This window comes from Canis lupus, chromosome 22, assembly GCF_003254725.2.
Source record: "Canis lupus dingo isolate Sandy chromosome 22, ASM325472v2, whole genome shotgun sequence".
NCBI lineage: Eukaryota > Metazoa > Chordata > Mammalia > Carnivora > Canidae > Canis > Canis lupus.
Window position 1 is genome coordinate 45,638,963 of NC_064264.1, and position 72,089 is coordinate 45,711,051.

The window sequence follows — 72,089 nt, forward strand, 5'->3', positions numbered from 1 at the left end:
CCATGGGCTTCAGGAAGTGACTTAGGCCCTGAGAAGAACAGGCCACAGTATTCCATCAAATATAGCAAAAACAAAGTATTGCAGACTCAGGACTCCAGAGACCACTTTCTAAAAGTGTGAAGTGCTCACAAGAGAAGGAAATTCCTTTTTCTGAGGATGGGAGACAGCAGGTGCCCAGGGAGTGGGAAGTGGCTTCCCAGACTGTTTACGCTCACTGCTCACCTCATGAGGGGATCGCAGTTGGAAATACCAAGTTGGTAGCTCCTGGGCTCACCCTACCTATTCCTGAAAGCAACTATGAAGTGGACTTTCCTTGGCTTTGTTTTGGGTTTGAATGAAGAGAGGGTGGCTTTTGGGTCTGTTCAGAGTCCCTGGGAAGCATTTAGGAGCAAGTTAGCCAAAGTCACACCTGCAGGCTTGGTTTGCAAACCTGGTGGCGAGTTCTCATAGGACAGGAGTGGTTTGCAGAAGATTCTGAAAGTCCACTCATATTTCACCTTCTAGTATTTAAGAATAGACCTACTAGGTTTCTTTATCTCCTTGTGTCCCAGGAGGCATCACTCTTAAATCCAAGACAGAGGAGCCAGCTTGCGCTCTTGCCTTTCTGGTCTCTAATTATAAGCAGGTCTGTGCCATGTGGGTGGAGAAAAGGCAGGATGTTATAGCAGTTAAGATCACAGACTCTGAAGCCTGACTGCTGGGGTTCAAAGCTTGCCTCTATACCTATGGCTGTGTTACCTTGGTCTAGAGACTTAACGTTCTGTGCCTCAGTTTCCCCATCTATAAAACAGGGATTCCTTCACCCATTCACTTTTATAAACATTTATTGAATCCTCCAGTGCAGAGATGAATATCTGCTTTCGGGGAATGTCCATTAGAGTAGGAGGAAAGGCAATAAACAAACAAAATAGGATGTAGCAGGTACTAATAAGTGCAATGAAGAGAATTAAAATGGTTTGTAGGAAAAAAAAAAAAATGGTTTGTAGGGCAACCTACAAACCTACAAACCCCTGTCTCAGCGGTTTACTGCTGCCTTCAGCCCAGGGCATGGTCCTGGAGACCCAAGATAGAGTCCCGTATCGGGGTCCCTGCATGGAACCTGCTTCTCCCTCTGCCTGTGTCTCTGCCTCTCTCTGTCTCTGTGTGTGTATCTCTCATGAATAAATAAATAAATAAAATCTTTTGAAAAAATGGTTTGTAAAAAAAATATTTTGATAAAATAGCTTTATATGGTAGTCATGAGATGGCTCATTATCACAGTGACTGGAATGACAGGGAGTCACCCACAAGGAGGTCATGGGGAAGAGCTTTCCAGGCAGACAGAACAGCAGGCACCAACCCTAAGGCAGAATGGGCACAGTGAGTTCAAGTCAAAGAAAGGCCAGTGTGGCTGCAGCATTGCAGATAATCGGGAGATGGGATGAAATCAGGCCAGGGTATTGTATTCTATATATAAGGAAGCCACCAGCATGCTTTAGGCAGGGGACGACAGGCTCTGACTTGGGCTGGCAGTGTTGTGGGCAGTGTGGATTGTAGCAAGGCAAGAATGGAATCAGTGCAGACTAGTTCGAAGGCTGCAACTGTGAGCCAGGTAAGAGGAGAGTGGTGCCGAGATACTGGCTAGAGGCTGGATGTGTTGGGTAAGAAGAGGCAACAGAAGCTCTTAGTGCATTTCAATCTAGGGATTAAAAGGAAGGACAGGATGACTTGGATTTGGGCTGGAACTACTGGCACTGTAGGTGGTAGTATCATTTATGGCAGGGGGAAGGACTGCAGGTCAAAATGGGGGAGGAGGGGCACCTGGGTGGCTCAGTGGTTGAGTGTCTGCCTTTGGCTCAGGTCATGATCCTGGGGTCTTGGGATCAAGTCCCACATCAGGTTCCCCGCAGGGAGCCTCCTTCTCCCTCTACCTGTGTCTCTGCCTCTTTCTCTGTGTCTCTTATGAATAAGTAAATAAAATCTTAAAAAAAAAAAAAGTTGGGGAGGACCGAAGGTTCTGTTTTGGATGTGATGTTTAAGATGCACATTAGATGTGCAAGTAAAGAGAAAGGTCAGGCAAAGCATTGGATAAGCAAGTCTGAGTTCTGGGGGAAGCATCAGGGCTGGTGATTGAGGACTGCAGCATGTATGTGGCATTTAAAGCCATAGCCCGGGGTGAGATCAGCTGGATGGAGGTGGGGGGGTGGGGAGGGTGTTGCAGAGAGGGAGGAGGAAAACCAGAAGGTGGTGGTGTCTTGACAGCCAAGGAAGGAGTTTCAAGGAGGGCGCAATCAATGGTGTAAGATGCCGCAAAGGCTTGGGTCATACAATTTTGAAGGCTATCCAGGGGTTAGGTTTGCCAAGGTGAAGTTGTGGTAATCCCTAGAGTAGCCTGTGGTAGGCTGTGGACTAAGCTTGTTTGGGATAGGCTCATGCAGGGGCAGACCAAGCTTGATGATACCCAGCTCTGTGCCTGGTGTGTGGAGAAAGGCAGAGCATTGGGCATCTGGGTGGCTCAGTGGTTGAGCATCTGCCTTTGGCTCAGGGCATGATCCTGGGGTCCTGGGGTCCTGAGCATCAGGCTCCCCAAAGGGAGCCTGCTTCTCCCTCTTTCTATGTCTGTGCCTTTCTCTCTGTCTCTCTTGAGTAAATAAATAAAATCTTGAAGAAAGAAAGAAAGAAAGAAAAGAAAGAAAGAAAGAAAGAAAGAGAAAGAAAGAAAGGCAAAGCGTTGTGATGGTTAAGATGGCCACCTCTGAAGGCTAACTGTTGGACCCGAGGTCTCTACAACTTGGGGCTTCTTTCAAAGAAAAATAATACAGAATTAATATGAACTAAATTAGTTGTAAATGTAAAAATCTATTTGGAATGAGAAATTATAAAATAAATTATATATTTTAAAAGTCTGACAAGGGGACCTGGCTGCCTCAGTTGGTAAAGCCTGTGACTCTTGATTTCAGGGTCATGAGCTTGAGCCCCACATTGGGTATAGACATTGCTTAAAAACATAAATAAATAAATGAATAATAAATAAATAAATATCTGACAAATCCCATACAGAAAAATAACAATATTTTTCTTAATTTACTGCCCCATGTACCTCTATAATATCTTCCCCTTTTTGTCTAGATATGTTTTCTTTATGTGACAATGATTTTTCAGAAATTACTATATGTACATGCACACATGTGTACATGTAGTATGTGTGTGTATTACATATGTCTATATTTAAGCACCATCTCTCTGCTTACCTTGTAATAATCCTATATTTTCTATATATGGCTGGAGTTCATTGCAGTCACAGGTGGGATTTTGAGCATTACCTGTTAATAGGAATATAGAAACCTGAATTATTCTCCACTATCACCTGGGGGCTCAACTAGAGAGGTTGAACCAAATAGTTTCAGCCAAAGCCTGTGAAATATGCTGAAGACCAAGGATAGGAAAAGTCCTTTCTGGTATCCTCTTACGCCAGCGTTTTTCAATTTTATCCTGTTGACATTTGGGACCAGATAGTTCTTTGCTGTTGGAAGCTGTCTTGTGCACTGAAGATCTTTAGCTGCGTCCCTGATCTCTACCCACTAGATGCCAGTAGACAACCAAAAATGTCTCTAGACATTGCCAAATGCTCCCTTGGGGGCACAGTTGTCCCACTGAAAACCTCTCTGTCACATTAAGTGTGTGTGGTCCTTGGTTGATCTGTTTCCACTGTGAATTTGTGGTTCTGGATTACTTGTATGTATCCCAGAGTTCTTTACTAGTCTTGCTCTTTGATAGAGGCTTGACTTTGATCTCTACAAGAAGTGATGGGGGTATGAAATGTCCCGGCACCCCTTTGCCCTCCTTGCATCTCAGTTCAGACCCAGAACCCATCCCTGTCGCCAGAGCTGGCACCAGAGCATGCTGAAAAAAATGCAGAACTCTCAGGACAGCCACAGAAGCTTGAAGATTGAGGAGAGGTATGAAAGCCCTCAACTAATGGATGATTAGGAATAAGGCATAACGTGTGCGAATTGAACTAATCTTTTTTTTTTTTAAGTGACAAGAGCAAGCATTATGTTAGGCAGAGAGCGCATGAAACAAGCTTGTCACTCTAAGAAGTGATGCAAATCGAAAATATAAATTAATTTTAATAATTGTTTAACAAATATATGACTAAGATTAAGACAATGAAGATTAAGACAATGAGGATGCTGATGAATATTTGGAGGGAGCATCCTTAAACTTCCTGACATACGAGAGACAAGCAAATCAGATGCCACAGTGAGATACCACTTCATGCTCCCTAGAACAGCTGGAATCAAAGAAAAGTAAAAATAACAAGTGTTGGTGAGGAAGTGGGGAGATTGGAGCTTCATACATTGCTGGTGAGAATGTGAAATGGTGCAGCTACTGTTTGGCTATTCCCCAAAAGGTTAGACATAGAGTTACCCTATCACTCATCAGGTCCATTCCTAGGTGTACACCCAAGATCGTTGAAAACATATTCCACACAAACTTGTACACACGTGTTTGTAGAAGCTTTATTCACAATAGCCAAAAAGGTGGAAACAAACCAAATGTTCATCAACAGATGAATAGATAAACAAAATATGTTATATCCAGCTCCACACAACGGAATACTGTTTAGTCATAAAAAGGAATATGTGCCCGACAAGGACAAAGCTTGAAATCATTATGCTAAGTGAAATAAGCCAGACACAAAAGGCCACATACTGGATGTTCGCATTAGAATAAGCAAATCCCTGGAAACAGAAAGGAGATTACTGGTTGCCAGGGGATGGAAGGAGGAGTAAATTAAGGCTGACTACTCAAAGGTGCTGGGTTTCTCTTTGAGGTGATGGAAATGTTCTGGAAATAGGTAGTGGTGATGGTTGCACGGCTCCATGAATACATCAAATACCACTGAATTGTACACTTTAAGTGGTGAATTTTATGTTACGTGAATTATATCTCAATTTTTATAAAGAAAAAAGAGGCACCAGCTAAAACCCAGAATTGGAAGGATGCCTGGGCAATATATGGCACAAACATCAAGTTTTCTAGTTGGGAAACCTTAAGGAAACTGTCTGCGCAATTATCTTTAAAAACTAATTTGAGGGCTGGGTGGCTCAGTCGGTTAAGTGTCTGCCTTCAGCTCAGGTCACGATTCCCGGGTCCTGCGAGATCGAGTCCCTCATGAGGCTCCCTGCTCAGCAGGGAAATCTGCTTTGCCCTGTCTCCATCTGACCTTCCCATCCTGCTCATGCTCTCTCTCTCAAATAAGTAAAATCTTTTTTTTAAGTGATTTTTTTTAAGATTGTATTTATTTATTCATGAGAGACAGAGAGGGGGAGGGGCAGAGACACAGGCAGAGGGAGAAGCAGGCTCCATGCAGGGAGCCCGATGTGGACTAGATCCTGGGACTCCAGGATCTCGCCCTGGGCCGAAGGCAGGCGCTCAACTGCTGGGCCACCCAGGCGTCCCTAAAATAAGTAAAATCTTTAAAAAATAAAAAAATGTGTTCGAAGTGGATTTCTGCTTTACTTAGAACCATGGAGATGGGAGAAGGAGAGCTGGCATTCAAAGCAGTATGAGCCCCACCAAGAACGATGCAGACCACCTCTGCGGAGTCATCATTTAAACAGATGTGTCTTTAGGGAGGGCCCACTGTGTGCCTGGCACTAAGCCCCCCAAAAGTCCTGCCTCCGTGCAACGTGGGAACTCAGAGCGGTCCTTCTCTACTAGCCAGCGCAGTTCAGAAGCTGTGTTGTCAAACTAGTGCCCACTTAGCAATCAAAACCAGCTTCATAAGGAATGGTCGAATGAACTGAGCGTTTTTCACCTTTAGAAAGAGAAGATTGAGGGAGAACATGATAACTGCCTGCACAGCTGCTGGGAAGGGAGAGGCGTTTCATTCTCTGTTGCTCTCCGGAGCCGCGCTCCCATGAAAGGGGAAGCATCGGGAGAGGTGGATTTGGGCTCTTATAAAGGAAGGGAGGCCGCTCATATTATTGCCTACCTACTCAGTAGCCGGTGCTCCGCTGGGCATTTTCACCTGCGTTATCTCATTAATCCTCACAATATCCCCACGAGGTGCAGCGACTGGCCCTATTTTTAAAGAAGAGGAAAGGGAGGCTTAGCAAGATTATGCAACCACTCCAGGGTTACCCAGCCGGTCAGCAGCGAGATGACAGTCAGACCTTTCCCTGGCTGACTCCACACTCTGGCCACTGTGCCATGCTATCTTCCCACCAGTTAAATATGCTTTCAAAAATGTGCACATTTGTGGAGGGGAATACTGCATGGGATGTAGGTGGACCGGATGACCCAAAGCTCCTTTCTAGAGATGCTGTGACACCTGACAATGTACTGTCATGCTGCAATGTCTCATCTGGCTCAACCTGTGAAGAGGGTTAAAGCGGTAAAATGAAATTAATAATTCGCAGGTTGTCAGGGGTCAGAGGAGATCACGTGTGTGCAGAATCTAGTGCAGTGACATCAACATTATTCAGCAAATTTTTTTGAAAGATTTTTATTTATTTATTCATGAGAGACACATAGAGGCAGAGACATAGGCAGAGGGAGAAGCAGTCTCCCTGCAAGAAGCCTGATGTGGGACTCGATCCCAGACCCCAAGGATCATGCCCCGAGCCAAAGGCAGACGCTCAACCACTGAGCCACCCAGGTGTCCCTATTCAGCAAATATTTATCAAGAATCTGCTGTGGGCCAGGTCTTCTGATGTGACACCAGCCTGGTCTTCATGGAGCTTACAGTTTTGTCTGACACACACAGGGCACTCCATAAGATGGAAGGCCAACTCCTTCCCCTAGTCCCAAGCCCACATTTCTTCCTTGCAGGGCAGGCTACTTGCACACTCCTGTATTTGGTCATCCAACAAACATTTCCTGGGTGCCTTCTGTGTGGCAGGCACTGTTCGAGGCTCTGGAGATGAAGCAGTGAACAGGATAGATAAAAATCTCTACTTTGGGGGGCTTGCTTTGATGCTTATGATAAACAAATACGGATAAAATATTTATTACATTCCAGAGGGGAAAGTGCCGTGGAGAACACTAAAGCCTATAAAGGGACTGAGGGAGTCTTGGGGAATGTGAAGGTTGCAGTTTTAAATAGGTAATCAGGACAGGCCTCCCTAAGAAGGTGGAATCCTGACTTTAGACTTGGCGGAGAGGAGTGGGGAGAGAGTATGGGGCCAAGGAAAAGTAAGGGCAAATGTCTAGAAGAGGGAACATGTTTGATGTGTGAGTGACCACAAAAGAGCTGAAGTCAGAAAGAAGAAACAGGGATCCCAACTGTGTAGGGGACACGGGGTATTGTCTTCACAATGGATTTGCTCTGAGTGGGATGGGAAGTTACCGCAGTTCTGTCTACTTTGTTGAGCAGAGGCTGTAGGGGAACAAGTATGTGAGCGGAGAGACCAGTTTAGGAGGCTGGGGCAAGTGCAATGATCCCTCCAACCTCTTCACGCCCTAATCCCTGGAATGTGTTACATTACATGGCCCAAGGAGCTTTGCAGGTGCAATTCAGGTTATGGATTAAAATAGATTATTCTGGAATATCCAACGGGCCCAATCTAAACACAAGAGCCTTTAAAAGCAGAGAGTTTTCTTCAGCTAGAGGAAGAGGAACATAGCAGAAAGAGAAAACAGGAAGAGGCCACGTATGGCAGAGATTTGATATCTTGTTGTTAAAGGGAAACCATGAGAAGCACCTGAGTCCTGACAACAATCTTAAGGATGCCAGAAGAGGACTTTCTCCACAGAGCCTCCAGATCAGAGCCCAGGCCAGTTAACACCTTGATTTCAGTCTTGTGAGACGCTGAGCTGAGAATCTGGCCAAAGCCCTTGGACCTCTGATCCACACAATTGTGAGATAAGAAGTGAGTGTTGTTTTAAGTTGTTAAATTTGTGATTTGTTCTGGCAGCAGTAGAAAAGTAAAACAGGGGATCCCTGGGTGGCGCAGCGGTTTGGCACCTGCCTTTGGCCCAGGGCGTGATCCTGGAGACCCAGGATAGAATCCCATGTCGGGCTCCCGGTGCATGGGGCCTGCTTCTCCCTCTGCCTGTGTCTCTGCCTCTCTCTCTCTCTGTGACTATCATAAATAAATAAAAAAATTAAAAAAAAAAAAAAAGTAAAACAGGGGTGGTTGCAATAATTCATGTGAGAGATGATGATGGTGTGGACTTTTGAAGCTAAATTCCAGAGGACTTCCTGAATGGAGTGTAGAAAAAGGGAGGAATCAGGAATGATTCAAGGATTTTTGCCTGAGGGACAGTAAGGGTGGCTTTGCCATTCCCTGAGGTCGAAAGATTATGGGAGGAGCAGGTCTGGGCAGGAAGATGGAGAGTTTGGTTGCATCTATGTTTGAAGTTTGAGACACCTGGAAAACATCCAAGTGGAAATGTCTAGAAAGGTAGATAGATAAGTCTAGGTTTGGGCACAAGTCTACACCAGAGAAATAAATTTGAGAATCATGAGTGTGTAGCCATGAGACAAAGTCTGATTATTGAGGTAAGCAACATTCTGAGGTTGATAGATGTTATACCCAACATGATATAGCCCTTTCAGAATCTCCTCCCAATTGTGGGTGGAACCTGTGAACATGAGATTTCTCTCCTATAATTATGTCACAGTATATGGCAAAGGGGATTTTGCTGATACTACTAAAGTTACTGTCTTGGTCTGCTTGGGGTGCCATAACAAATTACCACAGACTGGGAGAATAGAAGTCTGAGGTCAGGGTGCCAGCATGGTCAGTTTCCAGAGAGAAGTATCTTCCTGGTTTATAGATGGCCACCGTCTGGCTGTGTCCCTGCATGGTAGTGAGATAGAAAGAAAGTAGTGGGGGAGGGGGTTAGGGGGAGAATGAAGAGGAAGCTCTCTGGCACCTCTTGTTACAAGGGCACTAACCCACCCTGAAGGCCCCACACTCATGACTTCTTCTAAGCTTTATTTCCTCCCAAAGGCTCCATCTCCAATTACCATCACATTGGGGGTTAGGATTCAACTTTTGAATCAGGGTGGGGGGCAGATTCAATCCATAACAATTACTAATCAGCTGGTTTTGAGTTAAATCAAGGGAGATATTCAGATGGGCCTTATCTAATTCCATGAGTCCTTTGAATTTGGCCTTAGGGGGCAGAGACAGGAGAGGAGAGCAATTTTAAGCAAGAGGGATTACATGCATAAGAAATTCTCCATCTCTAGCTTTGAAGGTGGAGGATGACAGCCCCATGGCAAAAGATGTAGGCAGCCTCTAGGAGCTGAGGGCAGCTCCCTGCCAAAAGCCAGCAGGAGAATGAGGATCTCAGTTCTATAATCTCGTGGAACTGAACTCTACCAACAATCTAACTGAGCTTGGAAGCAGAGTCTTCTCCAGGGCCTGCAGATGAGAACTCAGCCCAGCTGACCCACTGGCTTCTGCTTCTGAGACCCTGAACAGAGGACTCAGCCACTCCACACCTGGACTTCTGACCTCCAGAACCGTGAGCTGACAACAGATGTTGCCATAAGCCACTTGGTTTGTGGTAATGTTTTGCGCTGTAATAGAAAAGTAACACAACTGCCAAGGAAATGAGCATAGAAAGAGATGAGACAAGGCCCAAAGGCTGAGCCCCAAGGCATCCTAATGTTTAAAGTTAGTGGAAAGAAGAGAAACCAGAAAAAGGAGATAGGAAGGAGCAGATAGGAGGAAAGCCAAGAAAGGGTCCTAAAGGCTGACTGAAGGAAGTGTTTCAAGGAGGAGAGTCACATTCAATAGTATGGTTCAAAAGCTCACATTGACTCTGATGCTCTGCTAGGGTTGAGAAATACTCTCTGAGAACATTTCTTGTAGCTGGAGTTCTAGGAGAGAAGAGCCACACCTGATGGTAGAGGCTCCCTACCTATCTCTTGATCTTCTTTTTTTGGAGAGTGAGTAAATTCTGGGATTTATAGAAAAAACAGAGGAGTAGAAATTAATTGTAACAAGGAAACTCCCCCAACCCCCCTCTATGTGGATTTCTATTTCCCTGTTCAGGAAGTATGGGCACTGTGTCTCTATATCCCACAGTGAGAAAATGACTTCTTAGGCCCTTTGAAAGAAACAGGCTAGATGTTCACCAATCCTCTTTTCTTTGTCTTGGTCCACTAGTAAAATGTATTTCCCAGCATTCCTTGTAACCAGGTTGATATGTTAGCCAGAGAAATATAGGCTAAGTGAGGCCTCTAGTTTCTAGGCATGGCCATAAGACCCCTCCCTGCAAGAGCATGGACTGTCTGTGCTTGTCAATCAGCTGAATGCAGAGAATCCAGAAGGCCCTGGGCAATGGCCTCATTCCAAAATGGAAGAAGTTTGGGTCCCTAGTCACTAGTTAGAGAAGAGCCACATGTCCTGCTTTGGACTGTGCTATGCATGAAAAATTGTGTTGAGCCACTGAGATTTGGAGGGGTTTTTTTGTTATAGCAATGCACATTAATAACCCCAACGAATACAGGTTCTTCTCATGTTATGTGTTCAATGGTCTCCTACCTTCAGCCCCTTGTATGCCCCACAAGATATAGACAAGAAAGACAGGGTATGAGCCCAGAAGATTTATGACTTAATCTCATATTTAAATGCTAAGATTTAGGCTTCTTTGAAGTAAATCTGGCATTTAGATTTGAACTAATAGAGGAGCTCATGGTAAGACTACACATAGTGAGATCAGAAGAGAAGAGAAAGCTATGTGATTAAAGCTAGAAGTGTTTCTAATTGTGGAGAAGTCCAGAAGGGTAGAAGATATTCCAACACAGAGAGGACATTATTACAAATATTTGCTGAGGACCAGAGTCTGAGCTAGGCACTGGGGAAAGGAGAAGTGGCCCTACTGAAATACAAAGCTAAGTGAGACATCTTTGCTTTCCACACAATTGTGTTGATACAGACACATACAGAGAATTACTAAATTCAACTCAGCCAGTAAGTGCCTCATAGAGGAATAAAAAAAAAAAAAAAAAAAAGCAACAAGAAAAATACAATGAAAAACAGAAGGGAAAAAAAAAGCCAAATGGCATCAAAAGTTGGCAGAGTAGGAGATCTCAAAAAAGATGAGATCTGAGTAGATCTTTGAATGATGTGTTGGACTTTGGAGCGGGGCCAAATGGAGGAGAATCATGACACCAGTTCCTGAAAGAGAGTCATACGATGGGGAGCGTGTATCAGGATGAATGTCTGTGTGTGTATATGGAGAGGGTAGAAATAAATTTGGTAAGATGGAAGGAAAAGTGAAAGCAGTGGTTTGACTTTTTTAGGAGTAGAGGGCACAAATGCAGGAAATAAGAAATTCGTTAAAGCCCTGCAGAAGTACAGTTTCAAATCCTGCAGTGGGGTTATGGACCTTCCAGAAATCCTCAGCAGCAACAGACCGCCTGGCAAGCTGTGAATTCAGAGAGGAGATGGACATTTTTTATCAAAGCCGGAGATGAAAGGCAGAGCTGCAAGCATCACAAGGCTTCCCCAAATTTGGCTGCACCTGCAAAGCAATGGGAAGTCTTTTCAATTATGGGAGGTAAAAAGACCACTGGTTAAGTCAGGGGTGGTTTAGCCACATTTTCTTCCAGATAACATTGTCTCCATACAAAGGAGCCCAGTTGGTAATGTTTTCTTTTAAGATTGAGGATGTTTAACATAAAGCCCATTGAGCGGTCCATAGTGCTGTTCATCAAATATTTCTGGCTCTCCACCTTCTGGGGACATGGTAGGGATTGTACTTCTGGGCCCCTTTGGAGGTTGGTGTGGCCGTGAGGTTTACTTTGGCCAAATTAATGTCAGAAGTGATGTGCATAATTTTTAGTGAGAAACTTCAAGAGCCAGTGTATGGTTGTTATGCTGCATGGCCCCTGCCTAGGCAGTCAGGGAAACAGGTCCTTCTGGAATCTCTATCAGTCTGCATGAGCACCATCCCCCTACTAACCCATGTGGGGTGAAAATAAACTTCTGTCATGTTAAACTACTGAGATTAAGGGTCTATAGGTTACTTTAGCTGACTCGCTGATACTGATAAACCTGTATTGCCAGGTACAAAGATCTGTAATTGACATTATTATAGTGGTTTTCTTACTGAAACGGTTAAAATAATATCCCAAGACAATTGCAGTTCCTTTGAAGATTAGAGAATGTCTTAGCCCATCCCAGCTGCTAAAAACAGAATACCATAGACTGGGTGGCTTATAAACAACAGAAATTTATTCCTCAGAGTTCTAGAGGCAAAGAAGTCTAAGATTAAGGCACCAGCAGATTCAGTGTTGGGGGGTGGGGTGCTGCTTCCTGGTTCACAGACAGCTTTCTTCTGGCTGTGTCCTCAAATGGCAGAAGAGGTAAGGGAGCTCTCTGGAGATTCTTGGCTCTAATCCCATTCATGAAGGTTCCACCCTCATGACCTAATCACTTCCCAAAATCCCCACCTCCAAATGCCATCACACTGGTATCAGAATTGAACATGATTGTGGCACGGAAGGACACAGACATTCACCTATAGCAGAGAATAGTGAATGAATACTGATCTTCCCTGATAAAACTTGACAAGAGGTTAGAGAGAAGTGAAACCAAGAAGGGAGACTAGCCAAGAGGGTCCTATGAGGTAGTAGAAAACGCAGGTAAGTGTGGTACCTTAGCAACCAAATAGCTTCCAGGAGGAGTGACCAACTCTTGTCACATGCTATAGATAAGAACTGACCATTTGATTTATGAAGTCACTGGTGACCTGGGTCAGAGCAGGTTTTGGTGGAGTGGTGTGGGGGGGATGGAATCTGACTGGAGGGAGTTTAAGGAAAAGAGGAAGCAGGGAATTAGAGATAAGCAATATAGACATTATAGACATCTTTTGCTTCTTTAACAAATTCACTGTAAAGGGGAGCAGAGAAGTGGAATGGTAGCTGGAGGGGGAAATGGAGTCATAAGAGTTTTGTTTTGTTTTGTTTAAGAGAGAACAGCATTAATTTTTTGCTGGCAAGAATGATTCAGTAGGGAGGGAAAACCTTGCTATTGGAGTAGAAAGGAGAGAGATTTTCTGGAGCTACATGATATATTAGTTATCTCTTCCTGCATAGCAAATTATGCTAAACTTAATGGCTTCAAGCAACGAACATTGATTGTTTCATGATTTCTGTGGGTTAGAGATCCAGGGGTACCTTTTTGATAGCTTCTGGCTTGGGGTCTTTCCCAAGGTTACAATCAGGAGTCGGCCCCGGGTGCCCTCATTTCAAGGCTCCACTGAGCCAGGATCCATTTCACTCCCTCCATGGGTGGCAGGTTTCAGGTCATTGCTGGGCCTCTCTATCAAACATCTCACAAAATGGCAGATGACTTCCCTCAGAGCAAGAGCTGAGAGAGAAAGAGAGAATGGGAAAGTCATCGTTTTTTGTAATTGAATCAGGAAGTGCCCTCCCATTACTTTTTGTTGGAAGCAAATCACTAGGTACAGCCCACACTCAAAGGGAGAGGCTTACACAAAGGCATGAATTCCAGGAAGTGGGGGATCATTGGGGGCACCTAAGAGATCACCTATTGGAAAGGAGATGGGGTCTAATGACCAAATAGAGAGGCTGGCCCTCACTGCAAACCGTCCATCTCTAGTCACAGGAAAGAAGGCACAGCTTTCTTGTGGGTGCACAGCTGGTAGGGAGGTAGTTGTGGGGGTGGAGTGAAGGTATCTGCTCATTAGTACTGAGCACCTGGGAGAACGGGCAGGAGATAACATGAAGAACCAGGCTCCTTTTCCTTTCTGTAGCCTCAGCATAGCTGGGATTCTAAATCTAGCACAACACAGCTCTACCCTCTCCAATTCTTTTTTTCTTTTCTTTTCTTTTCCTTTTTTTTTAGATTTTATTTATTTATTTGAGAGAAAGAGACAGAGCTAGCGAGAGAGAGCATGAGCAGGGAGGAGAGGGAGAATGGCTTCCCACCGAGCAGGGAGCCCTATGCTGAGCTCCATCCCTGGACCCTGAGATCATGACCTGAGCCAAAAGGCAGAGGCTTAACTGACTGAGCCACCCAGGCACCCCTCTACCCCCTCCAATTCTTAACAATGATGCGTTTAAAGCACCCTATCAGGGTTTACTAACAGTTTTACTTTACTCTGATTCATAAAAATGTCAGAAGGGAAGGAGAGCTGTGGCACCCTCTGAGGAATTCACTTGCCAGCTGGGTTTTCATGCATGGGTTTCTCTCACTTTTCAAAAGCCATATTAAGCCAGAAGCCTTTGCCTTTGCACATTTGTAGTTCAAGGGAAAAGGCTTCTTGGTGGCTTGCTTTGTTGAAGCAGAAAAATGAGACAATTTTTTTCTTTCTTTAAAATTGAAGAATAATTGATATACGATATTGATTTAGGTGTACAACACAGTGATTTAATATTTATATATATTACAAAATGATCATCACAGTAAGTGTAGTTACCATTTCACCATAAAAAGTTGTGGCAATATTATTGACTATATTCCCTGTGCTGTACATTGTATCCCAGTGTCTTATTTATTTTATAAGTGGAAGTTTGTACCTGTTATCTCCTATTTTGCCCATCCCACCCCCCACCCGCCACCCCCCCACCCTCCCGCCTCTGGCAACCACCAGTTTGTTTTCTGTACCTGTGAGTCTGTTTCTATTTTGTTTTATTGGCTTGCTTTATTTTTTAGATTCCGCATGTAAATGAATCGTACAGTATTTTTCCTTTTTGGTCTGACTTATCTCACCTAGCATAACACCCTCAAGGGCCATTCGTGTTGTTGCAAATGGCAAGACTTCATTCTTGTTTATGGCTGAGTAATAGTCCATGGTACATATAAATACACGTACCATATCTTCTTTATCCATTCATCTATTCACAGGTATTTAGGTTGCTTCCTGATCTTAGCTATTGTAAATAACTCTGCGATGAATAGGAGACACTTTTATATCTTGACCAGCAGCATCCCCAGCCCAATCTGCCCACAGTCAGGAGAAAGTGAATTTCAACTTGGAAAGCAGAGAACATCAGAAAGAGCATTTTATCAAGGGGTTTCTGTTTTGATTTTTAAGGATGTCAGAGGGGAAATCTTATTGTTGCTTACGGGGTGGCACTCACACAGAATATAATGTGAATGATGCTTCCTTGGTCTTGGGTATCTGATGGGGCTCACCTGGCACAAATTAGGAGCTTGGGAATAGCCGTTGCTAGTAGTGGCTTGTCGGCATCTCTAGATGACTTAGGGTTCTTCACCTTGCTATTATATGGATGAAATTTATCCCAGACATCCTGCTTTGCCTCCCATAGTTTAGTCCAGAACCCCAAGTGCCTTCTCCTCTCCCACTCCTGATCCTCTTGTGAGGGCATTCCCCTAGCCAGGAGCTCTCCTTAGCCAACGGAACCACTCTGAATTCTCCAAACCTTCCCCAAGGCTTGCCCTATGCTTCTAGAAGTACCAGCCCCAGTTTTTCCTGCAGGAAGAAGAGCTTTCAGGGGCGTGCTAGAGCATCCTTTACATCCACTTCCCTGGTGAAGGTAATCTAGCTAGGGGCGATCCCCCACGCCCAACGCTTTTGCCCACAAGTCATCATTTTCAGGGAACACTTTTTGAGAAAGCCTCCAGCCGTCCCATCTGGGTAGAGACGTGGTCTCGACCTGGTCCCCTAAAGCTTTAAAACCCTGCTCTTTATCTCAAGGACCGCATTCTCTTGACCTGCGACAGGCGCTAGCCCGGTGGGGTTAGGAACTCTTCCCACTCGCGGAAGCCAGCGGCCCGGTGGTGCGAAGCGCCTCCCGCCCCCCAGGGCTTCTCTGCGCGGGGAAGGGTCACTGTCCCGGGCGCTCGGCGTGGGGGGGGGGGGCGCGTGGTGCAGAATCCGACTCTCCTCTTACACCCCAGGTGAGGGCCAGAGTGGCAGCCTTGGGTGCGAAGTGGGGGCTGGCAGCAACGCAGCTGCGGGAGGGAGCCTGAGGCTTGGAGCAGGCCTCGAGGTCCGAGGAGGCTTGGGTCTCGGCTGCTCCCCGCGGGCCTGGCCCAGGGGCAAGCCAGGCCTCGCCGCCGCCCGCTCCTGAGCCCCGGGGCTGCGCTGCGGGCCGCGGGCACCCGATGCCGCCCGGCGCAGGCCGGTCACCCCGCGCGTGCCCGAGAGGAGACAGAGGCCGGGGGCCGGGGCGGCTGCGGGTGGCGAAGCTGCCCAGGCCTGCGTGTACAGCCAGCTTGGTTATTTCACACGGCTTCCAAAGGCGAAGACGCCCCGGCTCCGGGGAGACAAAGAGGCCCAAGGGCGACTTTTCCCAGCGGGAGGTGGCGGGGCTTGGGAAGTGTAGTGGGTGGGCAGTTGTTCCCGGCGGCCGCCCCTCCGCCCGCAGACATCTGAGAACAAACGCCTTCTGCGAGGGCAGGCCCCTCACGACCTCCGTCCACTACGCCCGGGGACAAGTTCAGGGTTCTCGAGTTTTGCGCAGAGACTCGTGTGGAGCAATGCTTACCCCAAATCTGGAGAGGGAGAAGAGCACTCTTCCCCCCACGCCCCTACCCCACCCCCAGGTTCGCAAGATCTGCACCTCAGTGACACAAGTCAAGGCAGCTTTCTAGAAGGAAAACGGTGTCCAAAGCCCCCGAGGAGTGGGTGTGCGCGGATCTGCGCCACCTGCCTTGCGCTCGGGCAGCCAGGTGGGGGGGGGGGGTGCGGGAGGTAGGACGGGGAGGGTCCCTGGGGGTGGGGGTGGGGATAGGGTGGGGGAGCTCGGAGAGGCTCAGCGCTTCTCCAGCAGACCCACGTCCCCGCGGTATCAGGAATGCGAGACTCACCCGTTCCGGCTCCCCGCGCCCCAGAGAGGTGAAAGGGAGCGGGTGGGCGCTGCCACCGCGGGCTCATGTTTATTCGCGCTGCCTTAAACAGCCCGTTCGAATACATATTCATCAACCGCTGCTCTCACTACTTACTCAAGTCTGGGTTTGCAGGAGAAAACCGAGTCCCCGAAAAAGGCGGAACAGCGACTTGGGCTTGCACTCTAGAAGCGCAAAGAAACCTTGGGTCTGGAGCTAGGCAGACGGAGCCTTTGTCCCGCAGCCCCGTCCTCGAGAGGCCCGAAGTGGGGCGCTGGCTGAGAAGCGGGACTGGGGCGATTAGCTAAGGACCTTACTAATGCCCGCAGCTCTCGCCGGGGAGCTGGAAAGAGCGCCCGAGCTGTCCTTAAGGTCCATCAGGGCAGATTTCCCAGGAAGAAACGACAGCTTTAGCTCCACAGTCCCACGCTTGCTACCGACCCCTCTTCTAAAGTTCTATCATAATTGTGATTTATTTTTCCTAAGTAAGTTTCAGACAGCACATAATGGGTTTTCCACTGCGGGTCTGCAGGGATTACACTCGTGCGGGAGAGGCTGGCCCCACTTCCAGAGGCTCCTCTTTCTCCTGTGGCTCCAGCAGCAGAGCAGGGAGGCACAGGGGCCGAGATGGGGGGACCTTCAGGGCCCTCCGTGGCTTCCGGATCCCACAGGTCCACGCGGAACCTGTCAGAGCCCGCATGATCTTGGCTTCCCACTCCCCGCCCTCCCAGACCGGGCCACTCTTCCCAGATGCGGCGAACCCGCAGGGATCTTGCAGGGGAGTCAGGGTTGGGGGGCGTCTGAAGGTCTGAGATTCTCCTCCTCCTGCTGCTGTTCGGCACGTCCTCTCCCTCACCTGCCCTTGCCAGCACCTCTCCCAGGTGTTGAACCCGAAGGCAAGAGGGAGTGTCAGTGGTGCTGCTGTTCTATTACCTTTCCTGTCTCGATTTTCTTTCTCTTTTACCCTCGCTCTTATCCTTCCGTTTCGCTCAGCACCCGCTTTTCTGCTGCCTCCCTGAAAAGGTTCTCCATCTCCTCTCCCCAAGCTCCACGTGCGTTTTTTTCATTCGTCGTCACTGAGCGGGTCTATGCCGGGAGAGTGAGGCCACCTAGGCCACCTCTCAGGCGGTCCAGATGAAAGCAAACACGCTTATCAAAACTTCAGCGAAGTAGGAGAGAGCGAGGGGGAGCGAGCGCGAAAACTTTGTGGGGCAAGTTCCCGTGTGTTTGGGGCGCGGTGAGGATTCCACGCAATTTCCTCCGCCGCTTGATACACGCCCGCGTAGACTTCCAATCTGTCGGAATGTCGGCGGCTATTCCCAAACCCAGGCTTTACCATATGGTGCTAAATAAACCCGGGTTTGCTCCAAACCAGGGGTGTGCCTGTGTGCGCGCGCGCGCGTGCACGCGCACCAACTTTTGGACTTGAAATGGGCAAATGGGGAAAGCGCTATAAAGTTCCCCGAACTCAGTGGCAGTATTTTCGGGGGACTCTAGGGAGGATAGGCTGAGCTCCCTGCGAGGTCAAGGTGGTGACATTCTAGGAAGCTCGCCTCCCATCCCCCCTATCACCCCCCCCCCCCCCCGCCCAACCCACCACACACATCCTGGGTTCCTGAGACCCCTTTTAAAGGTGTTCCCTCCTCTGCAAACAGACTTCTCTCCACTCCTGACCTCAGGAAAAAGGTAGCCCCAGTGGAGTCAACCGATCTGAAAAGCCTCACTTGGTCTGTGTTATCCTAGGCTGCGCCTCTCCTTTTGAGATTTCAAGCTTTCTGCGAGCGGCTAATTACCTTGGGGTGATCCCGAAATAAAATACTAAGGCTGGGCTGAGTAGGGAGGAGGGTACGCATGTGAAATTGACGATCCAGGAATATCATTCGGCGAAGAGCGTCTGCAGACGTCCTCGTAATTTCCCTCAAGAAATCTGGTTTTACTGGTCGATCTCAGTAGGAGAATTCTTTGCCTAGAGGCTCGAAGTGAGTAATAGGCCGAGTGTCTCCAAGTGCTCGGCTAATATGATAATAAATACATTCAAAGAGAGCAACGGGGTGTTTACAATTAGTACCTTAACTTCTGCTGTTTGTCAAAAAGTCCCTAAATAACCCCTCCCCCAATCAAGCGAGGAGCCCAAAGGAGGTAGAAATCAGGTGGAAACATCTTCAAAAGGAATTAAAAAGCCAAAGCCGGTTTTATTTCCTCCAGTCAAGTGTGAATGATGGGGCGGCGGCGGCGAGGGCGCTGGAGTCTACCTGACAAAGCGTGCGGTGAGGGGCCCGGGCGGGGAGCGGCCGGGGCGGTGGGGGTCACCAAAGCGGAGACGCCCTGGCTGGTTGCCCTGTGGGTACCACTTCCCCGCGTCGGGTCCAGGCGGTCGCCCAGGGCCCGGCGCCGCCTAGACCCTGGAAAACCCAATCCAACAGGTCGTCCCCTCCCGCACAAACGCCCATCGCCCCCCAGTTATCACCTTAAAGTGACTTTCAGCGGCTTTATCCCGGAGAGAGCTCTCTCCAAGTTTTTCAGATTTGTCAGATTCTAAGAATTTGCATGTTTTAAGTGAAGCTGAAACAGCGAAGGCTCGGGTTACACTTTAAAATATGCGAGGCTTCGGCGCGGCTCCCGTCGCTTGGTAAGGCTCAATTGCTTCTTTAAAAAGAAGAAGTGTGTGGGGGGGGGGGCGGGGGGGGGGAGGAACCCACTGCTTTTAGAGTTTGGGATTCTACACACCCCCACCCCGTCCCCCGCCCCCTTGGTCACCACAATTCAGAAGCAGTTGTCACTGCTTCTCAAAACTCGGTTTCCCGCCAGCCGTCGGGGAGGTCGGGGAGGTCGGGAGAGCGGCTGCTCCGAGCGCCCTCGGAGGTTCCGCGCGCTCGCGGGGCCCTGTCAGCTCCGCTGTCTGTAATTTGCATTATTCATTTAAGTTAGGGGCAACTCAGAAAGCGACTGGAAACCTCGATGGCTGGGTGGCCCAGCGGCCCCGAAGGCCTGGTGGTCAACCCTGGAAAATAATGGACTCGGTTGGCTGTAAAGGCCCCTACGGACACCCGCCTCCAGGGCAGCGCGCGCAATCCGAGGACAGCCCGCATCTCGGAGGGTTCGCGCCCTGCCTTCGCTGGCAGCTGGGCCAGGAGGTTCCCTGGGCCTGTGGAACTGGGTCAAAGACAGACTGGAAGGGAAAGGCGGCGGGGGCAAGGGGAGAGAACGACTCTTTAAACGGGTGGGTACAATGTTTCTACACAGCCAGGTGGGGCTGCTCAAAGGCTCTGCCTTTGGGGTGGATTTAGGGGTGAGGACAGAAATGGAATTGGGGGGGGGGGCTGCAGTTGCTCGTCGCTTGTTTGGTGTTTATATCTTTTCCAGCGGCCCAGATGGACAAAGGACGCACCCTTAGAAAAGTGGGGGTAAGCGGCGATCTTTCTTCCTGGACCACTCCCCGCCTCTAGATAAAGGGGGCGGGGGTGGCAGGGGGTGGTGAAAGGCAAAGCAGTCTCGGTATCACCCCTCCCCCCACCTCCATAGGAGGCTTGGGTTCCCCCATTAAATTTATATTCATTCATTCCACAACTCTTCATTCGCCACCTACCAGGTACCAGCTACTATATTAGCCTCTCAAAAACGCGACGTCAATGGAAATCAGGCCCCCCAATCCAGGGGCTAAGGATCGGCTCCCTGGAACGTTCTAAGATCAGCACGCATCTTGGAATGGCCAGACTTGCTGCTCCACAGATTCCAACGCTGGGCAAACGGACACAAGGAAACATAACTTCTGCATAACTTTTACTTCTCCTTTCCTTTTTTCTTTTTTCAAGTACCAAAGCACCATTAATTAGAAGAATAATTACCGCTACCCTATATTATCCCAACCTGTTCAATTCCTATCTGCTGCAGACAATGCTAATAATGGCAATTATTGCTTCTATAAACATCCCCAGGCAGCACTCTCCTCCCGCAGTGCGTGTGTGTGTTTAAAGAATATATATAAAAAGTTCCCCCGCTCATTTGCATAGCTTCATCTTTACCTTTTCCCATTCAACCCTTGCAAAAAGCATATCTATTCAAAGCCCTTGCAAAAAGCATATCTATTCAAAGGGCATTTAGTCCATTTCTTTCTTGGCCGGTAAACCTATTCATCAATTGTTCTGCCTTGTAGATCGCATTCTAATGCTAATCTAGCGTGTTAAATATCTTTTTGTTCCCCTTTCACCGTTTTGTCATTCAGTTTATCCAGTTTTGGTCACCCATTTTATTTATTTATGCGCCTGCTCCTATTCAGGGGCTCATGTATTTTTTATTATGTTGTTTCACTGTCACGCAGTGTCAACTTAGTCTATTCAATGGAGGCTACTTGAAGGCCGGGGGGACAAAGCGTGTACACATTGCACCGCTATTCATTCCGGCCAGCTGGATCGGCTGAAAAAAAAACCTTGTGAAAAGAAACGCCTCACAATGGACACAGAAGAAGTGCACAATGCTAACAGTTTTCCAAATACCACTGATTGGTTTCTTCACAATAAGGAGAAAGCCGCCGCTTTTTCTTAGCTCCACTTCAACAAACAACACTCTCACAAAACCTCCCAACCCTGCGTTTTGTTCCCGGACAAAACCTCCTCGACTGTCTAAACGCTCCCACTGAAGGACAAAAAAAAAAAAAAAAAAAAAAAAAAAAAAGGATGAAAAAAAAAAGCTCTTTCACGATTCCCCCCCCTTCTCCCCCCCCCACCCCTGCAAGAGAGAAAAAAAGAAATGGGGAGGGGGGGATTGTCAGTGAATTAATAATATCAGTCTTTTAAAAGAAGAGGGCTGACCTTTGAGATGCACTGGGCTGAGGGAGAAAGAACCGGGGAGAGATTAATAAAGTTTGGACGGCGCGCTCTGCCTCGGCGGGGCTGCGGGCGCAGGCCAGACTCCGGCGCTGGGGGCGGCCGAGGTGCGGGGAGCTTCCCCGGCCCGCAGGGGGCGGCGGCGGCGGCGGCGGGGAGCGCCCGCGCCCAGCCGCGCTCTGATTGGCTGGCGCGCCGGTCCCTGCTGCTCCGGGAGGACCGCCGGTGCCTCCGCATCCTCCGCGCCCGTCGCGGAGGCCGCCCGGAGTCGCGGGACCAGAGGGAGACGGGCGCGGTTTTGTTCTTGCTTCCTGCGGCGGCCGGGGGGCGGGGGGTGAAGGGGTGGGGGGCTGATTGTCAGGAGAAGCGACAATAACGGCCCAGCCGTCTCGCGCGCGGCCCCGTCCGTCCCCCAGCTCCGGGGCTTAGAGCTCAAACACGGTCCATTCCACCTGTTTGCGCAAAGCCTGGAGGCAACACGCCTGGCCCTTCAGGGGTGAGGCTTGTTTAAAGCCTTTGGGCAACCTAAAAAAAAAAAAAAAATAATGCCGACGTGGCTTTTGCAAACCTTAAAAAGAAAGGAAAATGTAAGAAGGAAAGAAAAGAGGGGAGGGAAGGAGGAGAGAAGAAAGAGAGATGGATATAAACGGGGAGCTCTCCAGCCCGCACCTGCGCTGTGCCTCGTCCCGGCCCTAGTCGTGGGCCGCTCTCAGGCTCCTACGCACACACCCAGGCCCTTCTCCACGCTCTTGCCCTAGAGGCGCTCCCAGTCTAACGTGCGGGGAGGCTTTCTCCAGACGCAACTTGTTGGCCAGAACGCTGGAGTCGAAGGGGTGCTAAACTGGTCACCCCCGTGGGGCCTGTGGACTTACTCAGGCAACCAAACAGGCGCGCACACAATCTGTTGGCGATGTGACCCTGTGTGCGCAGCCCCGGCAGCCTCCCCCCTCCCCTTACTCATCTTTCCAGACCTCTTCTTATTCATCAGCACTCCGGAGCGTCGCTCCCAGAAAATGCTGATCTTTGGGAAAAAGGGAGGGGGTGGGGTGGGAGGGAGGGGGCGGGGAATCTTCTGGCCGGTGGGGCCGAGCTGGAAGGCTCGGGGAGGTAACTTAGATTTAGGGCTGGGGTGATTTCCAGCAAGCCGCAGGAAGTTCCGTGTTGAGAAGTGATGGGCTGCTACAAAAGGGAAAGACGAAGCCTTGAAAGGATTTAATTAACCGTGTCAGGGATAATTACCCCTGGACAGTCCAAATTAGTTTTGCATAATCGCTCAGAACCATATGAATTAACTTATAATATTGCAAAGAGCTCAGGGAATAACAGGAGAGGGATCGTTTTAATTAGTGAATCAGGGTCAAACCAGCAGAGCCTATTTCTCACATTTCCAAAACTTTTCATGGTTTTTAAAATATTATTCCGTTGGGGGGAAAACAATGACTTTAAAGAGCTGGGTCGCTTATAAAGATGTGCAGCTCCCAGAGATGGCCTCTGTCAGTGGGGGGGAAACTAGTTGATGACTAGTTGAGTCCTGTATCTTAAGAATTTCTATCTCAGGGGATGGAAAATCAAGATCTTCCTACAGTTAATTTTTTTTTTCTCTGAGAGTCTTCCTAGTGCCCTATAATTTCCTTTCTCAAATGAAAACCCTTTATGTGAAAACTTGTCTAGCCCTGGAAATTCAACCTTCTCCATCAGAATCTGTAATACTTCTATTTTAATGCCATTCAGTAGGACAGAATAAAGCCCCAAAGAGGCCAGAAGTCGTACATTGTCGTTAGCAGTGATTATCCTTCCAAATAAAATCTTAAAGTGTAAACAAGGAATATGCCAAAGATACGTGAACAAATTACACTGACTTAAGTGGCGGGGCTCTCCTACTAACAAGATAAAGTGGTCAGGCAACTTTCCTCTCTTAAAATGTTACTGGAAACTAGTGAAATGCTTTGAACGGTCTGGATGTTTTCAATGGGCTCTGTTCTACTGGTTCATGAATGCCCTTTTTTTTTTTTTTTTAAACCAAGATAATACAACTACTTGGGTTTTTTTTTTTTTTTATCTTCTTTCCTATTCACGATTAAAAATGTGATAAATCAGGTTTTTGGCTCTGAATAACAATGGCTTGATTTAGATTTCCTAGTAAATCTATTCAAAAGTGAAACAAAGGCTGCCTTTGGAGGATACCTTACACTTCACCTGGACCAGGCACGTAAGGGCAATTCAGATAAAAATCTTGTTAGGAACTCAACAAGAAATAGAGGATTTTCTCTTTTCCCTGGTTCAGGCTTTATTTAAACTCTTTGTTCAAAAAAAATGAACAGAGTGATAGTCGGATTCTAATTTACAGATATAGTTTAGACGTCTAATATTAAATTAGAAGATCACACAAGAAAACCATTTACACATAAAGGTTAAAACCAATACTTAAACTTTTTAAAACTTTATATTACATAAAGTCAAAATGAAACTAAATACATGTTAGCCAACTTCATTCACAAACATTAGTCAAAATATATACATTTAAAAAGAAACAAAAAGCTATAATTGAGGTTCTTTTCTCTAAAATGTGTTTTATCATAATTTGCAAATGAATTGCAGGTCATCTAAAAAATAAGCTAATTAGGGAGGGAACTCCAAAACACATTTAAGCGGTTCAAGTTGGTGAAGAAATGCTAGCTGAAAATCAGAGACATTAGTCAAACAATTCGGGTGGTTTTTTTTCTTTTTTTCTTTTTTTAGTTTTGCTAAATAATAAATATATCATTACCACTCAGACGAAAAAGTCTGATTTAATCTTAGATAAAATTGCGATTCTGAAATAGTCCCGCAATTTTTAAAAGTTAACTTTGACATTTGCTCAAAATGCTTTAGAGTCTAAAACCGACTCAAGTTTAGGGCAACGCAAATAACACATTTTCAGACTCCATGTTTTCACGGACATTTACACATTTACAATCTTAAGGTGAACTCAGCCATAAGGGGAAAAATAGGAACAGTGCCTTTTATCTTTCTGTAAACTGTGTCAGAAATCCCAGCAAGTGGACCCAGGGAGACTTCTCAGTTTTCGCTTTTAAGGGATAAAACCCAATTGACAAGTTTTCATCTCGCACATTATTTCTTGTTTGCATTCCTTGCTCTTAAGGGCTCTTGCTCTCATTTGCATATGACGTGATAAACAACAGAAAGCGTGATCGTCTCACATACAAAAGGCCAGATTCGAGCCGGTCACTGGTCAAGAATGGATCCGGTCTGTGAGTTCTGCTTGAGAGAACAGAGATTTGCAAAGTCAAATAGTACAAATAGGGAGCAAGGCTGCTCAGAGCCATGTCGCTCTGAGAAAACTCCTGACACAGATCAGCTTTTCCCTTGTGCCAGCCATTTCAGACCTAACACTTGAACAGAGTGCATGCGACACAGACCAGGAGGGAAGAAAGAAAAGAGGGAAAAAAAAAAAAATCTTAAAAAAACAAAACAAACAAAAAAACACAAGATAATGAGAAGCAAAAACAAAACCGACAATGTAACTTCCAACAAACAAAACTGGAAAGCCCAACGTGTCAAAAAGTGACTCCTCCACCTCCGTGGGCCCAAACGCAACAGGTTCCGAAGTGCAAAGCAAACATCAACTGCTGTCGGATGCAACCGCCCTCCTGAAGGGGGGCCGCCGATGTGCGGGTCTGAAATGCTCCTGTGAATTCACACGCACACTCGCCCGAGCCCTCGCGCGCTCTGCCACTCGCGCCCCGACCGGCGTCTCCGCCTCTGCCTGCGCCTATACATCTTCTGTACATACAACGCGGGGCCCCCGTCGCGGGAGGGAGGGCGCGCGGGGAGGCCGCGGAGCTCGTACCTATACACATGTACACGTGTGCACAGCGGTCCTCGCGAGGCGGCCCCGCGGGGTCATAGCGCGGCGGCGTAGGCCGCGGGGTAGGGGTCCAGCTGAGGCTTGCCCATGCCCGGCAGCAGGATGTAGGCGAGCGGCGGCTGCAGCCCGGGGCTGGGCCACGCGCTGCAGTTGCACGGGATCATGTAGCCCGGGTTGCCCGGGCTGGGGTGCGAGTGCGTGTGCCCCCCGGCGGCCGCGGCCGCCGCTGCAGCCGCCGCCGCCGCGCCGTGGAAGGCGCCGGCGCCCGCGGTCGGGTAGCCCAGCGACGAGGCGTACGGCAGGCCGGACGACGACGACGAGATCTCTGCCATCTTGGAGCCCAGGTCGAGGAGCGAGTAGGGGCTGCCGGCCGCGGCGGCGGCGGCGGCGGCGGCGGCGGCGGCCGCCGACTGCGGGAAGAAGACGCGCGCGGCGGCGGCGGCGGCGGCGGCGGCCGCCTTCTCGGGGTTGGCGAGCAGCGACTCGGGCACCAGGCCGCCGCCCGCGCCCGCGTGCAGCCCGGCGCCCGCCTTGAGCGCCGGGTGCTCGGCGTCGGCCACGCCGCCCAGGCCGTAGGGCACCGGGAAGGCGAACTTGTCCTTCTTGAGCAGCGTCTTGGGCTTGCGCCGCGGCCGGTACTTGTAGTCCGGGTGCTCCTTCATGTGCATGGCGCGCAGGCGCTTGGCCTCGTCGATGAACGGCCGCTTCTCCGACTCGGTGAGCAGCTTCCACTCGGCGCCCAGGCGCTTGCTGATCTCCGAGTTGTGCATCTTGGGGTTCTCCTGGGCCATCTTGCGCCGCTGAGCCCGCGACCACACCATGAAGGCGTTCATGGGCCGCTTGACGTGGTCCACCGGCTTGGACATGCTGTCGCCGAGCCGCGGCTGCAGCCCCCCGCCGCCGCCTCCGCCGCCTCCTGCGCCTCCGCCGCCGCCGCCGGGGCCGTCGCCCTCCGCCCGGAGGAAATCAATGGTGGCGGTCCGCGGGGACCCGCTCGGCCGGCCCGCGCGCGCCGCGCCCCACCTGGCCGGGCGTCGCTCCCGCCCGGGAAGAGGGCGCCGGGGGCCGAGCCCTGCGCCGCGCGCGCCCCGAGCCGCCCCGGTCTCTCCCGCCGGACGCTCGGGAAAATCCTCTCGCGGGCACAGCAACTTGTGGGCGGCGCCCCCGCCCCACGGTGGCGGGTCGCCCTCGGCTTTCCTTCCGTCCTTCCTCCCCGGCCGCGCGGGCTCCGGGCTCCCCGCGGGTGGCGGCCGTCCCGCCGCGCCCTCCTCCGCTCGGCCCGCTCGGCCCTAGGCGCACGGCGGCTCGCAGACGGGCGCCGCGGAGGCCCGGCCGAGGTGAGCCGCGCAGCCCAGCGCCGCGTGCTGCCAAGTGCCGAAGGGGGCCCTCGCTGGCTGCAGTGTTTGGGTTCTCCTCGGTGACTTTCTCATTTGACAGCAGCGGGTGGGGTGGGGGTGGGGGGGGGGGCGGGGGCGGAGGAGGGTCCGGGCGCGGCGAGGGAACGCGGGGCGCGGCGTCCCCGGCCGGTCTCGCTGCTCCGGGCAGGGTGGGAGGCTCGCGGGTGGGAGTCGCCCCCGCCCGCGGCCGGCGGGGGGCTTCCGGGGGCAGATGCCTGCCGCGCCCGCACCTGCCTCGCGGGTCTTCCTCTCCGGCTGCGGTCGGCGGAGGAGGCTGGAGGCTGGAGGCTGGAGGCTGGAGCAAGCCCGGGGGCGCTGGGCCTCAGGGGCAATCCTTCCGGCCGGCCGAGGCGCCGCGTCCCGTAGGCCCCCGGGCCATGCCGGCTCCGCGGGCTCCGAGCTCCTCCGGGGGCGCCGGCCGAGCCCGGGCGCGGGGGGCGGCGCGGCGGGCCGGGCTCCGGCCGCGTCCCCTCGGGCTGCTCCCGGCCGCCGCCCGGCGCTCGCAACTAACTTCGCCCAAGTTTCCTGCGCCGGCGCCGCCGCCGCCGCCGCCGCCGCCGCCGCCTCCGCCGCGCCCCTGCCGGCGCGCTCGCCTCGCTGCGTGCGCCCGCGTGTGCGCCGCGCCGGGGGCCCCTCTCCGGCTTCTCGGGCCCGGGCCGGGCCGGCGCCGGGCGGAGGTGCAGACGGAGGGGTCTAGGGGAAACGCGCCATCACCTCTATTCGCAGGTCCGCGCTGGGGCTGCTCCCGCTTCCCCCACTCCCGTAGCACCGGGGGCCCCTTCCTGGCCCAGGCCGCCACTCCGCCGCTCCCGAGGCGGCCAGAGCCCTGGGCACGGGCTCAGGTGAGTGCGGCCACCTGCGTGTGCACGCGCCCGGAGCCGGCGCTGGGTGTGCATGTCCGGCCGCGACCGAGTGTGTGTATATCTGGGGGCACGCGGAGGAGGTGGAGCCCAGGACGCCGGGCGGGGGGAGGGACCAGCCGAGCCTCCTCCCGCTCCCACACCCCCAGGCCCGCGAATTAAACTGGATCCCCTCCGCCCCCTCCGTACGCCTCCTCCCACCCCTCCTCGCTGGAGAGCAGGTTGAGGCGAGCGGAGAGCTAGGAGCGCGCCGCGGAGTCTGCGCACTGTGTGGTGTTGGCAGCCCCTGGTGTCATCCCGGCTACCCTGGCACTGGTCTCGGCTCTGGCATCCTCTGCCCGGAGGAAGGAGGCTCGCGGGACGAGGAGAGCCTCTCGAGCTGCGGCAGAAGAGGGGACGCACTCTAGAAAATGTTGGAGACTTCTCCTAGGAAGAAAGTGCTCATTTTCCTTGGAGGTCCAGATGTCACTTGCAACAGATGCTTTTCTCGCATTTTCTTGCGCTGATGATGCACCCAGTCAGAGGTAGTGAAGTGAAAAATAACTGAGGAGGAACCGAGCGTGCTCTTGGCAACCTTTTCGGAAAGGAGCTCGCCCGGGCTGAGAATAGGCATCCTTGGCTGACCGTTTCAGCTCTTTGAAAAATCTGGGTGTTTTGTTTTGTTTGTTTTGTTTCTGTTCTGGTCGACAGAGCCATCTATATGCTGATCTCTTTCAGGTACAGTTAACACTATCTCACTTAAATGCACAGATAGGGTGAAGGTAGGTGTTCGGAATCAGCGAGTGTCAGAACGGCGCTCTGGAAGAACAGAGTAAAACATACCAATCAACTCTGTACTGAAATGGCTTTAGGCTGTTAAACTCAGTTTCCTTTAGAAAGAGCAGGGTTTTCCTTGTAATTGACATGAGGCAAAAATAGCATGATTTTGTTTGCATATTTTTATCACTTCTTGGTATGCTGCGGCACACCCATAGCATGACCAGTCCGGAGGTTTTATTCACAAGTTGGCCTGTCTTCCAGGGAGCACCCGCTTGCCTTCTTTCTTTGGCAGTTAGGATTGGACCTAGCCATGTGGTGTGTGCAAGTGGAAAGTTCTATAAGTGGTTAACTCTTTAAGACGTCCCTGCAGTATATATGTTCATCCCATACACAGGCACACAGACACAGAGCCTTGATTGTAGTTATGGACTTAAATAAAAGCTGTTTGGGGCCATCAGATTTATTTAAAAGTTACGCTTGTTTTATTGCTTATTTTAAGAATAGTGATTTTTGCTTTCATTTTAGTTGCTGTGACGGATAGAAATGTGAGCTAACAGTGGAATGTATGAGAGTCTGTATTTTTCTTACAGCATCACATTTACAAATGTTTATTTTGTATTAGTTATGTCCTTGTATTGCCGAAACAATTGGACTTATTTCTGTGGAACCAGTATTCCTTTACAGGCTCTATAAAGCCACCCTGTCATTCACAGACTCTGGGTGGAGTAACATTGAAACACTAGCAGGTGTAATTACATAGACTAGAATATTAAATATACTGTTTTGTGATGATAAACTACAAAATTATCATCCCTGAGCTTTCAACCCAACTTGTATAGTAGGTTTGAGACAAAAATATTATACACTGTCATATGAAGAACATATATGTGGGGATGCAAGATACAAAAAAACTGTTATTCACTAAACATCGTGAAAGAAGTTGAATCTAATCATAAAAATTATCTTGACATATACAGATAAGGATTGAGAAAAGGTATTTATATTGGTGAGTTAAATTATAGTCTACTCTTTTCAAATTTAAATTTAAAAATCTGTTGTAAAAAAATGATTGCCATGGGGAAAAATGTTTGTATATGCGATTGAAATGTGTGCTTATGTGTACCACATCTTATAAGAAGTAAAATCCACAAGCTTCCTTGGATGTAGTTTTATAAATTGTACAGTATTGCCTGTTTAGGGGTATTAAACGACCCAAATTTGAAAGTTCTCAAGTCCAAGAATGTTGAACTGTAGAGAACAAAGGTGCTTTCCATACCCAAAAAGGACATGGCTCATTGTGTGTTTGTTTACATGGTCACCAAATAGAATTTCACACATTTCAAAATAGGAGAGATTGAGGTTTCAATTTCAGCTTTCAGGGGATCAATATTCTTGGCCTACGCCCTTCCCAGCCAGGGCCCTCACAGTAGCCGAGAGTGAAAGGCAGAAAAAGGTGGGACTGCTACTGTGAACCAGCCTTCATACTTCTCTGAATCTGGCTGAGCTTTTCACAAAGTTTATATGCCATCCTTTTCTCATGTGCCAAAATGTAAATTCAGTTTTAAAGTCCATGGGTCTTACGCTTGAATTGATATGAGGTTATGCTTTTGTTTTTTGCTTTTTAATCTGAAGATGAAAAAGACCAAGATATAGGAAAGAAAATGGTCTGTGTGAGTGAATAGTGAAGGCAAAATAACTTGGAAGAGAATTTTAAGTTCGTTGGGCTTTCTATGGTTGGCTCTTAAGTGGGAGCAACCAGAGAACTGTGTACCTTGATCAGTAGGGTCTGGGTGGGCTCTGTATTTTCACTGTGGCCACGTAATACCCGTGATCACAAATACATCTCATCAGAAACTGAGAAACAGACAATTACACTGATAAAGTTTGCGAGTCTATGTAAATTCAGTTTCTTCTTTTCCCCCTGAAGTCCTCCCCAGTAAATGGTCTCTTTTCAGTTCTCAAGCTTTCACTAGGAGGCAGCAATGAGGCTGTTGGGGAATTAAAAAAAAAAAAAAAAAAAACACCTTGGCAACACCAGACTGACTGGCTTTCTTTCTTTTTCTCTTCCACAAAAGAGGGGAGACTATCTGGGTCCCAAAGGAAGACAAGGGATCAGAACGAACTAAATCATTTCCCTCTGTCCTTTCTGTCTCTGGTCCTGTACTGGATTTTCACCTAGCTGGCCCACCAAGAGATTTCCCTAGAACCATGGAGGTGGTGAACCACAGCAAAGAAAGCCTACCAGTGGGGGGCCAAGAGGTGAGCAGAAAAAAGTGTCTGGGCAGTAAAGGTGATGCCTTCAAAGTGCTAAGGCTCTCTCTGCCCCTGAAGCACTAGCAGCAACTATTAGAAAACTTTAGGGTTTTGGTCTTAGGCAAGGGTAATGAAAGAATCCATAAGCTTCCGTACCTACATAGAAAGGTAATACAGCCTGTTTGTCCGGTTAAAGGAGGAAACGAACAAACTATGGCAAAAGCTACCTTGCTCAGGCTGCTGTCAGTTTTCTAGTATGCTCCTTTGGCTCCCGAGCTCTACTCCCATCAACCCCCAAAAGGGAGGAAACCCCAAACTTGGGGTCCATGGAAAGCCAAGGAGACAAAAAGGGGAGTTGGATCAGTCATGGCAGGAGCCAACAGCCCCTTCACTGTTTCCTGCTAAATTTTCATCTTTTGAGATGTCTGCCGTATTTGGAAACTGGGACTTATACAAATCAATCCTGGAGACACCTTTCCTCATCCCTCCTTAGCAGTGCTCACGCAAGCTAGCATTTTCAAAAAGGATCTTTACCTAGATGATGGACCAGGAAAAACAAAAAAACACTGCTTCTCTCTCTCTCTCTCTCTCTCTCTCTCTCTTCCCCCTCTCCCTGCCAAAAACACCTAAGGGGAAAAAAGACAATGCAAATAATCCAAGACAGACAACTTCCCAAAGTACTGATTTCAGATCCCAAGAATTCCTTAACAGTAATGGAGAGATTTATCTAAGGACAAGAGGTTTTTGTTTTTCTTTTTGTATTTTTTTTTTTAAGTGTGAGTGTGAGGGAGCCAGTCGTGAACAAACCCAGGAATGAACGAGGACATTCAGGGCTGTGTATCCTGTGGCCTGTATAATGAAAAATCCTTCCCACCCATTTTCAGATGAGGAGCCTGGGTTCTGGTGTGGTGGAGGTACTTGCTAATTTTAATACCTACGCAGACTCTGGTTGATTTTGAGAGGGAACAAAGCTGGGAGGAGTACCCCTCAAGTGTTCCAGCAGGGTGGTGAAGAAGCCATGCTTCTGGCTTTACATATCCCTTGTGTTCCTGTCCTTCCTTCCAGTGTCCACATGGCCCTGCCATTTGATAGCAGATTCAGTCTCCTATCTAAGGATGGGTCTGCTTTGGAGCTCATTCGCTGAGCAGATCTGATTATTTTATAGCAATCATATGTTCAGTTCTCTCTCTCTCTCTCTCTCTCTTTTTAAAGATGTTATTTATCTATTCGTGAGAGACACACAGAGAGAGGCAGAGACGCAGGCAGAGGGAGAAGCAGGCTCCATGCAGGGAGCCTGATGCGGGACTCGATCCCAGGAGTCCGGGATCATGACCTGAGCCAAAGGCAGACAATTAACCACTGAGCAACCCAGGCGCCCCATATGTTCAGTTCCTAAAATACAGTACCTTTTACATACATTATCTTATTTACTTTTTTAGGAGAGCTCTACGAGGTAAGAGCTACCTACATTTGCCATTGAGAAGCTAAGCCTTAGAGCAGATGAATAACCCTCCCAAAGTCCTACAACCCAAAGTGGAAGAATTGGCCTTTGACTTAAGCTGATGTTCCTCACCACCACCACTTGGAGATCGGGCACAAGACTCAGCCCATCCTGGCGCAGATTCTGAATTCCACCTACTTCCTCCTGCCTCGTGTGACTCACTCTATGCCCCACCGCCCCTCTGGGGGAGTGCCCGGTGGCAGTCTCCCCAGTAAGGCATTCCAAACCCACAGCAGCACCTCAGTTACCAAAGGTAGTCTCTCAAAGCCCCGTCCTGGCTCCGGTGGTTATCAGCACAGGTTGGGTCTCGGCTGCAATCCACTTTCCCGCCCTCCGTGGGCCTCCCACTGCAAGCACCAAACAATTGCCAGCGCTGAAAGAATCCCATCTCTACCCTCTCTCTGAGGGCCGAGGGCTGCCGCAAGATAGTCTCCTACCAGTGACTTCTAATCTCAGGATGGTCCTTGTCCATCCCACTTCTCTCCTTCCCTCTTTCAGCTCCTCATCCCTCCTTACCTTTTTTGTTTTTTAAGATTTTATTTACTTATTCATGAGACAGAGACAGAGACATAGGCAGGAGGTGAAGCAGGCTCCCTGGGGGGATCCCGATGCGGGACTCCATCCCAGGACCCCAGGATCACGACCTGAGCCAAAGGCAGACTCAACCACTGAGCCCCTCAGGTGCCTCAGAGCTTACCTTTCTTTTGTAAACTCCAAGTACACAAAGTTGGTACAATCTCAATTCCCACCCAATTTATGACATGCTCCCCTGCTTGCTCCCTCAATGGTCTGTTTGTTTAATAAGGTAACAATGAATCCACCACTCAAAATAAAATCTGCCTGTAAACCTATATCAAACCAAATGATCTCGCCAGTGAACTATGTACTTGCCTCCCCTAACCCAATGCAACAGTTTTCATTCCTTTGATTTTTTTTTAAATGTAGCTCTAAAAAAAAATAAATAAATAAAAATAAAAAAAATAAAAAAATAAAAAAATAAAATGTAGCTCTATAGTTTTTCATCAATATGTATCCTTTAAAAGTACATTTTTAATATAGTATTTATTAATAAACTGTTTTCATTTAATCATATTGTTTGGCTTCAATGTTAGTGCATATCGCTGAGTTTAATCATCCTAGATGCTATGTAATATTCAATGGTATAAATATACCACAGTGTATCTGTTTATATTCTCCTATTGATGAGCATGTGGGTTGTTTCCAGTTTTTAATGATGCGTACTGGGTGAAGAATGCCAGAAGCATACTTATTTGTATCTGTTGTACACATGCAAGAGATTTCACAGGCAAAAAGCTATGGAAATGGGAAATACCTAGGCTGTACTCCTTTTCTAGGTGTGTCTCTTTGTATTTCTGTTTGCTTCAGATTTTTTTCTGAGCATAGTAGTTATCTTTTATATTTTGTCTCAAGTTTATTGTTATTATCTATGGGTGGGTTGGTCTTATAGGAACTATATCTCTATTTTTAGAATTCATCTGAAATTGAGATGAGATTTGATTTTTTTCCCATTAGGATACTCAATTTTCTAGAACCATTAACTGAAAAGACTGCTTTTTTATACTGCTCATTAGTGTTACCTTTGCCATCTGATATGAATCAGTTTCTGAGCTCTTTATTTTGTTTTGTATTATTCAATTTTTCCATTTTTTTCATTAATTTTGCATTATCCTAATTCTCACAGGACAAGTCTTCTCATCTTCTTCTTGCTCAAAAGTATCTTAGCTACTCTTGGCCTTTGCATTTCCATATAAATTTTAGAACAGGTTGTTAGGTTCCAAATATTCTTTAAAAACCCCAAAATTTAAAATTATTTTTAAGTTGAAGTATAGTTGGCGTATAACATATTTTTTTTAGGTGTACAACATAATGGTTTGGTATTTGTATACATTATAAAATGATAACTACAATAAGTCTAACATCTGTCATCATAAGTAATCACAAAATTTTTCTTTTGTGATGAGAACTTTTACAATCCACTAAACCAAAACATTTTTAAAAAATATTTTTATTCATTAATTTGAGAGAGTGAGAGCACCCACATAAGAGGGGAGGGTAAGGGACAGAGGGAGAAGGACAAGTAGACTCCCCACTGAGCAGGGAGCCCAACATGAGACTCAATCCCAGGACACTGAGATCATGACCTCAGCCAAAGGCAGCTGCTTAACTGATTGAGCCACCCAGGTGTGCCAACCCAAACATTTTTTAATAAGTCTTTTTGTTAGGATTGCTGTGATTCTTGAATTCAAATTAGGGAGAATTGACACCTTTAACACTTGGAATCCATGAGCCTAGTTTCCTTTCCTTAATTTTGTTGTTCTTTAATATTCTGAGTAATACCTTACTGTTTTCTAGTAGAATTCTTATTCATCTATTATTCCTAGGTTTTAAAAATTATTTTTGATGCTATTATAAATAGCATATTTTAAAGATATCTTTTTAAAAAGACGATTTCTTTTAAATAATTTTATATTCTGTTGTTGATATACAGAAATACAATAGATTTGTGTGTATTGACTCTAAGTGGCAAACTAGTGAAACCATTTTTAATTCAAGTAATTTATTTGTGGGTTCTTTTGGATTTTCTATATACAAAATCATATCATCTGTGAATATTGAGAGTTTTCTTTCTTCCTTTCCAATCTTGTACATTTTATTTCCTTTTTCTTGTCTTATTGCACTGTCTAGACTATTCAGTTCATTGTTGAACAGAAGTTATGCTAGTGGATATCTTTGTGTTTTTCCTGCCTGTGTATGGCATAGTAGGGGAGGGAGCCATGGTACTCTTTTTAGAACTTAGGGCTTTTAATGACCTACTTCAGTCATGGTCCCACTGTCATCTGATCACACACATCTATCCATTTTCCTGGGATTCTGCTTGGCTGTGCTTTTCTTACTTTGGAGAGTTTGTTGAACCATCCAGTCTTTATCTCTAGAACAAGAAGCCTACTTGGTTCGGTCCATGAACTCTTCACCCTGGAAGAATAACTCCATTGGTATAATTTCCTGCATCTTCTATTCCTCTGTCAGCCTGGCAGAGGTATTCACCAAATACAATTAGTCATCACTTGCCTGGCTGTCATGTTAGACTGTTTACTCTGACCTGTTTTAATGCCACTTTGTTATCTGCATCTTGCAACTGTAGCCTCTGCACCTGTACCATTAGGGGCTACGTGGTGGGACTAGTTTTCTCTAGTTTCTTGCACCTCCTATGCAGAAGGTCACTGCTTGTTCCAGCCTGTGTTCAATGTATGGAGGGCAGGCCAAGTCCTCCATTCACTCCACATGGTCCATCAGGATGTTTGTTTTCCCCAGCATTTCCTCCTTCTAGAGGCACAGTAAAATAATCCATGAGCAAGCAAATGACACAACTCTTTCCAATTTTTGTGAGTTCAATGTACTAAAAGGATACAAGGCAGTAATCCAGAAGCATTGAGGAATGGTGGTTAGTCTGATAGCAATCTGCACCTAATCGTTCTAGCAGCCTGAAAAGTTGACTCATGACCTCAGTGGACTTATCGCCCCCCTGGTATTTGGAGAGCTGCATTGTATTGTAACGCTTTGTTTGTGCACTAAAGTGTTTCTATACACTAACTTCCTAGTTGACGTGTCCTTTTGTTCATAATCAGCCTCCAATTTCACATTCCAGTCAGATGTCAGGAGTGGCCAGACTCTATGATCATAGGCATGCCTGCAGCGCTGCTTTCCATGCACTTTTAAAACAGTATTTGACATTTATGCATGTACATTGTCTCCTAGCAAATACATGTATTGCTGTCAAACAAAGACTGGTATTTGACAAAATTTGTCTTTTATTTACTTGAGGCAAAAGGGCCTTTCATTGCGTCCCAGGGCTTGCTTTTTAATAAAATTCTGCCTTTACTATTAGAACACATGAGAGTGAGTTAAGAGGCTGGCAACAACCTGACAAGAAAATATTATCTGATTGATTGATTCATTAATAATAACTTGGAGTTGCTTCTTTCATAAACATACTGCCAAGAGGCTGAGTTGACTGCTCTTTGCTTTATGTTTCTCCATACCCGGCCCAACCATTATTGGAGTGCCAGTACCTCTTGATTTCAACTATTAACTCATTACATGTTCTCTTTAAACATCCTAAGGGCAGAGATCGTATCTTATTGATCTTTATATATCAGCACCTAGTGAGGCTCCTGGCTTTGAAGGGGCAGAAAATAAATGGCTGAATGAACGAATTGCCCCATGCTGGAAGTCCTTGTGCGCACCGCCAAGAAGGGGTTGAGGATTTATTTATTTATTTATTTTTATTTATTCATGAGAGACACAGAGCGAGAGAGAGAGAGAGGCAGAGACACAGGCAGAGGGAGAAACAGGCACCATGCAGGGAGCCCAATGTGGGACTCGATCCCGGGTCTCCAGGATCACACCCAGGGCTGCAGGCCGCACTAAACCGCTGAGCCACCAGGGCTGCCCGGGGTTGAGGATTTAACCGCATGATTCAGGCATAGGATTATCAAGCTAATCTTGATCCGTTATTTAATTAATTAATCTTAACGAAGTCTCGAGTAGTGCTGAAAATGAGGCGACCTCAGTAACGTCTCTGTTACCCCTAGGAAAACTCGCACATTCTTGCCGTCTGTAGCCAGGGTGCTTGGCCATTTACAGAAGCTCTGGATCTTACATTGCAACTGAGGACATGTCTGTAGCAAGGACAACAGGAGAAGTTGTTCCACCTTCAGTTTTTTTGAAGTTCCTTGACTATAAAGTGAACATTTACAGTTGAAATTGAATCAATATATGCTTTTATATTTCTTTTTTTAAAGATTTTATTTATTTATTCATGATAGACATAGAGAGAGAGAGAGTTAGAGACACAGGCAGAGGGTGAGGCAGGCTCATGCAGGAAGCCCGATGCGGGACTCGATCCTGCGACTCCAGGATCGCACCCTGGGACAAAGGCAGGCGCCAAACCACTGAGCCACCTAGTCATCCTTACTTTTATATTTCAATAAAATGAATTAAAAACTTAAAGCACTTAAAGGTGACTGTACATCTCGCTGGCTACATGCTAACCACCACGTGTCTTTTCCATGCTTTTACTATGAATGATATGGTTTTTACTCTGAGATCCGGAAGCAGTGAACCCTCAGCCATTCTATCCATGCTGTTGGACTTTCAGGTGTGACAAGGCTAGCCTTTTTCCAAGAGCTGCATTTGAATCACAAAACAAGGGCTTGGGACTGAGGGCTGGGGAAGGAGGACTTGATTTGTTCTGAACTTTGGCTTTGGGCTGACTTTGTGCCCCTCCCTCCATATTCATTTATTGAAGACCTAACCCCCAGTGTGACTATATTTGGAGATGGGGCCTCTAACAGAAGTAATGAAGTTTAAAAAGACCATAACAGTGGGGCCCCAATCCAGTAGGATTAGTGTCCTTGGAAGAAGAGACGCCAGTGAGCTAGCTCACTTTCTTTGCGGGCACTCAGAAGAAAGGCCATGGAAGGACAAAACCATTGACTGCCAGGCAGGGAGATAGCACCTGCTGGACCTTGCTCTTGGACTTCCTAGCCTCTAGAACTATGGGGAAAAAAATTCTGTCTTTTAGGCCATTCAGTCTGAGGTATTTTGTTATAGTGACTTGAGCTGATTCAGGTTCTATATGAACACTTCTATAGTGTTTGATAGTTTACATTGAAAATTTACTTTCTTATTCTTTTTGTCACACAAAAAGCTAATAAATATAACCCTCATCCACTGACAGCTTTACCCCACCCCAGTAAAATAAATCCTTCTGGGGTGGATAATATCCTTCATTATTTTCAAAGCACACTGGTTGCATTTCTAAGTACAGAATGGTTTAATGGCACAAACTGTAAGAATTGGTGATATTTATTGCCTTTGCTCTTAGACCAGCAGAGGTCTGGGTTTCCAAGCTGGGACTGAGGAGTACTAACCATGGTTCTGAGGCAGGGATCTTTGAGACAGGATTGCCTGACTCTGCACTGCTTAGGGTGACGACCCCAGAGGCAAAATTTGTGAGGGTAGGTGCAGAAAGCTACCATGAGAATGCACACTGTACTACTTATAAGGCATTAGTACAATTAAGTCTACATGAGATTGAGAGGACAGACTGAGGGTTAAGTATGTGAATCTTCGATTTTGTGTTACAATGGAAACTTAGTTGACTGCTTCCACCAACCTGTGCTCAATGACTATAGATGTTATCATAGATGTAAGATTGAGGCAAATTCTCTGTTACCCCTTAGTGGAGAGAGAGGTGAAGTGTTAATAACTCACCCAGTGAATCTGGGCTTGTCTTAGTGATTTGTTTGACAAAACAGGACCCAGCAAAAGGGTTCTTGTGGGATTTATAAGAAACCTTGCAGCTTTCATTGGGGTCTCTTGGTCTCTGGAAGCCTTAAGCTTCCATGAGAAAAGTCCAACTACTCTGAGACTATCTATTTAGAGATATGCTTTGATAGACAGTACTGTTTGATCCAAACTTTCCAGCCTTCACTGTCAAGGGGCCAGACATGAGAGTGATGCTGCTTGGATTCTCCAGAGTAGCTCACCCACCCGCAGAAAACCCCCCATGACCTTTGTCATGCCATGTGCAACAGAAGAACTGCCCAGCTGAGCCTTGCCCCAGTACCTGACCTACAAAATCATGAGAAACAATATAATGCCTGTATTACACCCCTAAGTTTAGGGACAGCTTGTTATATAGCAGTAGAGAGCCAGAACAGCCTTCGTCTGGACATCAAAGTCGAGAGTATAACAAACTAAACAAATTAACCAACTCCTTTACAAGTTCATTCTGTTGGAGATTTCTGAGTTCCCTTCAACCTGGAGATGTCAGATTTAATATATCAAGTAAAGGACGAAAACAAACAGAGGTAGTAAAGCCTGCAGGGGGAGACTTTCTCTTGGTGCAAAGGAAATGGCTTAACGGCTGAAGAAATTCTGTATCTGACAGCCTCCTCCTCACAAACCTTATGAAATTAAATATAGTTTTGCAGAGAAGATGGAGAAATCGGGAGCCCCTATGCATAGCTGAGACTACTCTATTGTAATCTCTTCTCATTTCCAGTAATGGGCTTTAATTTCAATCCTGAAAACAAGCTAGCCTTTTTTCAGTCACTGCCTAGAAAATTTTTTCAGATTTTCTGGGAGTAGCCAGTCAGCCATATACCCTTTGCTCTCCATAGGAGAGAGACAAACTTTATATGACCATGTATGCCTCTTTCTATCCGGATGATTATGGTTTAAAGGCAATTCTTGAAAAAACAAAACAAAGCAAAACAAAAACAATGCTTCAAATCTAGAGTATTAGAAAATCTTTTATTTTTATTTTTTAAAAAAGATTTTATTCATTTATTCATGAGAGACAGAGAGAGAGAGAGAGAGAGGCAGAGACATAGACAGAGGGAGAGGCAGGCTTCCTGTGGGGAGCCCAGTGTGGGACTCAATCCCAGGAACCTGGGATCACGACCTGAGCTGAAGGCAGATGCTCAACTGCTGAGCCACCCAGGCATCCCAGAAAAAAATCTTAATTTAAAAGACAAATACACAGACTTTGAATATTTCATGTTCCTTGTTAATATTTGTCTAGTGTCGGGAAGGTTCTAGAGCCCCTAAACACAGTCCTTGTTCTAGAGATTATATTCAGGATTACATTTCTTTTTCTTTTTAAACCCTAAATTTTGGATTTTATTTTTTGGAAATATATGAGAATAAATTATCTTCATTGGTCTGAGAAAGTAATCTGTTATTTAATGAGAGCCAATTGCACATCTAACAATGATGCTGTTAAAACAAAACAAAACGAAACAAAACAAAACAAAACAAAACGGAGTAGCAGCAGAAGACATCCCTAGAGGACACAAAAGCCTCACTGAAAAATTAACATGTAACAAAGGACTATGATGACATTTATTTGGGGGTGATTCCACCTCAATTGCTTTAGCCACAAGCTTTTCACTTTCATCTCTTTTGGGGGGATGTTTTGCTTAAGGAAAATATTAGTAATGTCTGCAAAGATGAATTAATAAATTCCATAGCCGACTGGACTCCTACTCAATCTGATGAATCAGTGGTTTTGTGGTTTCTGACATCAGCAGGGCCCATCAATTAAAATACATACTGCAATTAATGAGTTTTTCATTATAAACACTCTGAATAGGACACTATCATAGGGAATAAACAATATGTATTAAAAAGGCAGGTAGGAGCAGCGCATGGTAAGGAAGGCTAACCCGGGAAGCACGCACTCTGTGTTTGAGCTCCCTGTGGGCACTGCACAGGTTTCCAGATTAATTTTTTAGAGACTCTGTCTTCTCATCTGTAAAATGATCATAGTGCTACCTGTCTTAGCTAACTCGGGAAGTTGTTGTGAAGACTGGAATGAAATGAGGCTATGCAAATCAGTGGTAAAGGGTCATTTTTCAGAAAAATATCTGTTAACTGGCCAAACCAAAGCTAGAGACAGAAGTGTATCTGGTTCCCCTGGGATATGGTGCGGGGGAAGGCTGCACATTAAGTCTAGTGCAGAGAAACTTCTAGAGCCCCACAGAGGTTGAGTTGGCTGAAACTGTTCATGCTATCTTTCCCCACATGATGTTTTCTATGTTAAGGCACATTGTAGGGGTGCCTGGGTTGGTTCAGTGAGTTAAGCATCTGTCACTGGATGGAGTCATGGTTTCAGGGTCCTGAGATCAAGCCCCTTGTTGGGCTTCCTGCTCAGCAGGGAGCCTGCTTTTCTCTCTCCCTGCCCCCAGCTCGAGCTCTTTCTCATCTTGCAAATAAATGAATAAAACCTTAAAAAAAAAAAGGCACATTGTAAGGCTTGTTTACTCTGTCTTCCTCCTCTAATCGCTCTGATGCTCAGCACCCTTCTTCATCCCTCCCAGGACTCAGTCATCAGAGAGAATAGTCATGTTATATGGTGCTTCTTTATTCACATGTATTCTGCATAGCATACAATTCACCCATTAAAAGCCTGCAAGTCGATTTTTTTAGTATCTTCACAGAGTTGTGCAACCATTACAACAATCAGTTTTAGACCCTTTTTATCACTGGAAGAAATGTTATATTAAAAAAAAAAAGGAAACTTATATTCATTAGCAGTCAAGCTCCATTACACCTGAGCTGCCTCCCCTCCCCTCAGCCCTGAGCAACCAATAATCTAATTTCTATTTCTACAGTTTTGCCCATTCTGGACATTTCATGTAATCATGTAATATATGGTCTTTTATGAGGGGCTTCTTTTACGAAGCACCATGTTTCTGAGGTTTGTCTATGTTGTATCATGTATCAATGGTTTATTCAGTTTTATTGTTGAATAATATTCCATTGTATGGCTTTACTACATTTTATTTGTCCATTAATCAGTTGATGGACGTTTAGGTTGTTTCTAAAATTTAGCTATCATGGGGCAGCCCGGGTGGCTCAGCGGTTTAGCACCGCTTTCAGCCCAGGGCCTGATCCTGGAGACCTGGGATTGAGTCCCATGTCAGGCTCCCTGCATGGAGCCTGCTTCTCCTTCTGTCTCTGCCTCTCTGTCTCTCTCTGTGTCTCTCATGAATAAATAAAAAAATAAAAAAAATTTAGCTATCATATTGTCATGAATATTTATGTAGAAGCTTTTGTGTGGACATAGGCTTTTATTTTTCTTGGATATGCCTAGAAGTGGAATTGCTAGTGCCACAGTAACTCTATGTTTAACCTTCTGATGAACTCTGGATTTGTAGAATGATAATGTGATAAGGGTCATAGCTAACTATTTAGCTATTTTCCAAAGTAACTGTAGCTTTGTAAATCCCTATTAGTAGTGTATGAGGGTGGCACTTTTTCCACATCCTGGCCAACACTTGTTATTATCTATCTTTTTGATTCCAGCCACCATAGCTCGTATGAAACGGCATTTCACTGTGATTTGATTTGCATTTACTTGCTAGCTGTTGAGCTTTTTTTCTTGTGTGTTTTTGATCAATTGTATATCATCTTTGGAAAAATGTTTCAGATTCTTTGTTCACTTTTAATTGGGCTATCTTCTTCTTATTGAGTTGTAAGTAAGAGTTCTTTTTGAAATACGGAAGTGTGAGTCCTCCAACCTTGTTCTTTGACAAGATTGTTTGGTTGTCTAGGGTCCCTTGTATTTAAATATTAATTTTAGGATCAGTTTGTTGATAGCTACAAAAAGTCCAGCTGGGATTTCTTTATGTATTGTGTTGAATCTATAGATCAATTTATGGAGTTTTGCCGTCTTACCAATATTAAGCCTTTGGAAAAATGAGCAGAGGATGCCTTTTCATTTATTAATATCTTTGTTTCAGTAGTGTTTTATAGTTTTTAGTGCACAAGTTTAACTTGTTAAATTTATTCCCATGTGCTTTTTGCCTTTTGACATCATTGTAAATTGACTTGCTTACTTAACTTCATTTTTAGATTGTGTGATAATAGTGTATAGAAATGATTGATTTTTATATATTGATCTCGTATCCTGCAATCTTTCTGAACTTATTTTTTTAGTTGTGATATTTTTTGTAGATTCTTTAGAATTATCAATACAAGCTCATATCTTCAAATAGAAGATTCAGAAATCTTTTTTTCTAATATGGATGCCTCTAATTTGTGTGTGTGTGTGTGTGTGTGTGTGTGTGTGTGTGTGTGTGACTAATTGCCCTGGCAAGAACCTCCAATATAAGGGTTGAAAAAAGATGTAATGTTTTCAGTCTTTCACTGGTGAGTACGATGTTAGCACTGAGGCACTTTATCAGGTTGAGGAGATTTCTTTCTATTTGTAGTTTATTGAGACTTTTATTTTTTAATCGTGAGGAGATGTTGAATACTGTCAAATGCTTTTCTTGCCTCTGTTGAGATGATCAGGTGGCTTTGTCCTTTCTTTTATTGACATAGTGTTTGACATTGATGGCGGAACCAAATTTGCTTTACTGGGATACATGCCACTTTGTTATGATGGATAATCTTTTATATATGTTGCTGGATTCAGTTTCTTAGTATTTTATTGAGGATTTTTGTGTTTATATTCATAAGAGATATTGATCCAGAGTTTTATTTTCTGGCAATATCTTTGTCTGCTTTTAATATCGGGATAACATTGGCCTCACAAAGGAATTAGGAAGTGTTTTCTTCTCTTCTATTTTTTGAAAGTGTTTGTGAAAAATTGATATTAATTCTTTCAATGTCTGGTAGAAGTCTGTAGTGAAGGCATCTGGGCCAGGGCTTTTCTTTGTGGGAAGTTTTAAGATGATAAATTCACTCATTTTGTTAAAGATTCTACTCAGATTTTCTATTTCTTCTTAGATCTTGTATTTTTAAGATTTCTTGAGTCTTTCTAAATTTTTTCCACTTCATCTAATTTGTTGGCATATAATTGTTTATGGTATTCCCTTACAATCCTTTTAGCCTTTATAATCCATTACTACTGTTAGATTGTAAGTCATGTTCCTCTTACATTCTTTTTTTTTTTAATTTTTTTATTTATTCATGATAGTCACACAGAATGAGAGAGAGAGGCAGAGACACAGGCAGAGGGAGAAGCAGGCTCCATGCACCGGGAGCCCGACGTGGGACTCGATCCCGGGTCTCCAGGATCGCGCCCTGGGCCAAAGGCAGGTGCCAAACCGCTGCGCCACCCAGGGATCCCTCCTCTTATATTCTTGATTTTAATAGTCTTCTCTCTTTTTCTTAGTCAGTTTATTTTTTTAAAATAAATTTTATTTATTTGAAAGAGAGAGAGAGAGAGAACATGAGCAGGGGGAGCAGACAAAGAGGGAGAAACAGGCCTCCAGCTGAGCAGGGAGCCGATATGGTTCTCAATCCCAGGATCCCAGGACCATGACCTAAGCTGAAGGCAGATACTTAACCAACTGTGCCACCCAGATGCCCCTTTTGGTCAGTTTAGATAAAGGTTTGATCATTTTGTTGGATCTTTTTAAAGAAATAACTTTTGATTTTGTTGATATTATCTGTCAATTTCTATTCTGTATTTCACTAATTTCCATTCTAATCTTTATTATTTTCTTCCTTGTTATTGCTTTAGGATTAGGTTGCTCTTCCTTTCTCCAGTATATTAAGGTGGAACGTTAACGTTACTGATTTGAGATCTTCTTTCTTAATATGGGGTTTTATTGGTACCCATTTCCTCTAAGCTCTGCTTTAGCTGTAAGCCATGTTTAGTTATATTGTGTTTATATTTTGATGCCTTACAAAATATGTTGAATTTGTGGTTTCTTATTTAGGAATATGTCATTCAGTTTCCACATATTTGTGAATTCTCCGATTTTCTTTCTGTTAACAATTTCTAATTTTACTCCACTGTAGTCTGAGAATATTATTTCAATCCTTTTAAATTTATTACTGTTAGTGTTTTGACCTAACATATGGTATCCAAGAGAATATTCCATATGCTCTTGAAAAGCATATGCATTCTGGGATGTCTGGATGGTTTGGTCAGCTGAGCATCCAACTCTTGGTTTTGGCTCAGATCATGATCTCAGGATCCTGAGATTGAGCCCCACCTCAGGTTCTGTGCTCAGCAGGAAGTCTGCTTGAGATTCTCTCTCTCCTTCTTCTGTTCCTCTCCTGACTCAAATAAGTAAACAAATCTTTTTTTTTTCAAATCTTTTTTTTTTTAAAGATTTTATTTATTTATTAATGAGAGACAGAGAGAGAGAGAGAAAGAGAGGCAGAGAGACAGGCAGAGGGAGAAGCAGGCTCCATGCAGGGAGCCCAATGTGGGACTCGATATTGGGACTCCAGGATCACACCTTGGGCCGGAGGCAGGTGCTAAACCGCTGAGCCACCCAGGGATTCCCAAAGTAAACAAATCTTAAAAAAAAAAAAAAAAGGAAAGAAAGGCATATGCACTCTGCTATTATTGAGTAAAAATGTTCCATAGATGTCTGTTTGGTCTAGTTAATTTATAGTGTTGTTCAAGTTTTCTATTTCCTTGTTGATTTCTAGTTGTTCTATCCATTATTGAGAGTGGGATGTTAAACTTTCCAAATATTATTGTTGCTGAATTGTCTATCTTTTCCTTCAATTCTATCAGTTTTTGCTTTATCTATTTTGGGCTTTATTGTTTAGGTATATATATTTATATATATATATATATTCATAATTATTTTATTTTCCTGATTGATTCTTATCACTACTTAATGTCTATATTTACTTCTATTAACATTTTTTTCCTCTAAAGTTTATTTTGCCTGGTATTACTATTGCCACTCCAGCTATCTTATGGTCACTGTCTGCATAATTTATCTTCTTCACTCCTTTTATTTTCGTCTATTTGAATCTTTGGATTTGATGTGTGTCTCCTATTTATAGGATACACTTGAGTCTTGTGTTTTTTAAGCCAGTCTGACAGTCTCACTCTTTTGTGTGGTGTGGGTGGGTGGGTGGGTGTGTTTAATATCCACCTTTTTAGGGCAGTGTTTAAGCCATTCACATTTAGTGCATTTTAATGTAAGGCTTTTAATACCCTTTGTTTGGGGTGTTTAATCCACTCACATAGTCATACATTTGATGTAATAACAATGTACGTATAATAAAGCAGGATTTGCATCTGCCATTTTACTACTTGCTTTACATATGGCTTATGTGGTTTTTAAAAATATTTATTTATTTTTGTTTAAATCCAATTAATTAACATATAATATATTATTACTTTCAGAGGTAGAGTTCAGTGATTCGTTGGTCTTATATAATACCCAGTGCTCATTATATCACATGCCCTTCTTAATGTCCATCACCCAGTTACACCATCCCCCCACCCACATCCCCTCCAGTGACCCTCAGTTTATTTCCTATGATTAAGAGTCTATTATGGTTTATCTCCCTCTCTGATTTTGTCTTCTTTTATTTTTCCCTCCCTTCCCTTATGATTCTGTTTGTTTCTTAAATTCCACATATGAGTGAGATCATATCAGACTCCTTCTTTTGATTGCCTTGTTTACCCAATTCAAATTCAATGTTATTAGTGATGTACTTGGATTGGTGTCCATCAGCTTTTTTTTTTTAACCTTCTATACACCTTTTAATTCTTTAAATTAATTGCCAGCTGAACTGGAGCTCAGAAAGGGTTGTATATGTATACATCTGTCACCACTATTGGGTGAATTATCCAGGCATTTACTATCAATGGGGAGGGAGATATTATTAGATAAAAGATAAATAAGAGTAAGTACTGTTCCCATGACATGAAAGAATGCAAAGAGGAAATACAGACCTAATTATATGAGACAGGATATTCTGCTTAAAGATTAAAAATATTATGATTAAATATATTGAGAAGTAACTTTAGAAGGAATGTTTATCTGTGAAAAGCTGACATACAATTTATAAAAGCTACAAGAACCCAAATTATTAGTTGATGCAATTATTTTCTTAGAGCTAGTATAATTTATCAATGTCCATGGAATTTTATGGAATCTCCAAGGATAATATTTCAAATTGAGGGGCAGATTTAGATCTACTTCTGCCATTATTCTCTCAGTCATTTATTTATTCATTATACTTAAAACATTTTTTAACTGTAAGGAACTATATGACATTTCTTAGACAAACTATTAAACTTCTTTATTCATAAGATAAAAGGATTAGATATGGTAATCTCTAAGGATATTTCTCCTGCTCTAAAATCCCATGATTCTAAGTGGCATAGTTGAAATAATCATTGCTTCATTAATTCAGCAAATATTTATTGATCTACTAGGTGTGAAGCACTGTGTTAGGAACAATGAACATAGAAGACATAGCTCCTACCATCATGAAACCATCAGGCATTGAAACAAGTAATAACAAGAGTGATGGCTTTCATGAAAGAGAAAATATAGGGTACTGTTGGGATATAATAGTCACAATTTTCCTCACCAACACTGGTGGTACAGAGAATCTTTCCAAGAAAGTTTTTCTGAGGAAGGGATTTGATGCTGAAATTTGAAGGATGAGTAAGAGTTAACAGAAAAGCAACAGTGGATAAGGGTATGAGATGGAAAGTAAGTTCTAGAAAGTGGTAAAAACATGTTCAAAGCCCAGGGACAAGAAATAGCCTAGGGGGTTTGAGGAACTCATAAAAGTCAAGTACGTCAAAATTCAAGACAGAAAATGAATAGAAATGAGGCTGGAGGGAGAGAAAGGGAGATCACAGAGCCTTAAGTCAGCCACTTAAAGAGGTTAGTCCTTCACCCACTGACAATAGCAGACTATAAGCTAAATCAGATTCATCTTTAAAGAGAGTGACTCTATCTGTGGAGCAGAGGGGAAATTGGAGATCTATGAAGAATCGGAGGGTCTGCTCTAGGGTGCATGTGAGGATGGAATGAAGTGAATGGTTTGAAAGATATATAGAAAATTAAGTGGTTAACATTTGCTAATAGATTGGATGGGGAAACTAATTATATGGCTAATAAATTAAAACTTTACTCTGTGCCTAAAATGATTTAATACAACTTAAATAAATAATAATAAAGTATGTAATAAAGATGATTACAACTTAGCTGGGCAAAACATATTTACATGCTTCCTAAAAGAAATACAAGGGAAAATAAGAATAAAAAAGTTAACAGCTGGGATACCTGGGTGGCTTGGCATTTGAGAATCTGCCTTTGGCTCAGGGCGAGATTCCCGGCTCCTGGATGGAGTCCTGCAGGCTCCCCACAGGCAGTCTGGTTCTCCCTCTGCCTATGTCTCTGCCTCTCTCTGTATCTCTCATGAATAAATAAATAAATCTTTTTTTTTTTTAAGTTAGCAGTCAAGAGGAGATTAGTTCTTGAAATAAAAGCCCTTGATTCTTATTCTTTTAGAAATGGATAACACTTTTGAGAGACTCGAGCATATTTATGATTATCTTGAGAACTGAGAAGCAAGAAAATGTGTTTATCCAAGGAGATGGTTTTTAATAATGGTATAGTTGGTGCTAGCCTCAGTTTGCATTCTTGGGCATGTAAGAAATACAGCTTCTTTCAATTTTCTATGAATGAACTTGTTCTAGGTTTTCAGGGCAGCCAGCATGGTAGAACATTTAATGTTAGTTGTTATGGGTGTCTCATCAAATTCCTGGGCTTTATGTAGTGCCATTTGACCCTTCAGATCTACAAGTCCTCTGTGGTTTCCATGCTGTGGCCAGGAGTCAGGAATCTGAAGTATGGGACCTGAATGCCAGTAAAGTCTCCTCAGGGAAACAGAGAAACCACACAGGGTCTTTTGAATACAAGGGACTCAAGATGGGATCTGTTTCATAGGGGATGAAAAACAGAAAGAGCAAACAGGGATCACTGAGTAACCAGGCATATTGATGCAAGAAATCACCCCCCCACCCCCCGCCAACACTTGGAAAATTAAAGGAAAATGGGGATTACCAGAATCTAGGAGTCTAGAAGGCATCCAGCAGAGTTGGTTCTCAGACCTCTGAGTAGGGGGTACCACCTGTCTGCTGCTGATATCCCTGGAATGGTGGGGTTAGTTCTGGTTTCATAAAAAGAAGGTGGATGCTGAAACCAATTGCTGTTGCTGGGGCCATGCTGACAAGAACAACAACAACAACAACAACAACAACAACAACAAGAGAGTATTTCTGTTTTCTTCCTTCAATCTTCTAATCTGCCTCAGAGCCTCCTGTTGGCAGAACATGGCAAGGATGCAAGATGACAAAGGAGTCTGGGAAATGAAATTTGCAAAGCCCCAGTTTCAGCATCACAGGTAAAATAGAGAAGGGTAGATCAGAGCTGAGATGCTCCAGGTAAATAATGAGCTCGCCAGGGGACCATGTTCCTGGCAGCCTTGCTACTCCAGACTCAGAGGTCTCTCTCCTTCCTGCAGCCCGCCCTCTCCTCCTAATCTGTGGTCATTCCTTTCTGCTTCTGCCTTTTCAGAGTCTCTCAAATCCTGCAGTGTCCTCCTCAGGAGCATTCCCAATATGTGTGGGTGTCCCTTAGAATCAGAATTCAAATCATTAACAATCAAAAGTCTAGTTCTTTTCTTTTTTTATAAGCTTCTCAATTTTTAAAAAGATCTTTATTTATTTATTCATGAGAGACACACAGAGACTTCTGACCTCCTGAATGATATAGTAAATTTGTGTTGTCTGTGGCAACTTGTTACAACAGAAATAGGAAATGAATGTGCCAACCATTTGCTGTGTGGCTACAACTGAGCCAGGGCCTGGGCTGGAATTTGTGCAAACACCGATTACATTTAATTCACTCAGCAACTTGATGAAGTTAAAGATTATTATTCTCATTTCACAGATGGGAAAAATGACTTAGAGAGAGAAAATGAATAGGCCTCCTTTCCTGCCTGATAGATGGAGCTGGTATTTGGAGGCTGTGTGTCTGCCCCCAAAGCCTATACTTCTAACCACTAGAGAACTGCCTCCTCACAGGAGCCTAGTAATAGAAAGAACCTCAAGAAGTTCTCTTTACATCCTTTAATGACTATTAAAGGCAAACAGTTCTGCACGTATGTATACACTTTTACATGTTAGCAATTAAAGCAGCAAAACGCTAAACGTGTTGGTTGATATGGCGCTTTGAAATTTTATTTACAATATTAATTGTTGAAGATCTCTTTGAAGAGCAGGTGGCTATAGGGGTAAATTTTAAGCAGTGTGGATTGATCTGTAAACTCAGTCAGTGGACTGTAATAAAGCAACTCCATTTTTATGGCCTGACATCATACATCTTAGGAATACAAGTCTGTGTGGAATATCATTTCTTTAAAACTGATAGGAAATTGAAAGATTGCTATAAATCGGGAGATTGATAAAGTTTTTTTTTTTTGAGGATTATAGACCTTAAAAAACTTTCCTTTTTAGTCCAAAAGTGTGTGGGTATTTAGAAAACGTAGACAAAAACCAAGAAGAAAACAAGTATGAATTACTTCCAAGCCTATGTTCCAAAATTAATACAAGATGAGAGATTTTGAGATTTGTAACAGGAACATGAATTTACTTGCTCCACAACATAGATGTACATAAAAAATAGAGTTTCCTTATTTTGTTTAAAGTCGATCTAGTATTCCAAATGTCTCCTGGGATGTCTAATACAATTTAGGTATTTGTCTAAACTAATAATTTGAACAATTGTTTTAAATAATGCTCAATTTTCTGAGATAATTACATAATGTTCTCACTTCTTCTGCTTGTCTCTAGAATAGCATCTGGTTATACTGGGAGGCAGGGCCACAGGATCTCATAAAAGCCAAATGAAAGGATTCTAGGATCTAGGTAGTGTTCTTCCACCTTCCCTTGAACAAAAACACTTGAAAAGACACTTCAGAAAGGAGAAACTCCAAAATACCAATATGCATATGAAAAAGTGCAAGTGCTTAAAGTCAGCAAGCAAACGATTGGTTTGCAAAATAGAAACCTTTGTACAGTCAAGGAAACCATCAAGAAAACCGAAAGGCAACCAACTGAATGAGAAAAGATATTTGCAAATGATATTTCTAATCGAGGTTAATATCAAAAATATATAAAGAATTTATACAACTCAATGCCAAAAAAGAAAAAAGAAAAAAAGCAAAGAAAACCCACAACAGTCTGATTACAAAATGGGCAAAGGACCTGTATAGATAATTTCCCGAAGAAGACATACAGATGGCAAAACAGACACATGAAAAGATACTTAACATCATTCATCATCAGGAAAATGCAAATCAAAACCACAATGAGATATCACTTTGCACCTGTCAGAATGGCTAAAATCAAAAAAGCAAAAATTAACAAGTGTTAGGATGTGGAGAAAAAGGAACACTCATGCACTGTTGGTGGGAATACAAACTAGTGTAGCCACTGTGGAAAACAGTATGGATGTTCCTCAAAAAATTAAAAATGAAAATACCATGTGATCCAATAATTCCACTACTGGGTGTTTACCCAAAGAATATGAAAACATGCATTTGAAATGATATATGCAGTCCTATGGTTATTGCAGCATTATTTACAATAGCCAAGATATGAAAGCAACTTAAGTGTCTATCAATAAACAAATGGATAAGGAAAATGTGGTACACTCACACACTAGAATATTACACAGCCATAAATAGAATGAGATTGTGCCATTAGTGACGACATGGTTGGACCTCAGGGGATATAATGCTATGTGAAATAAGTCAGACAGAGAAGGACAAATACCATATGATTTCACGCATGGGTGGACTCTAAAAAACAAAACAAATAATAAACAAAAAGTAGAATCAGGTCTATACACATAGAGAAAAAAACTGATGGTTGCCAGAATGAAGGAGGTGTTAGGCAAAATGGGTGAAGGGGAGTGGAAGGTACAGGCTTTCTGTTATGGAATGAATAAGTCACAGAGAAAAAAGGCACAACATAAGGAATATAGTCAATGATATTGTATAGTGTTGTATGGTGACAGATGACAGCTACCCTTGCAGTGAGCAGAGCATAATGTATAAAGAAATTGAATCCCATGGAGTACACCTGAAACTAATGTAACACTTTGTGTCAACTGTACTTAAATAAAAATATTTTAAAAAAACCCCAAAGCATGCAATGTCATCAGCACTCAGGGAACTACAAATTAAAAATGACTCTGTACACCTATGACAAATGCTAAAATTTAAAAGACCGATAGTTATCAAGTATTGGAGAAGATAAGAAATTCAGGAACTCTCATTCACCCTAGTGGGAGAGTAAATGAATTCAACCACTTACAACATTTTTAAAAGTATCCACTAAAATCTGTGCAGCGGTTTGGCGCCTGCCTTTGGCCCAGGGCAGGATCCTGGAGACCCGGGATCGAATCCCACGTCGGGCTCCCGGTGCATCGGGCCTGCTTCTCCCTCTGCCTGTGTCTCTGCCTCTCTCTCTCTCTCTCTCTCTCTCTCTCTCTGTGACTATCCTAAATAAATAAATAAAATATTTAAAAAAATTTAAAAAATAAAAAATAAAAAAAATAAAATTAAACATATACCTACCATATGACCCAGGCTATTTCTCTTTTAGATCTTTACTCAACAAAAGATAAGAACATATGTTCACTAAAGGACGTTGTAGAAACATTGTTTACAATAGTTTAAAACAGTAGAATAAATAAATAAATTATGGTATCTTCATAAAATGGAGTTCTACGTGGCAACGAAAAGGAATGAATTATTGCTACATGCAGCAATTTGGATGAATGTTACATATGTAATATTGAATCCAGGTGTCCCACCTCTAAAGAATTCAGACAGAAAATTCCAGGGTGTTGGTTTTGTACATGAGATTTTAAAAAGTTAAGACACGGTGTTATGAGTCAAGAGAGCTGGAGGTAGGAGGGGTATTGATCAGGGGATACAATGAGGGCTTTCAGGAGTACTGGTGCTGGTAATGATCTATTTCTTGAATGCTATAGTGATTACACAGGTGTATTTAATTTTATGATAATTTATTAAGTTATATACTTAGGATCAGTGATCCCTCCTGTATACTTCCAGTGAAAAAATTAAAAAAAAAAAAAGGAAAAAACTTGAGATATTACCTAAATGCACAGCATACCTTTGGAAAAAATTAAAAAATAATAATTTCTGCCTTTAGAAGCAATTATTCTTGAAATTATTGCTTAAAACTGCTTAGTGTAGGGTGGCATGTGAACAGCACAGTCTGTTGTTTTTGCAGCACTGAGTGAGTAAAGGTACCAGGAAGTCATGGACAATATGTGCTAACTGAGCATCCTATAAGGACCATAAAATGCAAACATCTATCATCTATCTATCTATCTATCTATCTATCTATCTATCATCTATTATCTATCTATCATCTATCCTTACATATTAACTATTAAAGCAGTAAAGTGCTCAAACTATTGGTTGAAATGTACCTTAAAATTTTGTTTATGATACTAGTTTTTGAAGATCATTTTGGAGAAAGAATTGTTGCAGAGGTAAATTTTAAGCAGTGTGGATTGATCTGGAAACTCAGAATCAGAGCAATCTGATCAACTGAGCTAGGAATTGGAGCATGAGTATCACGCAGCAGGTTGTTGACAGGCTCCGTTAGATCTGGCAGGAGCCACATTTACAACGGGGATTACAATACGGACCACAGACTGATCTGCAAGGGGAATTCAGATTCAACTGGAATAATAGGGTGGTGGGAGGGGCTGAAATAAGGCACCCTGGAGCTCAGAGCCGAAAGTGACCTAAGGACAATGTGGGTGAGAGTCAGAAGGGTGACAATATGGGATGTAGAAAAGCAGAGTCTGATGCTATTAGGGGAGCCACAAAAAGAATGATTTTTTTTTTAAAGATTTGTTTACTTATTTTAAAGAGAGAGAGAGCAATTAGAATGGGGCAGAGGGAGAGAGGGGCAGAGGGAGAGAGAATCTTAAGCAGACTCCCCACTGAACATGGAGCCTAGGTGGGGCTCATGGGAGCGCTTGTGGGGGGATATTGGGGGAGCCCATGGCAGGCTTGATCCCAGGACCCTGAGATCATGACCTGAGCAGAAACCGACTGTTGGATGCTTAACCTAACCCACTGCACCACCCAGGTACCCCAAGAAAGAACTAGTTTTGAGGTTAAAAGGTAGCTTTAAATGCAGGTTTGGGATATAAAGTATGGAGTCAGTCTGGCAAATAGTTTAGGGCTAAGCCAGGAATAGGGAAAGGTAGTTTTTAGTTTATTATAGCTCTGCTCAGCTGAAAGGGTCTGAGTCAGGGCAGAGAGCAATAGTAGAACTTGGGGTTGTCTTCATGGATTTGATCATCATGCCATCTAAACTGGTACATGTCAGGGCACCTGGGTGGCTCAGTGGGCTCAAGTCGTGATTCTGGGGTCCTGGGATCGAGTCCCACGTCGGGCTCCCAGCAAGGAATCTGCTTCTCCCTCTGCCTGGGTCTCTGCCTTTCTCTCTGTGTCTCTCATGAATAAATAAATAAAATCTTTAAAAAAAGAAAAGAAACTGATACATGTCACCCAAGCTATAGAAAAATAGAAACAGAGAATGCACTATCCATAACCAGTATGTCATGTGGGGAGTGTTTTGCTATTAAGAAGTTCTTTTTAAAAGTTCATTGTTACACTCATGGGACTCATTGGAAAGCATTGTGTCACGTGGCTGAAAGAGGTGTGCAACAGTACTCCCATGGTGATTGGGTACAGGGAAGGGTGTCTGACGCAGAGAATGTTTGCACTGCTCCCCACACAGAAAGAGCTTAGTTTTGTGCTGGATTGCAGAAAGTGACAGCACAGCTGGCTACGGATGAGAATGGCTTGAAAGCTTTTAGCTTCTCTGAAAATTATTATGAAAATATCCTGTTGCCCCATATAATCAGTTTTGTTATGATAATTGTGACATCCGAACCAATTATCTTTCTTTTATTTTCTAATTGGTAAGTTTTCTGCTTCTTAGAATGTTAAATATCTCTAAGTGTGGGCAAAGCCCCCCAGATGTCCCTCTATTAAAAAAATCTAACAGCCTTAAGGGGCCCATTTGGCTTACTGTCCTTACATTCCTTTAATCTGCAGTTTAGACCAATTTATCCCCTTACCAGAAAGTTCAGCTCAGCTACAGAATCTTGAAGGTATTCTACACATAGGCAAATATTAAAAGTCATTCCATATTCTTGCTTTTGGCTCTTCTCAGACTTTTGAGTCTCAGCAATGTTTACAGCAACAATAATAATATTTACCCATTAGGGGCTGAGTATCTGAATCCCCCACAGATCTATATGTTGAAGTCCCGAACTGCAATGTGATGACTTTCGGAGGTGGCACTTTGGGTAGGTAATTAGGTTTAGACGAAGTCATGAGGGTGGAGCGCACGTCATGGGATTAGTGCCCTTATCAGAAAGGAGCAGATGAGAGCTGGCTCTCTCTCTGCCTTGTGTGAATACAGCAAGAAGGTGGCCATCTACAAGCCACACACAGAATCCGCTGGCATTTTGAACAATTTCCCAGCCTCCGGAACGGTGAGAAATAAATGTTTGTTTTTGTTTTTGTTTTTGTTTTTTTGGTAAGATTTTATTCATTCATTCATTCATTCATTCATTCATAGAGATGCACAGAGAGAGAGAGGCAGAGACACAGGCAGAGGGAGAAGCAGGCTCCATGCAGGGAGCCTGATGCAGGACTCGATCCCTGGTCTCCAGGATCACCACCCTGGCCACCGAGGCTGCCCTAAATGTTTGTTAAGCCACCCAGTTTATGATGTTTTTTCATAGCAGCCCAAGCAGATTAATACACAATAATATCATATACTAACCTGTAAGGGGAATTCATCATAAATTCTACTAAAGTCATGCACACAAAAGAAAAGGCAAGTCAAAGGTGAGGAGAGAGAATTTTTTTAAATGCTCAGGTAGACTTCCCCAAAAAACTTCTTATGATTGTCTTACCTTCCGTTTTTAGCAATGGCTATACGTGGAGTTCTGTGATTCTCAATAACTTTTCTCATGGATCAAAACTCAACATTTTCCCCAGTGCTGCTATTTTGACTCAGATAAGGACTAGTTTCATAATAAGAGGATAATTCTACTTATAAATGATCAACTACACATAATGTATTTCTCTTTATTTTAGAACATATATATTCTTCTCCTCTTCCCCTTCCTCTTCTTTTTCCTTCTTGTATTGAGATCTGTGCTACAAGGTGTACTTGAATGAGCTATTTTAATATTCACAACTACTCTAGGAAATAGGTACTCTTTCATTTGACAGAGACCCCAGACTCTGGGGGTTAGCAAACATTCTAAAAGCTGGGAAGAAAAACCTGGTTCATAGTGTTTATGTATCACAGCTCTATATTCACCCACCTACCACAGCCTCGACAGTTAGCCTTAGCCTTTGTTCTTTTTGACTCCTTTGGCAGAACTGCTGACCAGGGTATGGCCAGACAGGCAAACAAACTGTCATGGCACAAATGAAACAGTCACTGGGGATATTGTCCTTCCCATAAAAAAAACAAAAACCAAAAAAGTCATAAGCCAGCCGGGTAGCTTAAATGACAGACATTCATTTCTCACGGTCCCAGAGGCTGGGAAATTGAAGATCAAAGTGCCATTTAGATGTATGAGGGAAGGCAGAACCAAGTATTAGATAGGAAACCCTATGATGCTATATTCAGAGCAAGAACACACAGGATCTCAGACACGAAAGGTACTGTTGTCTCAATTCAGCATCTTGTGGTGAACATCACCGGTTTCATCAGTACAGCCCATGGCGTACACCCTTGAGACTGGCGGCCAGACCTTCTATCTTCGAAGAGGTAGTGATACACTCTAAATGCTGCTATTCCCACAAAGGGAGAAATTTTAAAGACAGAAAGACCAGACGCATGGGCTCTAAGGGAGGTATGGAAACCAAGAGTGAGGTTAGTAGGCATGGGTCAGGGTGATCTCCTTGTCCGTTCACAAGATTAGGGATGGCTCACGGGAGTCCCAAGGCGTAGCATGCACACCAGAGGGAGCTGCAGGTGTGAACACTTACTTCAGGTGTGTTAACCTTTCACCTCAAGACTAGTGCATATTCTCTGTGTTCATTGAACTGTTGACTCCAGTACCAACAGCTTACCTGGGGAGAGTTTTGATGGTTTGCAAGCTAAGTGGCATGGTTCTGAAGCTGGGGGAGTGCTGGAGATGTATCCCATGATGATGTACATGATGATGCCCGCAGATGGAGAAGCTGAGACCAGAGTAAGGAAAGGCAGCCTCTCTGCCTTTGTGTCTCTTTCCCCCAGCAGCTATCCTAGAAATAGCCCCCACCCCACCCTCCTTGCTGACAGCGCCACTGGATTCTACTTCTGGCCTTGGACAGCCGACAAGAGTTTCAGCTATTGTTTATCTCTCACTTTTGCCTTATAAAATGAGAAACAAAAGCAGAGAAAAGCACGACGAGCCCATCGCTGAGTTTCAGTAGTTCCCAACATTCTACCAGCTTTTCTTCTTGGTTATTTCACATTTCTTTTCTTCTGCAGTATTTTAAAGCAAATCCAAGGGATCACGGAATTTCATGAGCAGTACATCAGGATATATCTCCAACAAATATGGACTTTCTTTTTTTTTTTTTCATAGCAGAACTGCACCATCTGAGCACATTAAACAAAATTAGGAATTACTTTTCAAACACCCAGTCAATATATCTTTTATTAGTGGTTGATTTGCTCAAATCAGAATCCAAACAAGATCCACATGTTGTGTATCATTGTTATGTCTTTTTTGTGTCTTTTTCTCCCTAAACAGCATCCCTCCTTCTTGTTTTCATGCTGCTTATTTCTTGGATGGTTTGTTTGAGGAAGTGGGATGGGAGATGACAACCCTGCACTTTGCTGAAATAACAGTTCTTTTCCCATGTTTAATTTTATATTTCATATATTCAAGTATCTGGTAAATAAAGTTACTTTGCCTACTTATATCCCAAATATTATGTACTTTGTCATCAGGTAGCCACTTGAATGAGCCTTCATTTAGTATTGCTGTATTATTTTTGAGATCCAAAAACAGCTACTTGAAAGGGTTGTTTTTTGTTTTTGTTTTTTGTTTTGTTTTGTTTACATTCTACAATGAAGTGTTGGTAAGGTGATTTTGATACACTACCACATCTTGAGTTTATAACCTTTTTTTTTCAATCTTCATATAAGTATTCAAATATTGTTTAAAAACAGAAATTATACAGTTTAATCATGTTATTTTTTATAGATCCAAGTTCCACCAACTCATTTTGGTGTATCAGTTGTCACTGTTTTATATTTTTTTGAATTTGATGACATTGGATTCTCTCTTTAGATTGATCAGAATATTATGAGCGACTAAGGATTCAAGACAGATAATCTCAGAAATACATATACATATTAAGATATCAAACAGAGCTCCTGCTAAACTGATGGTATGTTTGATATAAAGAGATTTTAAAATGTCAGGAGTCACTTGTGCACCTGACATAGAACATGATCATATTCTGCAGAGACCAAAATCCTTATCCATTGCCTCCAACACTCTGATAAACACGTGACCTCTTCATTCCAAAGTGTGCTGTATATGTATATGTCTATTCCCACTTTAAAGCCAGGATCTATTTCTGATGCAGTTAGCATGTATGATTGTATTTTATTTGAGAAGTTTTCAGACCATGAACTCTTCCTTCTGTGAGAGACAGTAACATTACCCATTAAAGAAATGAAACCAACACAGCAACTGGATGTTTGACTTTCAAGCGATTGGCTTTCATTAGGTACAACGTGATGGATCAAATCACTACAGTGGATATATCATGTATATGCTACCAGGAATACACGTGTAAAACATGCCAGAGCTTCCTTCTTTGAAAAGGAGATCACAGCAAAGAAAGGAAGTGCTGTTCTGAAGCATATTTCTCTCTGGAAATACCCATCCCTTCATGTTAGGGTACAGAAGTTTAACTGTCAGTGCTGTTGGAACTTCATCCAGTTATGGGGTGGGAGGAGGGTTCAAGGAAGAAAGAGAAAAAGGGAAGTTTATAAAGAAAAGAAGAAGAGGGTCAAGAAAGACTATAAGTCATCAGAAAACCTAGGGACAAGGAATATGAGGCGACCAAGTCCTGTTAGCCTGGAACTGAATTTCAGAAAGAGTCACTCAAAGGCTTACTAACAAAAGTTTGTAAATTGCAAATGTTGGGTTGAATTGAAAGATAATTCTTGCTAAAATCATAGCAAACTTTTCACTTTATCTTATTCTCCTATTTTAAAGTCCCACTGTATTCATTAGCTCAGCTTTCCTTTATTCTTAGGAAGAAAAAAGTCAAATAGTATTTTCATTGGTTACAAGGCTATTTTGTTTTGCAGATATTATTTTATAAATGTAACCTTGGCTATCTTTTATTGCTGCTATTCATATCAAATAAAAACATTAAATGGAGACTTTCTGCTATTTCACATTATATTCATTCATTCCTACCCTTTGTTAGACAAACACACATATGCACCCAGACCCTAAAGCATGTGCAAATTATTTTCACCTTGCTCCCTCTAAGAATCTGGTCCTGCACAATTTTTAAATTCTTAGCTTATTATTTATACATAATCTCTTCTTGACGTATAATCCATGATTTCTTCTTTGTGTAAAAATTAGATAATGATTTATATAAACTATAAGTTAGAATTAAACATTTTTAATTGAGCCAAGACTGTAAAGTTCAGTTTATGCATTCTTGAGCTATTCATAAACCAGTTTTCAATACCCTTGTGTTATAGAAGGATTAAATTATAGCTTTGCAGTAGATTAGGTTTCTTTGTATTATTGTATTTATACATCTGGTTGGTCTATTATGCATTTTCTCCATACTATCTTATAAACTGATTAGGACATAACTCCTTTTCTATTGTATTCATAAGAGGATGGATTTAAAAAGCAAAATTAAATACCCAATATCTCCGGCTTAGAAAATCACTGGTTCTCAATTGCTGCATTGTAATTCTGTCTATAGATCTACCTACCTACATTGAGCTTTAAAAAGAAAATGCAATTAAAGACACAGATTGCTGTGAACGAGGAATTTTATTCTACCAAGAGTAATGAGTAAACTTTCCCCATTCTTGACCCCGGATTGGACATCTGTGAGTTTTACTATAGAAAGAGTTGGATGATGCTCTTATGTCTTAATACAATACGCATAATATATAAGAATGTTCACAGATCAGTTGGCATTTCTTTTGGCTTTAAGAAGCTGAGCCTTTGTGTCCTAAAATTATAGGCACATAATCCTTGAATCTGCTGTGTGGCCAAAAAAAAAAAAAAAAAAAAAAAGTCAAGCATACTCTTTTTGTTTGCTGAACACTCAATATGCAATACGAAAGCAGAATGTTTAGTATTTTACTTAGCAATAAAATGTCATTCAAGTGATAATACCCTCCACAACTTCATAGTTTCTGGCTTTCATGTTTAAGAAGAACAGACTAAATGGACTGGTTAAATCTAGCCAAAGGTAAGGGGCTTTGAAAGTTCTTGCCTATCATTATAGGCAAGAGGATCTGGCTATGGTGTGCTGAAACTGGTATGCCATTTACAGCAGCAGTTTGGATAGAAAGGTGCCCTGGTGAAGATTTGGGTATGTAGAAATAGAGGTAGGAATATACGCTTGGGAGTGTCCTGATTTATAAAATCTTTTTTAAAAAATATTTTATTTATTTATTCATGAACGACAGAGAGAGAGAGGCAGAGACATAGGCAGCAGGAGAAGCAGGCTCCATGCAGGGAGCCTGATGTGGGACCTGATCCTGGAACTCCGGGGTCATGCCCTGGGCCGAAGGCAGCTGCTCAACCACTGAGCCACCCAGGGATCCCTGATTTATAAAATCTGTTGACATTTTCATTTGAAAATGAAAATTGAAATTCATTTCAATGAATTTCATTTCAATGAAATTTCATTTCATTTTCATTTGAAATGAACAGTGTCAGTTAAAAATATTCCTGGTGTCTTTCCCTTGGGCTTCCCGTAGTAGCCAGGGCTTCTTATTCCTTTGTGATTGCTTCCTTGCATGCCTCTCGGGCCTCTCACTCTGTGAACTCCTTTGGGCAAGGACCCAATCTATAGACCCCGGTCACAGATGTTGGCCTCATGCCAGGCACTTAGTAGGCGCTTATGAAATGTTTGTTGAAGTGGATGAGTGAATACAACAAGCTTCTTTTGAAATACTCTTTTATACATGTCTGAGAGCTCCACAGACTAAGCCTTTCACTACATCTTGCACATCATAAATACTGCGAAGTTTGCTACCTGATTGACTAAGGCCAGCATCCAGAAGCATCCAAATTTGAAGACTGGAAACTCAAAGGGATGGATAACTTTTATCTTACATGCTTTTGCTTTCTAAGACTTCAGCTACTTAAACAATAATTGTCCCAAAGGCCTTTTAGAACATACACTTACTTTCTTAGGAAGAAAATGTATGGGCCAAAATGTGGCCTGTATTACCTTATATTACTTTCTTTAGCTGCAGAGAAAGTCTAGAAAATTATAATTAGTGTTGAGAGGCATAAAAGGAGGCTTGCAGGTTCAGTAATAAATCACCCATATTATTTCATTTCTTCTCATCTTTCTTCGTTCTCCTTTGTCCCTCCTTTCCTTTTCCATAACCTCCCTTCCCACCCTATCTCTTGTCTGCCTTTGACTGCAGGAGCTTCTCTACCTATGAAAATGTGCATTGGACCGTGACCTGTACAGTCCCTGGAATTGTTCTCACGGTGAAAACCCTTCATGAGTATTAGAAACAATTACCATTTCCATTTACAACCAGACCCAAAGCTTTATGAGTGGCAGCAATGTAAATTTATTTTAACCTTAAATCTAAAGTATAATTTTTGTGTATGGGAAACCTGTAGTAGGAGACCAGTGTGATTGGGAGATACATTTCAATTAATTCTTCCACCAACACCTTATCTCTTCTGCATCAGAACCTTTTATAGTGTTAAAATTAACAATTATGCAGCCGATGGTTGGCTAAACCCACCAGGGGACCTGGAGAGAGCCTCAGATAACACGACACATATAAATCATTCAGGAGAACAATTCATGAAAGAAAAGTTATCTGTGTTTGGGATGACATTGGAAGAACTAAATAGGAATCAATTTGAAGAAGGGACATTTAGTCCCATTGTCCAGCTTCCCTCTTTCTTTTTTTTTCTAATTGTGTCATAATATACATTTTTAAAATTAATTATCCATTTGGTGCCAAGATAAATGTCTCTTCTTGTGCTAAGGAAAGAGTAGCCTCAGTGGTGAAAGATTATTTCACATGAGTAGCGCTAGTAAAGAAGCTGTTACCAGATAAGGTGGCAACTGTTCTTTGAAGAAGCACAATGAGGGGTGACAGGCAAGCCCATGTTTACCAAACTGAATAGAGAGGACTGGTAGATTTCAGCCCACCGATCAGTTACATAAGCAGAGAGAACCAGGTCTGAAATGATGATGGTGCACCAAACGACAGATCACCAGGTAGTAAGTACTTCACAATGTAACAACCCGTGAAACCAGGTCCTAGAGAGTACCAAGCCCTATTTGCAGGATAGGCTCTCCCCACAAATATTTGGCAAGTACCTCTAGAATTGGCTTCCTGCTTAAACCTTCATCACCATAAAAGAGGTCTATTGTAAGACATTTTATAACGTTTATAATTAAAACATTATTATTTTTTAAGTAGCCTCCACACCCAGTGTGGAGCCCAATGTGGGTCTTGAACTCATGACTCTGAGATCAAGACCTGAGCTGAGATCAAGAGCTGGCCCCTTAACCTACTGAGCCACCCAGGGGCCCCTAAAAAGTTTGACAATGTTTATGTATTGTTCTTGATGCAGGGAAAAAATATATATGCATGCATACCTTTTAGAATAAGATGGAATTTAATAGGGACTAATTGCCAGATACTACAGTCTTGCATGTGGTCTCTTTTTATTTATTTATATTTTATTTAAATTTTATCTTTATATATAATTTATTCCATTGATACTTTTAAAAAATCATATCTGTGTTCTTGATTCATCCTTCTTCTTGGCTACTGGTTTGGATTTTAAATTTCACTCATAGTCAACAGAAATATTCAACCTTCAGTTTGCACATATGGAATAGTAACAAGCCTCAAAGCTTTAATAAGCACAGGAGTGACAAAATTGTCCTATAATTTTCATTTCCTTAAAGTAATTTATTCTTTTCCCCTCACTCCCACACCTTGCTACTAACATACTGAAGAAATAAAAGTCATGAGAGGAGAAAAAAAAGATATGGGTTTTTGACAAGGTTCAATAAACTATGTCACAGTTTGGTGAACATTTTACTATTCATTATTCTTTAGTGAAGTATGAATTATGGTTGCCTTAATATTTATTTGCATCCAAAATACCTGGATAAAATTTATTGTTTTGTTTTTGTAGTCCATTAAATTGTGCCTAAAAGTATTTATGATGACACACAATATTTTTAATTATTTGCTCTGATGAGCATATCAATTATAATTTCATTCTGGTATTTAGTTCTTTGGGAAGACACAAATGTTTGTGATCAAATGTTAACAATCAATAATGGTGCAAAGATGTCATCGATTTGTTTAACACCCTCATTAAAGTGTTGAAAATAATGGTTAGGATATAGACATAACCATTCCAGAACAGATGTCATGAAGACCCTAACAGTGTCACATAGGAGGGGATTGACAGAAACAGAGAGAAGACAAATCCAGAGTGTTCTATAATAGAAACTGTTCCTTAATCAGGCCTTATGCTCCCCCCTCAGCCTTTTCATGAAGAGAAACTGAAACTTATCAGAATCCATCCTATAATTTTTAGACGCTATTTTCAGGTACTAAGTATGCAGGCAGATATGACAGTATTTTATAGGTAATAAAATATACTTGGCCCTCATTACATACATTGCAGTTGGAGTCATTTGCTACCGATGAACCCTTTTGTTGTTTCTACCATTTCAAGGTTTAAGAACTCTTCCATGTTTTGTGACTGAAGAATAGTTGAACTGGCCGAGTACATCTCTGCCCTAGTACATCTCCCCTTTGCCCTAGAAGACCTCTTGCATGTGGGTCTTGTTCCTCCATGCTCTATTCAAAGATGATAATTAAAATTTTAAAAAACTAGACATAATTCACACATCATAAAACCCACCAGTTTAAAGTGTGCAATTCCGTAGCTTTTGCACATCCACAGAGTTGTGCGGCCACCAACACTATCTCATGCCAGAACCCATTCTTCTCCCCAAGAAGAAACCCTTACCTGTTAATAGTCACTCCACATTTCCCCCAACTCCCAACCCTGGCGACCCTTCATCTTTGTCCTGTTTCTGTGGATTTGCCTATTCTGGACATTTCCATACAAAGAATTATATGATATGCGGCTGTTTGCATCTGGCTTCCTTTACTCTGCACTATTCGTTGACATAGAGAAAAAAAAGAAGATTGTTCTGCCCTCATGGAGGTGATGGTATTGTAGGACAATCAGGCTAGATAAATACATACTATACACAGAATGGGCAGTGCACTTTCCTCTTGATCCTGTCTCAGTTTCTTTGGTGTGCTATGTATAAATACAAAATAATGACCCCAGTTACGTTATTGCCAGGGTGATGATGCCTGCAGACTTGGGGTCAACTTTATCTTCAACTCTACCTTCAACTTTATGCTCAGTTTTTACATTCAACTCTCTTTATTTTTTAGTCAAGGGTCAAGAGAACATAAAGACAGGATGGATTCATGGATCACTTTCAAGTTGCCTTTAATACAACGGGCAGACTTGCCTTGCTTTTGCTTCCCTGTTCACAGTGTAGCTCCCCATCCATTCATTAAGCTTAAAGATGCTGCCAAATTAGGTGCCAACACTAGTGCACAGAATAATACATCACCCTGGAGTGCCAGCCTTTTGTATGATTTGAAAGATGCTATCCTGTTTTGTCTAACATGAGGCTGTCTCTCAAAAATCCACAGAGCCACCAAAAATCCTCTTACTTCCTTTAAAATGTTCTGTGAACATCTTCAACTCAAGTAAATAAAATTCCTTTTCTACTCACACGAGTCATAAAAATTCTCCATAGGAAACTTGAAAGATAAGATTCTTCTTTTATACAGAAGAAAATAAGAATCACCTATAACCCTGGCAGGGAGAATAAATTCAGGTTGATATCTTACATTTACTTTTACTCCTGTTTTTGTGCACATATATTCTTTTAAACTCAATAAAAATTACTAAATACCTTTTATGCACAAGGGACAAATCGGTGGTAATAAGAACAAATGTCCTTGAGTTCTGCAGTGTATGAAAATTAGGATCACCAGGGTGCCTGGGTGCCTCAGTTGGCTAAGTGGCTGATTCTTGATCTCAGCTCAGGTCATGATCTCAGGGTTGTGAGATCAAGTTCTGTATCCAGCTCTGTGCCGCGTTGGAGCCCGCTTGGGATTCTCTCTCTCCCTCTGCCGTGCTCCCTCTTTGTCCTTCTCTAAAAAAAAAAAAAGAAAAAAGAAAAAAGAAAAAATTTAGGATCACCCTCGCCCCTCACCCAACAATAAACATTAAGGCAAGTATATTTTCCCATATCTTGAAATATTCTTCAAAGAACATGACTTTTCATACGTGCATATGAATGGGCCATAACTTGCAGACTGGTTCTTTTATGTTGTTTTCTATTTTTTTTAACCATTAAAAATAACACTTAAAATTGTGTCGAATAACATCTTACATAAAAAAGCATTCATTATTAAATTCTGAGAATAGATTGTTGATGGATTACTAAATCAAATGATATTTTTGTTTATCTTTCAGCACATTTGTGCATATTGCTAAATTATATCTAACCTATTATGCCAATGTATATTCATATTGGCTTTGACTAATAGTGCTCCTTTTCCAATTTCCTGGACAAAACTGACATATAATTGTAAACATTCTTACCTAATTATGCAAGCAAAATGTTGTCTTTAATTATTGGTAAAGTTGAATATTTTTATATGCTTATTGGCTATTTTTGTGTGTGATTTTGTATGATTTGACTATTCTTGTCTTTGCCCATTTTTTTATTTTGCAGCATCTGTTTTTATTGGTTAATAAGTGCTCTTTCTATAGCAAATAATCTGTCAGATATTGTGTAATGTATCCTTTGCTTTTTGCTTTTTATGGCTCTTTAAGAAAATATATAGAAGAATACTTGACTGGCTCAGTCAGTAGAGAGTGTGATTCTTGATCTTGAGGTCATGAGTTCAAGCACCACATTGGGTGTATAGCTTACCAAAACCAAAATTTAAAATTAAAATAAGAAAATATATGGGGGTTTTAAATGTTTTCATAAATTATATTCATTAATATTTTCCTTCATGGTTTTCTGCCTTTGATTTTGTGTTTGAATGTCCTTTTCCAGTGTGAAGTAAAAACATGCATATTTTTTCTTCCAGTTGCTAAGTTTTTTATATTTAAATCCTTAAGCTATTTTATTTTGTCATATGGAGATGTACGCATTCCACCTCACTTTTTCTTCAATAGCTCTCCAATTGCACATTTATTGAATAAATCTTTTTGTAAGTGATTTATGACATTTTTATAAAACATTAAGTTCTCATGTAAACTAGAATACATCAGTTACCTTCTTCCCTGGGTACACTGAAATCGCATGCATTTTGTTATTCTTGTCAATTATTCCAGGGAGAGCCCTGCACAAATCTTACTATGAAAAATAGAGTAAAATCTATGTCTCTGGATTCTAATTTTCTCTCTTCCTGTCTTTAAAAAGAAAAAAATGGTGAACACTTTTTAGCTTCTTCTGTGTAATGTCTGATACAGAGCAATGCTTCATCTGTGTCTGTTGAATACTTGAATGAACAGGCTTCACAAAAGCACCTGTGCACATGATGTCACAGCGGTCACGTGCATTGAGCAGAGTTCAGGTGTAGCACAGAGCCCAGAGTGAAGTCATTAGACCCAAGAACATGTTCTGGTTTTCACAACATAATCATGTAGCTCAGTCTTCTGTTGTGTTGTCTTAAGTCAAACAATTCCCGTCATTCTTTGATTCCAACCTTCACAAAATTCCAGAACTTCTTTTGCTTTTGGAAAAAAGTTCTAGCAAGAATGTCTCCATTGCATGACTTCGCTTCAGACATCATTGTATGCAACTCCTTTCTCTCTCTTGAGTCCAGGCCACGCTCTTTCCTCTCTCCTGTCCTTTTATCTTCTATGTGCTAAGGGACAGGAACCTTTGAAAGCTTACTTCATCATTAAAAATTAAGTCCTTTGGCAGATTTTTAATATGCTAAGTTTTAATTTTTTGTCTAATTATTATATTGAAAATGAACAATTTTCTGTGCCCTGACAAATTTTCCAACTTTTGAGAGATTGGTGTCAGCTGCTACCATGTGTGAAATAATATAGGCGGTACTTAGCACACCACACGGCCGTTGTCACAAAGTTACCCCCAAAATATGAGTTTCCTTTTGGCCTTTCCTACATTAAAATGCATCTATTTCTCCCCAGGAGACCATTGTCTCATTTACAGAGAATGTTTATTACCTGACTTTTAAACTCCAGCATCTAGCCCAGGGCTTGGTGCAGAGTCAAACTTACTTGATGATTGAATAACTGAAAGAATGAATAAACAATAAATGAATGATATAATTAGAAAAGGTAGCATCAGTCCCATTTTTTTCAACCTCAGTGACTATTTGTCAACTAAGTCCACTAATTCTGCTGGCCCATTTTTCTACAGTTATGTTCCAGACTATTTATATCTATATCGAACTACATATACTTTAATTCCATTCTCTTTCAGATTGATTCTAAATATTTGATACTTCGAAAGTTACTTTTACTTTACTTCCAATTCCATCACCATTTTCCAAGAAGTATATGCAATTTCTTTCCATCAACGAGTGTCTGTGTGTCTGTGTTGTGTCTATGTGTGTATCTGTGTGTGTATGTCTTTGTGTCCTAAGCAAGACTTGAGCTAGGGTAGGTGCTTACATAAGAGCTGTTGAATTTGAAATCTGATTCTTTTCTCTTTCTCAATTAATGATCCAGGGTCTTCTGTACTTGATCCTATGTGTTTCCAACAACTACATTTGAATGGCTACATTACCTTCATTCCTTATACTAAAGCTTACATCGTTTCTCTCCTGGCACTGTAGACTTATCTCTAGTTTTTGTTTTTTGTTTTTTTTTTTTACGTAATTTTTATATAATATTAACAGTAAGATGAAGCAATCCTTTAAATCACTCTTTTACCATATTTTGTGATTCTAAAGATCTCTCAAATTTTGGAGGGTTCTTAAAATAACTTAGGTGTCACACGCCCTTTTTCCTGGCAGTGTGCTGTTTCCTGCACTTTTCCTTCTACTGGGACTCAGATGCTTCTAGGCTCGTTTCTCAACTTCTTTGGTCATTCCATTTATTGATGTCCTCTTCTCCTCCCCTGCCCTCCCCTCCCCTCTCTTTGGCTTCATTTTCTTTCTCTTCCCTTTCTTTGTTGGGACACTTCAGATAAACCTTATAAGGAAGTTCTCAGTAATATTTAGGTAACTTCTACCTGCTATTTCTTTGACTGGTTTCCAAATCATTGTTTCACTTTCTCCCATGTTCCTTCATGAAATCTATTTTGTTAACCTTTCTCCATTGTGCTATGTCTTCCTCATTCTCTTCATCATGCTTCCTTCTCTTACAGCTCGGGGAACTTGGGCTTATGTTACCTGTTTGGGTTTTTCCTCAGCATCTTTGTTGTGGGCCCCTAGAGCTGGTCCAGCAAACCTGCCTGGGCTTAGCAGCAAACCTGTGTCTGTTTTTATTACAAAGAGCAGAGACAGCCCCACAGAAAAGACTTGCTGGTGGAGGAATTTTGTATGTGTGGTTTTCTGTATCAATTTTAATCTTCTGCTGACTCTTCAAACCAAACCGAATCAAACAAAACCACAAAACAACAACAACAAAAAACTGACAATCTTTTTAGCAGTAATATTCTTGCTCCCCTCAATTCTATTTTCTATCTGTATTTCCTTGCTCTAGTCAAAGGCTTATTGCTATTTTTACTGAAATCGTTAATGCAACAAAAGTATCTTTCTATTGTGGTCACAATGCTTTCCATACCCAGAGTTTTATTCTCAGGAGAATGAATGGCATTCTGAATTACCAGGACTTTCCTCCCAAAGTACTTACCCTTTTCTCTTAATGCTGTGTCCAAAGTAAATGCTTATATATTTTTTCTCCTGGTAATGTGAATCACCCATCAAACTTGTTGTTTCCTGGGATTTGAATCAAAAAGGTTCTTGCATAAAGAGAAAGTCCAATAAATTTTTGTTGGATGAATGGGTGAACCTTAATTTATGTCATGCCAGTTGTAATAATAATTCATATCTTCATCTCCACCAATATTACATCATCTTTACCACAACAGCTAGCATTTACCTGCTTTGTGCCAAAGACATAAAACATTTTAGAGGCATTATCTTTTCACAGTAGCTGTGTGCTACTTTGTTTTCCTTTAGAAAAGTTTAGATTCCAGGACCCCTTCTACTAGGATTGTAGATGCTTTCTCTTGGATACTTCAGGGTTCCCTCTTTTCCTGAGATTGTTTCTAAATATCAAGGTTGTAATGGACACTGTTCTTAACCAGCATAATTCTCCCATCCTCCTTGTTAACAAAATACCGATTTACATGGCAGCGAAGCATCCAGCTCTGTCTCCCTTTCTCTGCCTCCTACGCATCTGGGGTTACTGATTCCGGCCAATGAACATAAGAGGAAACCAGCTGGAACTTTCTAGGAAAGCTTTTGCTTCCACATGGGCTGATACTGGCTCCTCCTCTCTCCTCCTTCCTGCTTTGATCTCAGATGTGATGCCTGGAGCTGTGCAACAATCTTGTGACCATGCAATAAAGGCCCCACGTTGCAAATACATGATTAACTTATAAAACCAATTTGAGTATTCATCTGTTTTTGGACTTCCTTTCTGTGAGAAAAATACACACCCCTTTTTAAAGTCCCCAAGGTTGTCTCTTATGCTACTTGCAGCTCAGTGTATCCCTAAGTGACATAGGAGGGTTACATAGTGCTAGGGATGTGAGGATTCTATCATTTTCAGTCACTAACATCCCATCTGGACCTCCGTTGTCATTTCATAGAAGTCATCACTGACATCCCTTGTATCCAGCTAGTGATTTTCAACCCTGCCATTTTCTAGTCTAGTTATTTGTCATGATGGTATTGGTGGTGGTGGCAGGGGTATCATCTTTTTTGGTTACCACTCTGGGGCATGAGGATATTTGCAAAACTGGTCATAGCTCTGGTAGGCTATTGTAATGGTGGCTTCCATTTAGCCTCTGTAGGCATTCTTGCTTTGTGGAGACTTTTTCTGCATTGACTCTAGGCTGGGTCTCATGACTTACACCAGCCAATGGGACATTAGCAAGCATAGGGCAAACAGACATTCAGTATGTGCACTGGGGCTTGTCTGCTTGGAATGTTCCCAGCCATGATGGTCTGAGAATCCTGGCCCCATAGAGAAGCCAGTAGAAAAGAAGTGAGTCACTCAGCTGACCCTCAGCTAAGCAACCAGTCAACAGCTAGCAAAGTTGGCAGCCATGTGAATGAGCTTACTCAGGTATTCCAGGCCAGCTGAGCCCCCAGTTGAACCATGTAGAGCAGAAGAATTTCCTGACTGAGCCTAGGAAACCCACAGAATTATGAGAGGTAGCAAAACGTTTGTTGATTTAAGTACTAAGTAAGTTTTGGGATAGTTGGTTACACAGTAATAGATATCAAGAAAAGTTTCCTTCTTCTTAGATAAGCCATGATTTAAAGAATTGCAGTATTATAATGACTAGCACAGCTGTAAAATTAGGAAAAGAGATAAGTATTTGCTTTTGCATTTTTGCTGCAGGTCCTAGGTATAATTTCTGTGTGTATGGAACACAAGAAGCTTGATGCATTATCAGCCAATTCAAAACACTACATTTTCTATTTAATTCTACTTAGCATTTATATAGTGCTCATTATCACAGAATATAAGTGCTTTACAATATTATTATTTAGCATTTATATAACACTTTTTGCTTTTAGCATATGTTATAAATTATTTTAACTCTTATATTTCCAAAGTATTTTATAGTCATTCAAATTTAAAAATTATTTTATATTTCTCTTTGTGGAAGAGAAAATATATAACCAATACTAGGCACAATTTATATCTTCCCTGAGAATGTGCCCATGTTGGCTGTATAGAAACCTGGGTCCAAGGCAATGAGTAGAAATGTAGCATCAATACAATTGTAACAAAGGCCACACCAGAAAAATCAGCACTGAAAAAATGAGTCCCAGACAATTGTTCTCTTCAAGCAATATTTGATACAAATATCCCAGAAGCCATTAATATCTTTGTACAGCAATTCAAATGGGAGGCATTGCACTACAGTAGAACAAAGCAAAAGCTTTGGAATGCAACAAAGATGTCTTCAAACTTTCTGATTATTAGCTTTTCATCCATAAAATAGATATCCATTTTATAGGGTGATTGTGAGGATTCATTGAGCTAACATGAGTAAAAATACTTTATGTAGTCCCAATCTGCTGAAAGTGCCTAAAAATTAGAGCTATACCACTAAGATTGTACTATTAAGATTCTTACTAAGATCTTATTACTTAGATCTTATTACTAAGATCTAATTACTTACTAGGATTAGGTACTAATTGAGAATTAATTTCTTTAGTGTCACAAGTTGTCTTGGCTTGAAGTATGAAGAAATGCCTGAGCCCTGTCAGGTCATGAAGATGCCATTCAGTGACTCACCACTTTTTATACCCTCCACAAATAATCACAGAAAGCAAGTCCATCAGAGGGTTTACTAATCCTATGATCTTCTTGTCAGCCGTTAAGAGTGCCTGTTGCACTGCTGCTAACGTGGACTCCTCTTCATTTTTTTTAAAGATTTTATTTATTTATTCATGAGACACACACACACACACACACACACACACACAGAGGCAGAGACACAGGCAGAGGGAGAAGCAGGCTCCATGCAAGGAGCCCTATGTGGGACTCGATCCCGGGTCTCCAGGATCACGCCCTGGGCCGAAGGGAGATGCTCAATTGCTGATGCACCCAGGCATCCCTTTTCTTTATTTTGAAAGGACAGGTGATCTAGAATTTCTCCACGGAGGAAGCAGAGTACATCTGGTAGTTCTGGGAAACCAGGACTACCATGCTATTCCCTGGGAAGAATGGAGTTTTCTTACTTAACAGCAGGGTCACCTACAATACTTCCCTCTACCTAACGATGCCAGCAGTGGCCTTGGCCATTTAGATTTCCTACCATCCCAAGAAAGCATTTGGCTGGTGCCTTCCAGGGCCAAGGAGGACAATGGAGCCATCATTGTTCCTTTGTTTCCCACAAA

The 72,089-nt window shown here is 43.0% G+C and overlaps 1 protein-coding gene across 1 annotated transcript; it reads right to left on the reverse strand.

Moving 5' to 3' along the window:
- Positions 1-23,854: 23,854 nt before the first annotated feature.
- SOX21 (SRY-box transcription factor 21) lies at positions 23,855-26,825 on the reverse strand. Its single transcript, XM_025441204.3, has one exon. It carries the CDS (start codon positions 26,324-26,326, stop codon positions 25,496-25,498), a length of 831 nt encoding a protein of 276 aa, XP_025296989.1. The 5' UTR covers positions 26,327-26,825; the 3' UTR covers positions 23,855-25,495.
- Between the last annotated feature and the right edge of the window lie 45,264 nt (positions 26,826-72,089).

Excerpts from the sequence above, each read along its gene's own strand:
- SOX21 (XM_025441204.3), bottom strand. The coding sequence starts at position 26,326 with ATGTCCAAGCCGGTGGACCACGTCAAGCGGCCCATGAACGCCTTCATG.